Source organism: Leptodactylus fuscus, unplaced genomic scaffold (assembly GCF_031893055.1).
Source record: "Leptodactylus fuscus isolate aLepFus1 unplaced genomic scaffold, aLepFus1.hap2 HAP2_SCAFFOLD_535, whole genome shotgun sequence".
Taxonomy (NCBI): domain Eukaryota; kingdom Metazoa; phylum Chordata; class Amphibia; order Anura; family Leptodactylidae; genus Leptodactylus; species Leptodactylus fuscus.
Genome location: NW_027440563.1, coordinates 4,859 through 76,947, shown reverse-complemented (window position 1 = coordinate 76,947; position 72,089 = coordinate 4,859). Strand labels below are relative to the sequence as shown.

The 72,089-nt window shown below is 48.0% G+C and overlaps 1 protein-coding gene across 1 annotated transcript; it reads right to left on the bottom strand.

Moving 5' to 3' along the window:
- Nucleotides 1-13,847: 13,847 nt before the first annotated feature.
- Nucleotides 13,848-66,959, bottom strand: LOC142188574 (solute carrier family 2, facilitated glucose transporter member 4-like; the record flags this gene model as incomplete). The annotated part of the gene is made up of 9 exons (XM_075261866.1): nucleotides 66,751-66,959; nucleotides 66,558-66,668; nucleotides 54,965-55,134; nucleotides 33,181-33,305; nucleotides 28,065-28,180; nucleotides 17,182-17,344; nucleotides 16,906-17,093; nucleotides 13,954-14,058; nucleotides 13,848-13,905 (listed from the first exon to the last, which is right to left on the bottom strand). Coding segments are annotated over exons 1-9 (1,075 nt in total), but the record flags the coding sequence as incomplete, so codon positions are not given.
- Between the last annotated feature and the right edge of the window lie 5,130 nt (nucleotides 66,960-72,089).

Sequence of the window (72,089 nt, the reverse complement as noted above, 5' to 3'; positions counted from 1 at the left end):
ACCTGAGAAAGCCAAAACCGTTCTGGAAGAATGTTCTCTGGTCAGAGGAGACAAAAGTAGGAGAAGGCCTCAACATAGAGATTACAGGAAAAAGAGAAGAAGACGCCCCCTACAGTCAGACATGGCGGAGGTCCCTGATGGTTTGGGGTTGCTTTGCTGCCTCTGACACTGGACTGCTTGACCGTGTGCATGGCATTATGAAGTCTGAAGACGACCAACACATTGTGCAGCATCATGTGTGAGAAAGCGGGGTCTCCCCTCTCAGAGGTCAGGGCTCTTCCAGCAGGACAAGGACCCAAAACACACTTCAGGTCAGCACTAGAAAATGGTGGTGAGAGAAAGCCCTGGAGACTTGTAAAGTGGCAGCAATGAGTCCAGCCCTGAATCCCATAGAACACCTGTGGGGGAGGGGGAGAGATATCTTGGTGGCAGTTTGGAGAAGGCCCCCTTCACATCTCAGGGGGGACCGCGAGCAGTTTGCCAAAGAAGAAGGGTCTAAGATTCCAGCAGAGCCTTGTAAGAAACTCATTGCAAGCAAAATAACTGAAGATATTACCAAAGAGTCTGTGCTGTGTAATCATTATCTGGGAGACAGCGAGGATTATCTGACAGGACTGCAGGGGGTGATACTTATACTGTATATACCCTGTGTCACTTATATACTATATAAGAGTCTGTGCTGTGTAATCATTATCTGGGGGACAGCGAGGATTATCTGACAGGACTGCAGGGGGTGATACTTATACTGTATATACCCTGTGTCACTTATATACTATATAATAGTCTGTGCTGTGTAATCATTATCTGGGGGACAGCGAGGATTATCTGACAGGACTGCAGGGGGCGATACTTATACTGTATATACCCTGTGTCACTTATATACTATATAAGAGTCTATGCTGTGTAATCATTATCTGGGGACAGCGAGGATTATCTGACAGGACTGCAGGGGGCGATACTTATACTGTATATACTCTGTGTCACTTATATACTATATAAGAGTTTGTGCTGTGTAATCATTATCTGGGGGACACCGAGGATTATCTGACAGGACTGCAGGGGGCGATACTTATACTGTATATACCCTGTGTCACTTATATACTATATAAGAGTCTGTGCTGTGTAATCATTATCTGGGGGACAGCGAGGATTATCTGACAGGACTGCAGGGGGCGATACTTATACTGTATATACCCTGTGTCACTTATATACTATATAAGAGTCTGTGCTGTGTAATCATTATCTGGGGGACAGCGAGGATTATCTGACAGGACTGCAGGGGGCGATACTTATACTGTATATACCCTGTGTCACTTATATACTATATAAGAGTCTGTGCTGTGCAATCATTATCTGGGGGACACCGAGGATTATCTGACAGGACTGCAGGGGGCGATACTTATACTGTATATACCCTGTGTCACTTATATACTATATAATAGTCTGTGCTGTGTAATCATTATCTGGGGACACCAAGGATTATCTGACAGGACTGCAGGGGGCGATACTTATACTGTATATACCCTGTGTCACTTATATACTATATAAGAGTCTGTGCTGTGCAATCATTATCTGGGGGACAGCGAGGATTATCTGACAGGACTGCAGGGGGCGATACTTATACTGTATATACCCTGTGTCACTTATATACTATATAAGAGTCTGTGCTGTGTAATCATTATCTGGGGGACAGCGAGGATTATCTGACAGGACTGCAGGGGGCGATACTTATACTGTATATACCCTGTGTCACTTATATACTATATAAGAGTCTGTGCTGTGTAATCATTATCTGGGGGACAGCGAGGATTATCTGACAGGACTGCAGGGGGCGATACTTATACTGTATATACCCTGTGTCACTTATATACTATATAAGAGTCTGTGCTGTGTAATCATTATCTGGGGGACAGCGAGGATTATCTGACAGGACTGCAGGGGGCGATACTTATACTGTATATACCCTGTGTCACTTATATACTATATAAGGGGTTGTGCTGTGTAATCATTATCTGGGGACAGCGAGGATTATCTGACAGGACTGCAGGGGGCGATACTTATACTGTATATACCCTGTGTCACTTATATACTATATAAGAGTCTGTGCTGTGTAATCATTATCTGGGGGACAGCGAGGATTATCTGACAGGACTGCAGGGGGTGATACTTATACTGTATATACCCTGTGTCACTTATATACTATATAAGAGTCTGTGCTGTGTAATCATTATCTGGGGGACAGCGAGGATTATCTGACAGGACTGCAGGGGGCGATACTTATACTGTATATACCCTGTGTCACTTATATACCATATAAGAGTCTGTGCTGTGTAATCATTATCTGTGGGACAGCGAGGATTATCTGACAGGACTGCAGGGGGCGATACTTATACTGTATATACCCTGTGTCACTTATATACTATATAAGAGTCTGTGCTGTGCAATCATTATCTGGGGGACAGCGAGGATTATCTGACAGGACTGCAGGGGGCGATACTTATACTGTATATACCCTGTGTCACTTATATACTATATAATAGTCTGTGCTGTGTAATCATTATCTGGGGACACCGAGGATTATCTGACAGGACTGCAGGGGGCGATACTTATACTGTATATACCCTGTGTCACTTATATACTATATAAGAGTCTGTGCTGTGTAATCATTATCTGGGGGACAGCGAGGATTATCTGACAGGACTGCAGGGGGCGATACTTATACTGTATATACCCTGTGTCACTTATATACTATATAAGAGTCTGTGCTGTGTAATAATTATCTGGGGGACAGCGAGGATTATCTGACAGGACTGCAGGGGACGATACTTATACTGTATATACCCTGTGTCACTTATATACTATATAAGAGTCTGTGCTGTGTAATCATTATCTGGGGGACAGCGAGGATTATCTGACAGGACTGCAGGGGGTGATACTTATACTGTATATACCCTGTGTCACTTATATACTATATAATAGTCTGTGCTGTGTAATCATTATCTGGGGGACAGCGAGGATTATCTGACAGGACTGCAGGGGGCGATACTTATACTGTATATACCCTGTGTCACTTATATACTATATAAGAGTCTATGCTGTGTAATCATTATCTGGGGACAGCGAAGATTATCTGACAGGACTGCAGGGGGCGATACTTATACTGTATATACCCTGTGTCACTTATATACTATATAAGAGTTTGTGCTGTGTAATCATTATCTGGAGACAGTGAGGATTATCTGACAGGACTGCAGGGGGCGATACTTATACTGTATATACCCTGTGTCACTTATATACTATATAAGAGTCTGTGCTGTGTAATCATTATCTGGGGACAGCGAGGATTATCTGACAGGACTGCAGGGGGCGATACTTATACTGTATATACCCTGTGTCACTTATATACTATATAAGAGTCTGTGCTGTGTAATCATTATCTGGGGGACAGCGAGGATTATCTGACAGGACTGCAGGGGGCGATACTTATACTGTATATACCCTGTGTAACTTATATACTATATAAGAGTCTGTGCTGTGTAATCATTATCTGGGGGACAGCGAGGATTATCTGACAGGACTGCAGGGGGCGATACTTATACTGTATATACCCTATGTCACTTATATACTATATAAGAGTCTGTGCTGTGTAATCATTATCTGGGGGACACCGAGGATTATCTGACAGGACTGCAGGGGGCGATACTTATACTGTATATACCCTGTGTCACTTATATACTATATAAGAGTCTGTGCTGTGTAATCATTATCTGGGGGACAGCGAGGATTATCTGACAGGACTGCAGGGGGCGATACTTATACTGTATATACCCTGTGTCACTTATATACTATATAAGAGTCTGTGCTGTGTAATCATTATCTGGGGGACAGCGAGGATTATCTGACAGGACTGCAGGGGGCGATACTTATACTGTATATACCCTGTGTCACTTATATACTATATAAGAGTCTGTGCTGTGTAATCATTATCTGGGGGACAGCGAGGATTATCTGACAGGACTGCAGGGGGCGATACTTATACTGTATATACCCTGTGTCACTTATATACTATATAAGAGTCTGTGCTGTGTAATCATTATCTGGGGACAGCGAGGATTATCTGACAGAACTGCAGGGGGCGATACTTATACTGTATATACCCTGTGTCACTTATATACTATATAAGAGTTTGTGCTGTGTAATCATTATCTGGGGGACAGCGAGGATTATCTGACAGGACTGCAGGGGGCGATACTTATACTGTATATACCCTGTGTCACTTATATACTATATAAGAGTCTGTGCTGTGTAATCATTATCTGGGGGACAGCGAGGATTATCTGACAGGACTGCAGGGGGCGATACTTATACTGTATATACCCTGTGTCACTTATATACTATATAAGAGTCTGTGCTGTGTAATCATTATCTGGGGACAGTGAGGATTATCTGACAGGACTGCAGGGGGCGATACTTATACTGTATATACCCTGTGTCACTTATATACTATATAAGAGTCTGTGCTGTGTAATCATTATCTGGGGGACAGCGAGGATTATCTGACGGGACTGCAGGGGGCGATACTTATACTGTATATACCCTGTGTCACTTATATACTATATAAGAGTCTGTGCTGTGTAATCATTATCTGGGGGACAGCGAGGATTATCTGACAGGACTGCAGGGGGCGATACTTATACTGTATATACCCTGTGTCAATTATATACTATATAAGAGTCTGTGCTGTGTAATCATTATCTGGGGGACAGCGAGGATTATCTGACAGGACTGCAGGGGGCGATACTTATACTGTATATACCCTGTGTCACTTATATACTATATAAGAGTCTGTGCTGTGTAATCATTATCTGGGGGACAGCGAGGATTATCTGACAGGACTGCAGGGGGCGATACTTATACTGTATATACCCTGTGTCAATTATATACTATATAAGAGTCTGTGCTGTGTAATCATTATCTGGGGGACAGCGAGGATTATCTGACAGGACTGCAGGGGGCGATACTTATACTGTATATACCCTGTGTCACTTATATACTATATAAGAGTCTGTGCTGTGTAATCATTATCTGGGGGACAGCGAGGATTATCTGACAGGACTGCAGGGGGCGATACTTATACTGTATATACCCTGTGTCACTTATATACCATATAAGAGTCTGTGCTGTGTAATCATTATCTGGGGGACAGCGAGGATTATCTGACAGGACTGCAGGGGGCGATACTTATACTGTATATACCCTGTGTCACTTATATACTATATAAGAGTCTGTGCTGTGTAATCATTATCTGGGAACAGCGAGGATTATCTGACAGGACTGCGGGGGGCGATACTTATACTGTATATACCCTGTGTCACTTATATACTATATAAGAGTCTGTGCTTGTAATCATTATCTGGGGGACAGCGAGGATTATCTGACAGGACTGCAGGGGGCGATACTTACACTGTATATACCCTGTGTCACTTATATACTATATAAGAGTCTGTGCTTGTAATCATTATCTGGGGGACAGCGAGGATTATCTGACAGGACTGCAGGGGGCGATACTTATACTGTATATACCCTGTGTCACTTATATACTATATAAGAGTTTGTGCTGTGTAATCATTATCTGGGGACACTGAGGATTATCTGACAGGACTGCAGGGGGCGATACTTATACTGTATATACCCTGTGTCACTTATATACTATATAAGAGTCTGTGCTGTGTAATCATTATCTGGGGGACAGCGAGGATTATCTGACAGGACTTCAGGGGGGCAATACTTTTGGCCAACACTGTACATCGTTGACCTCCACCCCAAGTGACTGCGGTTTCCCAAGGCAATACCCTCTTATCTCACCCCTCCACGTCTCCTCTCAACCTTCTTCCCCGTCCCACCACTCGTTCCACTGGACCCCACAGAGGAGCCCCCTCTCACCGATCCTCTATGCTCTTGTCACGGGTCATTTATCAGTAGATATTAGATGTAACCCCGATATTTAGGGACTACAGAGCCAAGATCTCCAGCTCAGGCCCTCGCCATTTGCAGATGATGTTCTCTAGTTTATTAGACAAGGACCCCCCTCCCCCACCTCGCTCTTCTTCTCCATTCACTTGATAACCCCTTAAATCATTGGGGCGCATCTTCACCTCCCAGACACTTTGTCCCTTGAATTCCTCCGAGTCCTCCAATCAGATTTCATCTGCTGGGATATGAATGATGAGTCTTCTAAGACGAGTCACCTCCAGACTCCTTTACCTCCTCCAGACAATGCCTGTAGGGCCTCAGACATTAATCAATTCATCTGGGCTTCGAAGTCTCCAAGACACACAGGTTAGGCCCCAACAGGCCGGGGGGCTCTCAGCCCCAGATTGGATGGGGCCATTATTTAGCTTCTGGTACTATTGGACTGGCATCACTGCGGGTGGCCCTGGAGGGGTCTCTGGGCCCTATTCCATTAGTCTCCCCACCATGGCTTCATAAACACCACGGGTTGGCTAAGACACCTCAGGACCTTCCCATGTAGCTCACCAGGTCCTGCTTGGTTGTCGCCTTCACACCTCGCTGAAACGTCTCTCCACCAATGATGGTCCACTGACACTGGTCTCGGGCAGCCCAGACTTCCCCGCTGCGCTCACCGTTCCTTGCATATGCCACTTCACCCCACTCTCCCACATTCTCCAGGTTCTTCTATGTTTCCTTACATGGAGCTGGTACCTCCAGACACCAGGACACCTGCCAGGCCCGGCACCTAGGTCACTCTTAAGGGTTGGGAGAGGGAGCCGGATCCTTCTTTCCTGCCAAATATGTGGCTCTCCGCCTTCAGATCTAGCCCAATAAATGTTCCATCACATCCAAGTATAAAATCCAGTCCTGCTGCGATGGGGAACCCTCCATTCTTCATGAGATTTTCCCCTCTGCTTCTGGTCACTTCTGGTGCTGTGGGACAAACTGAGGAACGCTGCTGCCCATCTGCTGAGTTGCCCCTTCTACGGCCTTTAGGCATGAGGTTCTGGGGATGGTCACAGGGGTGGAGCTAGATAATAACCCCAAACCCTTTCCATTATTCCCACAATTATTCAGCACCACCAACTCCGTTGTGGCCAGTCGGTCATCCCCAGGTCATGGAAGTCTACACCTAATCCACCTCTCGGGGATGTATGGAGAGCCTGGTCTCAGAGCTTACACCAGACGATAGCGCCACCAACAGGCTGGGCCTCTCTGGGCCTCTCCTCCTCCAATCCTTTCCTGAACACCCCTTCTCTTATTTCTCTGCTCTTCTGCCAACCCCCTGCACCCCCTCAGGTGTTCTAAGATGTTGTTTCCTTACACTCGGGGTTACACCCCCTCCTCTACGTCCTGACCCCAACTCTACATATCATTGTTGCGTCAGAGCTTTACCTTAACCGCTAGATCTCTCATCACCAGTTAGCCCCTGTTCATCTCCTGTTTTACCCCCTCCTCTTAGAGGGTTACATTATACTGTGGGGGCAGATGGAGGGGGACATTATACTGTGGGGGCAGATGGAGGGGGACATTATACTGTGGGGGCAGATGGAGGGGGACATTATACTGTGGGGGCAGATGGAGGGGGACATTATACTGTGGGGGCAGATGGAGGGGGACATTGTAGTGTGGGAACAGATGGAGGGGACATTATACTGTGGGGGCAGAGATGGAGGGGACATTATAGTGTGGGGGCAGATGGAGGGGACATTATAGTGTGGGGGCAGATGGAGGGGACATTATACTGTGGGGGTAGATGGAGGGGACATTATACTGTGGGGGCAGATGGAAGGGGGACATTATACTGTGGGGGTAGATGGAGGGGGACATTATACTGTGGGGGCAGATGGAAGGGGGACATTATACTGTGGGGGCAGATGGAGGGGACATTATACTGTGGGGGTAGATGGAGGGGACATTATACTGTGGGGGCAGATGGAAGGGGGACATTATACTGTGGGGGCAGATGGAGGGGGACATTATACTGTGGGGGCAGATGGAGGGGACATTATACTGTGGGGGCAGATGGAGGGGGACATTATACTGTGGGGGCAGATGGAGGGGACATTATAGTGTGGGGGCAGATGGAGGGGACATTATACTGTGGGGGCAGATGGAGGGGACATTATACTGTGGGGGCAGATGGAAGGGGGACATTATACTGTGGGGGTAGATGGAGGGGGACATTATAGTGTGGGGGTAGATGGAGGGGGACATTATACTGTGGGGGCAGATGGAGGGGGACATTATACTGTGGGGGTAGATGGAGGGGGACATTATAGTGTGGGGGTAGATGGAGGGGGACATTATACTGTGGGGGCAGATGGAGGGGGACATTATACTGTGGGGGCAGATGGAGGGGACATTATAGTGTGGGGGCAGATGGAGGGGACATTATACTGTGGGGGTAGATGGAGGGGACATTATACTGTGGGGGCAGATGGAAGGGGGACATTATACTGTGGGGGTAGATGGAGGGGGACATTATACTGTGGGGGCAGATGGAGGGGACATTATAGTGTGGGGGCAGATGGAGGGGACATTATAGTGTGGGGGCAGATGGAGGGGACATTATACTGTGGGGACAGATGGAGGGGACATTATACTGTGGGGGCAGATGGAAGGGGGACATTATACTGTGGGGGCAGATGGAAGGGGGACATTATACTGTGGGGGTAGATGGAGGGGGACATTATAATGGGTGCAGAGATGGAGGGGGACATTATAGTGTGGGAGCAGATAGAGGGGGACATTATACTGTGGGGGGCAGATGGAGGGGGACATTATACTGTGGGGGCAGATGGAGGGGACATTATACTGTGGGGGCAGATGGAGGGGGACATTATACTGTGGGGGCAGATGGAGGGGGACATTATAATGGGTGCAGAGATGGAGGGGGACATTATAGTGTGGGAGCAGATAGAGGGGGACATTATACTGTGGGGGGCAGATGGAGGGGGACATTATACTGTGGGTGCAGAGATGGAGGGGGACATTATACTGTGGGGGCAGAGATGGAGGGGGACATTATACTGTGGGGGCAGAGATGGAGGGGGACATTATACTGTGGGTGCAGAGATGGAGGGGGACATTATACTGTTGGGGCAGAGATGGAGGGGGACATTATACTGTGGGGGCAGAGATGGAGGGGGACATTATACTGTGGGGGCAGAGATGGAGGGGGACATTATACTGTGGGGGCAGAGATGGAGGGGGACATTATACTGTGGGGGCAGAGATGGAGGGGGACATTATACTGTGGGGGCAGAGTTGGAGGGGGACATTATACTGTGGGGGCAGATGGAGGGGACATTATAGTGTGGGGGCAGATGGAGGGGACATTATACTGTGGGGACAGATGGAGGGGACATTATACTGTGGGGGCAGATGGAAGGGGGACATTATACTGTGGGGGTAGATGGAGGGGGACATTATACTGTGGGGGCAGATGGAGGGGACATTATAGTGTGGGGGCAGATGGAGGGGACATTATAGTGTGGGGGCAGAGATGGAGGGGGACATTATACTGTGGGGACAGATGGAGGGGGACATTATTATGGGGGCAGAGATGGAGGGGGACATTATACTGTGGGGGCAGATGGAGGGGGACATTATACTGTGGGGGCAGATGGAGGGGACATTATAGTGTGGGGGCAGATGGAGGGGACATTATAGTGTGGGGGCAGATGGAGGGGACATTATACTGTGGGGACAGATGGAGGGGACATTATACTGTGGGGCAGATGGAAGGGGACATTATACTGTGGGGGCAGATGGAGGGGGACATTATACTGTGGGGGCAGATGGAAGGGGGACATTATACTGTGGGGGCAGATGGAAGGGGGACATTATACTGTGGGGGTAGATGGAGGGGGACATTATTATGGGGGCAGAGATGGAGGGGAACATTATACTGTGGGGGTAGATGGAGGGGGACATTATTATGGGGGCAGAGATGGAGGGGGACATTATACTGTGGGGGTAGATGGAGGGGGACATTATTATGGGGGCAGAGATGGAGGGGGACATTATACTGTGGGGGCAGATGGAGGGGGACATTATAATGGGTGCAGAGATGGAGGGGGACATTGTAGTGTGGGAGCAGAAGGAGGGGGACATTATACTGTGGGGGGCAGATGGAGGGGGACATTATACTGTGGGTGCAGAGATGGAGGGGGACATTATACTGTGGGGAGCAGATGGAGGGGGACATTATACTGTGGGTGCAGAGATGGAGGGGGACATTATAGTGTGGGAGCAGAAGGAGGGGGACATTATACTGTGGGGGGCAGATGGAGGGGGACATTATACTGTGGGTGCAGAGATGGAGGGGGACATTATACTGTGGGGAGCAGATGGAGGGGGACATTATACTGTGGGTGCAGAGATGGAGGGGGACATTATACTGTGGGGGCAGATGGAGGGGACATTATACTGTGGGGGCAGATGGAGGGGGACATTATACTGTGGGGGCAGATGGAGGGGGACATTGTACTGTGGGGGCAGATGGAGGGGGACATTGTAGTGTGGGAACAGATGGAGGGGACATTATACTGTGGGGGCAGAGATGGAGGGGGACATTATACTGTGGGGGCAGAGATGGAGGGGGACATTATACTGTGGGGGCAGATGGAGGGGACATTATAGTGTGGGGGCAGATGGAGGGGACATTATACTGTGGGGACAGATGGAGGGGACATTATACTGTGGGGGCAGATGGAAGGGGGACATTATACTGTGGGGGTAGATGGAGGGGGAAATTATACTGTGGGGGCAGATGGAGGGGACATTATAGTTTGGGGGCAGATGGAGGGGACATTATAGTGTGGGGGCAGATGGAGGGGACATTATACTGTGGGGGCAGATGGAAGGGGGACATTATACTGTGGGGGTAGATGGAGGGGGACATTATACTGTGGGGGCAGATGGAAGGGGGACATTATAGTGTGGGGGCAGATGGAGGGGACATTATAGTGTGGGAGCAGAGATGGAGGGGGACATTATACTGTGGGGGCAGAGTTGGAGGGGGACATTATACTGTGGGGGCAGATGGAGGGGACATTATACTGTGGGGACAGATGGAGGGGACATTATACTGTGGGGGCAGATGGAAGGGGGACATTATACTGTGGGGGTAGATGGAGGGGGACATTATAGTGTGGGGGCAGATGGAGGGGACATTATAGTGTGGGGGCAGATGGAGGGGACATTATAGTGTGGGGGCAGATGGAGGGGACATTATACTGTGGGGGCAGATGGAAGGGGACATTATACTGTGGGGGCAGATGGAGGGGGACATTATACTGTGGGGGCAGATGGAAGGGGGACATTATACTGTGGGGACAGATGGAAGGGGGACATTATACTGTGGGGGTAGATGGAGGGGGACATTATTATGGGGGCAGAGATGGAGGGGAACATTATACTGTGGGGGTAGATGGAGGGGGACATTATTATGGAGGCAGAGATGGAGGGGGACATTATACTGTGGGGGTAGATGGAGGGGGACATTATTATGGGGGCAGAGATGGAGGGGGACATTATACTGTGGGGGCAGATGGAGGGGGACATTATAATGGGTGCAGAGATGGAGGGGGACATTATAGTGTGGGAGCAGAAGGAGGGGGACATTATACTGTGGGGGGCAGATGGAGGGGGACATTATACTGTGGGGGCAGATGGAGGGGGACATTATACTGTGGGTGCAGAGATGGAGGGGGACATTATACTGTGGGGAGCAGATGGAGGGGGACATTATACTGTGGGTGCAGAGATGGAGGGGGACATTATACTGTGGGGGCAGATGGAGGGGACATTATACTGTGGGGGCAGATGGAGGGGGACATTATACTGTGGGGGCAGAGATGGAGGGGGACATTATACTGTGGGGGCAGATGGAGGGGGACATTGTAGTGTGGGAACAGATGGAGGGGGACATTATACTGTGGGGGCAGAGATGGAGGGGGACATTATACTGTGGGGGCAGAGATGGAGGGGGACATTATACTGTGGGGGCAGATGGAGGGGACATTATAGTGTGGGGGCAGATGGAGGGGACATTATACTGTGGGGACAGATGGAGGGGACATTATACTGTGGGGGCAGATGGAAGGGGGACATTATACTGTGGGGGTAGATGGAGGGGGACATTATTATGGGGGCAGAGATGGAGGGGGACATTATACTGTGGGGGTAGATGGAGGGGGACATTATTATGGGGGCAGAGATGGAGGGGGACATTATACTGTGGGGGTAGATGGAGGGGGACATTATTATGGGGGCAGAGATGGAGGGGGACATTATACTGTGGGGGTAGATGGAGGGGGACATTATTATGGGGGCAGAGATGGAGGGGGACATTATACTGTGGGGGCAGATGGAGGGGGACATTATAATGGGGGCAGAGATGGAGGGGGACATTATACTGTGGGGGCAGATGGAGGGGGACATTATAATGGGTGCAGAGATGGAGGGGGACATTATAGTGTGGGAGCAGAAGGAGGGGGACATTATACTGTGGGGGGCAGATGGAGGGGGACATTATACTGTGGGGGGCAGATGGAGGGGGACATTATACTGTGGGTGCAGAGATGGAGGGGGACATTATACTGTGGGGAGCAGATGGAGGGGGACATTATACTGTGGGGGCAGAGATGGAGGGGGACATTATACTTTGGGGGCAGAGATGGAGGGGGACATTATACTGTGGGGGCAGAGATGGAGGGGGACATTATACTGTGGGGGCAGATGGAGGGGGACATTATACTGTGGGGGCAGATGGAGGGGGACATTATACTGTGGGGGCAGATGGAGGGGGACATTGTAGTGTGGGAACAGATGGAGGGGACATTATACTGTGGGGGCAGAGATGGAGGGGGACATTATACTGTGGGGGCAGAGATGGAGGGGGACATTATACTGTGGGGGCAGATGGAGGGGACATTATAGTGTGGGGGCAGATGGAGGGGACATTGTACTGTGGGGACAGATGGAGGGGACATTATACTGTGGGGACAGATGGAGGGGACATTATACTGTGGGGGCAGATGGAAGGGGGACATTATACTGTGGGGGTAGATGGAGGGGGACATTATACTGTGGGGGCAGATGGAGGGGGACATTATACTGTGGGGGCAGATGGAGGGGGACATTATACTGTGGGGGCAGATGGAGGGGACATTATACTGTGGGGGCAGATGGAGGGGGACATTATACTGTGGGAACAGATGGAGGGGACATTATACTGTGGGGGCAGATGGAGGGGGACATTATACTGTGGGGGCAGATGGAGGGGGACATTATACTGTGGGGGCAGATGGAGGGGGACATTGTAGTGTGGGAACAGATGGAGGGGACATTATACTGTGGGGGCAGATGGAGGGGGACATTATACTGTGGGGGCAGATGGAGGGGGACATTATAGTGTGGGAGCAGATGGAGGGGACATTATACTGTGGGGGCAGATGGAGGGGGACATTATACTGTGGGGGCAGATGGAGGGGGACATTATACTGTGGGGGCAGATGGAGGGGATATTATAGTGTGGGAACAGATGGAGGAGGGACATTATAGTGTGGGGGCAGATGGAGGGGACATTATAGTGTGGAAACAGATGGAGGGGGACATTATACTGTGGGAGCAGCTGGGGGGTATTATAATATGGGGATTGCTGCAGGGGGATATTAAACTGAGGGGAAACCTTAAGGAGGACATTATATTGAGTAGTATCACAAAGGGACATGGGCAGAGTGGCAGTGCTGGGGCCTCATTCTCCACACCACGCTGCACCTTAAGTCCCTCTTCTGTCCTGGAAGGTGTTTCTTAATTTTACTGACCCAGAAGCTCTTTCACCTGAAGAGCCCGGCAAGTCTTGTGCACAAAGTCAGGGTTACCCTGAAGAGACAGCGCCCAAAAAATGTTACAGCACAGCCCACAACTCACCGAAACAACTGTAAACGCCGTATTCACGATTCCTGCACCGATTGTGGCGTAGATCGGCTGCTCCACCCCCGCTTTAGAGAAAATGTCTGTAGAGTAATAGAAGATCTGCCGAGACAAAACATACAGAGCGATGGCAGTGTAAGATTGAGTCATCCTGAAGGGGGCGGGGCAAGCTCATAGCGCCTCCTGTCTGTATCACCCTGCAGGGGGCGGGGCAGGCTCATAACAACTCCTCTGTATCACCCTACAGGGGGCAGGGCAGGCTCATAGCTCCTCCTCTGTATCACCCTGCAGGGGGCGGGGCAGGCTCATATCTCCTCCTCTGTATTACCCTGCAGGGGGCAGGGCAGGCTCATAACTCTTCCTCTGTATCACCCTGCAGGCGGCAGGGCAGGCTCATAACTCCTCCTCTGTATCACCCTGCAGGGGGCAGGGCAGGCTCATAGCTCGTCCTTGTTATCACCCTACAGGGGGCAGGGCAGGCTCATAGCTCCTCCTCTGTATCACCCTGCAGGGGGCAGGGCAGGCTCATAACTCCTCCTCTGTATCACCCTGCAGGGGGCAGGGCAGGCTCATATCTCCTCCTCTGTATCACCCTGCAGGGGGCAGGGCAGGCTCATAACTCCTCCTCTGTATCACCCTGCAGGGGGCAGGGCAGGCTCATAACTCCTCCTCTGTATCACCCTGCAGGGGGCAGGGCAGGCTCATGTCTCCTCCTCTGTATCACCCTGCAGGGGGCAGGGCAGGCTCATAACTCCTCCTCTGTATAACCCTGCAGAGGGCGGGGCAGGCTCATAACTCCTCCTCTCTATCACACTGCAGGGGGCGGGGAAGGCTCATAACTCCTCCTAAGTATCACCCTGCAGGGGGCAGGGCAAGCTCATAACTCCTCCTCTGTATCACCCTGCAGGGGGCAGGGCAAGCTCATAACTCCTCCTCTGTATCACCCTGCAGGGGGCAGGGCAGGCTCATAGCTCCTCCTCTGTATCACACTGCAGGGGGCAGGGCAGGCTCATAGCTCCTCCTCTGTATCACCCTGCAGGGGGCGTGGCAGGCTCATAGCTCCTCCTCTGTATCACCCTGCAGGGGGCGTGGCAGGCTCATAGCTCGTCCTTGTTATCATCCTACAGGGGGCAGGACAGGCTCATAACTCCTCCTCTGTATCACCCTGCAGAGGGCGGGGCAGGCTCATAACTCCTCCTCTGTATCACCCTGCAGGGGGTGGGGCAGGCTCATAGCTCCTCCTCTGTATCACCCTGCAGGGGGCGGGGCAGGCTCATAGCTCCTCCTCTGTATCACCCTGCAGAGGGCGGGGCAGGCTCATAGCTCCTCCTCTGTATCACCCTACAGAGGGCAGGGCAGGCTCATAGCTCGTCCTCTGTATCACCCTACAGAGGGCGGGGCAGGCTCATAGCTCGTCCTTGTTATCACCCTACAGGGGGCGGGGCAGGCTCATAACTCCTCCTCTGTATCACCCTACAGGGGGCAGGGCAGGCTCATAGCTCCTCCTCTGTATCACCCTGCAGGGGGCGTGGCAGGCTCATAGCTCCTCCTCTGTATCACCCTGCAGGGGGCAGGGCAGGCTCATATCTCCTCCTCTGTATCACCCTACAGGGGGCAGGGCAGGCTCATAGCTCCTCCTCTGTATCACCCTGCAGAGGGCGGGGCAGGCTCATAACTCCTCCTCTGTATCACCCTGCAGGGGGTGGGGCAGGCTCATAGCTCCTCCTCTGTATCACCCTGCAGGGGGCGGGGCAGGCTCATAGCTCCTCCTCTGTATCACCCTGCAGGGGGCGGGGCAGGCTCATAGCTCCTCCTCTGTATCACCCTGCAGAGGGCGGGGCAGGCTCATAGCTCCTCCTCTGTATCACCCTACAGAGGGCGGGGCAGGCTCATAGCTCGTCCTTGTTATCACCCTACAGGGGGCGGGGCAGGCTCATAACTCCTCCTCTGTATCACCCTACAGGGGGCAGGGCAGGCTCATAGCTCCTCCTCTGTATCACCCTGCAGGGGGCGTGGCAGGCTCATAGCTCCTCCTCTGTATCACCCTACAGGGGGCAGGGCAGGCTCATAGCTCCTCCTCTGTATCACCCTACAGGGGGCAGGGCAGGCTCATAGCTCCTCCTCTGTATCACCCTGCAGAGGGCGGGGCAGGCTCATAGCTCGTCCTTGTTATCACCCTACAGGGGGCAGGGCAGGCTCATAACTCCTCCTCTGTATCACCCTGCAGAGGGCGGGGCAGGCTCATAGCTCGTCCTTGTTATCACCCTACAGGGGGCAGGGCAGGCTCATAGCTCCTCCTCTGTATCACCCTGCAGGGGGCGTGGCAGGCTCATAGCTCGTCCTTGTTATCACCCTACAGGGGGCGTGGCAGGCTCATAGCTCCTCCTCTGTATCACCCTGCAGAGGGCGGGGCAGGCTCATAACTCCTCCTCTGTATCACCCTGCAGAGGGCGTGTCAGGCTCATAACTCCTCCTCTGTATCACCCTGCAGGGGGCGGGGCAGGCTCATAGCTCCTCCTCTGTATCACCCTGCAGGGGGCGAGGCAGGCTCATAACTCCTACTCTGTATCACCCTGCAAGGGGCGTGGCAGGCTCATAACTCCTCCTCTGTATCACCCTGCAAGGGGCATGGCAGGCTCATAACTCCTCCTCTGTATCACCCTGCAGGGGGCGAGGCAGGCTCATAACTCCTCCTCTGTATCACCCTGCAGGGGGCGAGGCAGGCTCATAACTCCTCCTCTGTATCACCCTACAGGGGGCAGGGCAGGCTCATAACTCCTCCTCTGTATCACCCTGCAAGGGGCGTGGCAGGCTCATAACTCCTCCTCTGTATCACCCTGCAGGAGGCGGGGCAGGCTCATAACTCCTCCTCTGTATCACCCTGCAGGGGGCGAGGCAGGCTCATAACTCCTCCTCTGTATCACCCTACAGGGGGCAGGGCAGGCTCACCGCATTAATGCCAGACAGCTGTTGGGAGAGTTGCAGGATTATGGCCACGATTATAGGTTGTCTGTATGTCCGGGAACGGAAGATCTGCAGAATGGAGACTTTGGGTTGGGAGTCCATCTGTCTCTTCTCCTCTTTCATTTCTGTAACAGCTTCGGAGACATCCAGGAGGCCGGTGAGACGGCGTAAACCTGAGAGACAGGGTAGTGGGAGGCATGAGGCTGGGCCATCACCCCAGTATATAGTAGTATATTGTCAGTATACACAATGGTCACTCACTGCTTCGGGCCTGGCCCTCCTGCTCACACACAATATACAAGAAACGAGGGCTCTCCGGGCAAAATGGCAGCAAAAGTGACTGCAGAGCAGCGGGGATCAGCGTCACCCAAAAGAGGGCAGGCCACCGCGTCCGAGTGCCCAGAAACAAGTCCAAACCTAAGACCTGGAAGGCAAAAAGAAACAGAAGGGGAGGGGAGAAGAAGACGCAGAGTCAAGATGGAGGTAAGGAGCTGGCGTAGAATCTGCAGAAACAAGGAATGCTGGGGGATGAAGGGCAGTGACATGGGAGGGGAGCAGGAAAATACAGGAGGGGGTGCAAGACAGGACCAATGGGGTTGGTTGTAGTGGTGGCAGCAGGTCAAGGACAGTACGGACAGACTAAGCAGGAGATGAGGTCCTACTTTGTAACCGTGACAGTGTCATACATTATGTATTATAGATATATATATATAGTCCTAGGAGCCCTGACAGCGTCATACACTATGTATGTTAGATATATATATATAGTCCTAGGAGCCCTGACAGTGTCATACACTATGTATGTTAGATATATATAGTCCTAGGAGCCTTGACAGTGTCATACACTATGTATTATAGATATATATAGTCCTAAGAGTCCTGACAGTGTCATACACTATGTATTATAGATATATATAGTCCTAGGAGCCCTGACAATGTCATACACTATGTAATATAGATATATATATAGTCCTAGGAGTCCTGACAGTGTCATACACTATGTATTATAGATATATATAGTCCTAGGAGCCCTGACAGTGTCATACACTATGTATTATAGATATATATAGTCCTAGGTGCCCTGACAGTGTCATACACTATGTATTATAGATATATATAGTCCTAGGAGCCCTGACAGTGTCATACACTATGTATTATAGATATATATAGTCCTAGGAGCCTTGACAGTGTCATACACTATGTATTATAGATATATATAGTCCTAAGAGTCCTGACAGTGTCATACACTATGTATTATAGATATATATAGTCCTAGGAGCCCTGACAGTGTCATACACTATGTATTATAGATATATATATAGTCCTAGGAGTCCTGACAGTGTCATACACTATGTATTATAGATATATATAGTCCTAGGAGCCCTGACAGTGTCATACACTATGTATTATAGATATATATAGTCCTAGGTGCCCTGACAGTGTCATACACTATGTATTATAGATATATATAGTCCTAGGAGCCCTGACAGTGTCATACACTATGTATTATAGATATATATAGTCCTAGGAGCCTTGACAGTGTCATACACTATGTATTATAGATATATATAGTCCTAAGAGTCCTGACAGTGTCATACACTATGTATTATAGATATATATAGTCCTAGGAGCCCTGACAGTGTCATACACTATGTATTATAGATATATATAGTCCTAGGAGCCCTGACAGTGTCATACACTATGTATTATAGATATATATAGTCCTAAGAGTCCTGACAGTGTCATACACTATGTATTATAGATATATATAGTCCTAGGAGCCCTGACAGTGTCATACACTATGTATTATAGATATATATATAGTCCTAGGAGTCCTGACAGTGTCATACACTATGTATTATAGATATATATAGTCCTAGGAGCCCTGACAGTGTCATACACTATGTATTATAGATATATATAGTCCTAGGTGCCCTGACAGTGTCATACACTATGTATTATAGATATATATAGTCCTAGGAGCCCTGACAGTGTCATACACTATGTATTATAGATATATATAGTCCTAGGAGCCTTGACAGTGTCATACACTATGTATTATAGATATATATAGTCCTAAGAGTCCTGACAGTGTCATACACTATGTATTATAGATATATATATAGTCCTAGGAGTCCTGACAGTGTCATACACTATGTATTATAGATATATATAGTCCTAGGAGCCCTGACAGTGTCATACACTATGTATTATAGATATATATAGTCCTAGGTGCCCTGACAGTGTCATACACTATGTATTATAGATATATATAGTCCTAGGAGCCCTGACAGTGTCATACACTATGTATTATAGATATATATAGTCCTAGGAGTCCTGACAGTGTCATACACTATGTATTATAGGTATATATATATAGTCCTAGGAGCCCTGACAGTGTCATACACTATGTATTATAGGTATATATATATAGTCCTAGGAGTCCTGACAGTGTCATACACTATGTATTATAGATATATATAGTCCTAAGAGTCCTGACAGTGTCATACACTATGTATTATAGATATATATATAGTCCTAGGAGCCCTGACAGTGTCATACACTATGTATTATAGATATATATAGTCCTAGGAGCCCTGACAGTGTCATACACTATGTATTATAGATATATATATAGTCCTAGGAGTCCTGACAGTGTCATACACTATGTATTATAGATATATATATAGTCCTAGGAGCCCTGACAGTGTCATACACTATGTATTATAGATATATATATAGTCCTAGGAGCCCTGACAGTGTCATACACTATGTATTATAGATATATATAGTCCTAGGAGCCCTGACAGTGTCATACACTATGTATTATAGATATATATAGTCCTAGGAGCCCTGACAGTGTCATACACTATGTATTATAGATATATATAGTCCTAGGAGTCCTGACAGTGTCATACACTATGTATTATAGGTATATATATATAGTCCTAGGAGCCCTGACAGTGTCATACACTATGTATTATAGGTATATATATATAGTCCTAGGAGTCCTGACAGTGTCATACACTATGTATTATAGATATATATAGTCCTAAGAGTCCTGACAGTGTCATACACTATGTATTATAGATATATATATAGTCCTAGGAGCCCTGACAGTGTCATACACTATGTATTATAGATATATATAGTCCTAGGAGCCCTGACAGTGTCATACACTATGTATTATAGATATATATATAGTCCTAGGAGTCCTGACAGTGTCATACACTATGTATTATAGATATATATATAGTCCTAGGAGCCCTGACAGTGTCATACACTATGTATTATAGATATATATATAGTCCTAGGAGCCCTGACAGTGTCATACACTATGTATTATAGATATATATAGTCCTAGGAGCCCTGACAGTGTCATACACTATGTATTATAGATATATATAGTCCTAGGTGCCCTGACAGTGTCATACACTATGTATTATAGATATATATAGTCCTAGGAGCCCTGACAGTGTCATACACTATGTATTATAGATATATATAGTCCTAGGAGCCTTGACAGTGTCATACACTATGTATTATAGATATATATAGTCCTAAGAGTCCTGACAGTGTCATACACTATGTATTATAGATATATATATAGTCCTAGGAGTCCTGACAGTGTCATACACTATGTATTATAGATATATATAGTCCTAGGAGCCCTGACAGTGTCATACACTATGTATTATAGATATATATAGTCCTAGGTGCCCTGACAGTGTCATACACTATGTATTATAGATATATATAGTCCTAGGAGCCCTAAAAGTGTCATACACTATGTATTATAGATATATATAGTCCTAGGAGTCCTGACAGTGTCATACACTATGTATTATAGGTATATATATATAGTCCTAGGAGCCCTGACAGTGTCATACACTATGTATTATATATATAGTCCTAGGAGTCCTGACAGTGTCATACACTATGTATTATAGATATATATAGTCCTAAGAGTCCTGACAGTGTCATACACTATGTATTATAGATATATATATAGTCCTAGGAGCCCTGACAGTGTCATACACTATGTATTATAGATATATATAGTCCTAGGAGCCCTGACAGTGTCATACACTATGTATTATAGATATATATAGTCCTAGGAGTCCTGACAGTGTCATACACTATGTATTATAGATATATATATAGTCCTAGGAGCCCTGACAGTGTCATACACTATGTATTATAGATATATATATAGTCCTAGGAGCCCTGACAGTGTCATACACTATGTATTATAGATATATATAGTCCTAGGAGCCCTGACAGTGTCATACACTATGTATTATAGATATATATAGTCCTAGGAGTCCTGACAGTGTCATACACTATGTATTATAGGTATATATATATATAGTCCTAGGAGCCCTGACAGTGTCATACACTATGTATTATACATATAGTCCTAGGAGTCCTGACAGTGTCATACGCTATGTATTATAGATATATATAGTCCTAGGAGTCCTGACAGTGTCATACGCTATGCATTATAGATATATATATATAGTCCTAGGAGCCCTGACAGTGTCATACACTATGTATTATAGATATATATAGTCCTAGGAGCCCTGACAGTGTCATACACTATGTATTATAGATATATATAGTCCTAGGAGTCCTGACAGTGTCATACACTATGTATTATAGATATATATAGTCCTAGGAGCCCTGACAGTGTCATACACTATGTATTATAGATATATATAGTCCTAGGAGTCCTGACAGTGTCATACACTATGTATTATAGATATATATAGTCCTAGGAGTCTTGACAGTGTCATACACTATGTATTATAGATATATATAGTCCTAGGAGCCCTGACAGTGTCATACACTATGTATTATAGATATATATAGTCCTAGGAGCCTTGACAGTGTCATACACTATGTATTATAGATATATATAGTCCTAGGAGCCCTGACAGTGTCATACACTATGTATTATAGATATATATATATAGTCCTAGGAGCCCTGACAGTGTCATACACTATGTATTGTAGATATATATATAGTCCTAGGAGTCCTGACAGTGTCATACACTATGTATTATATATATATATATATAATCCTAGGAGCCCTGACAGTGTCATACACTATGTATTATAGATATATATATAGTCCTAGGAGTCCTGACAGTGTCATACACTATGTATTATAGATATATATAGTCCTAGGAGTCCTGACAGTGTCATACGCTATGTATTATAGATATATATAGTCCTAGGAGTCCTGACAGTGTCATACACTATGTATTATAGATATATATATATATATATATATATATATATATATATATATATATATATTCCTAGGAGTCCTGACAGTGTCATACACTATGTATTATAGATATATATAGTCCTAGGAGCCCTGACAGTGTCATACACTATGTATTATAGATATATATAGTCCTAGGAGCCTTGACAGTGTCATACACTATGTATTATAGATATATATATATAGTCCTAGGAGTCCTGACGGTGTCATACGCTATGTATTATAGATATATATAGTCCTAGGAGCCCTGACAGTGTCATACACTATGTATTATAGATATATATAGTCCTAGGAGCCCTGTCAGTGTCATACACTATGTATTATAGATATATATATAGTCCTAGGAGCCCTGACAGTGTCATACACTATGTATTATAGATATATATATAGTCCTAGGAGCCCTGACAGTGTCATACACTATGTATTATAGATATATATAGTCCTAGGAGCCCTGACAGTGTCATACACTATGTATTATAGATATATATAGTCCTAGGTGCCCTGACAGTGTCATACACTATGTATTATAGATATATATAGTCCTAGGAGCCCTGACAGTGTCATACACTATGTATTATAGATATATATATAGTCCTAGGAGTCCTGACAGTGTCATACGCTATGTATTATAGATATATATAGTCCTAGGAGCCCTGACAGTGTCATACGCTATGCATTATAGATATATATATAGTCCTAGGAGCCCTGACAGTGTCATACACTATGTATTATAGATATATATAGTCCTAGGAGCCCTGACAGTGTCATACACTATGTATTATAGATATATATAGTCCTAGGAGTCCTGACAGTGTCATACACTATGTATTATAGATATATATAGTCCTAGGAGCCCTGACAGTGTCATACACTATGTATTATAGATATATATAGTCCTAGGAGTCCTGACAGTGTCATACACTATGTATTATAGATATATATAGTCCTAGGAGTCTTGACAGTGTCATACACTATGTATTATAGATATATATAGTCCTAGGAGCCCTGACAGTGTCATACACTATGTATTATAGATATATATAGTCCTAGGAGCCCTGACAGTGCCATACACTATGTATTATAGATATATATAGTCCTAGGAGCCCTGACAGTGTCATACACTATGTATTATAGATATATATATAGTCCTAGGAGTCCTGACAGTGTCATACACTATGTATTGTAGATATATATATAGTCCTAGGAGTCCTGACAGTGTCATACACTATGTATTATAGATATATATATAGTCCTAGGAGCCCTGACAGTGTCATACACTATGTATTATAGATATATATATAGTCCTAGGAGTCCTGACAGTGTCATACACTATGTATTATAGATAAATATATAGTCCTAGGAGCCCTGACAGTGTCATACACTATGTATTATATATATATATATATATATATATATATATAATCCTAGGAGCCCTGACAGTGTCATACACTATGTATTATAGATATATATATATTCCTAGGAGTCCTGACAGTGTCATACACTATGTATTATAGATATATATAGTCCTAGGAGTCCTGACAGTGTCATACGCTATGTATTATAGATATATATAGTCCTAGGAGTCCTGACAGTGTCATACACTATGTATTATAGATATATATATATATATATATATATATATATATATATATTCCTAGGAGTCCTGACAGTGTCATACACTATGTATTATAGATATATATAGTCCTAGGAGCCCTGACAGTGTCATACACTATGTATTATAGATATATATAGTCCTAGGAGCCTTGACAGTGTCATACACTATGTATTATAGATATATATATAGTCCTAGGAGTCCTGACAGTGTCATACGCTATGTATTATAGATATATATAGTCCTAGGAGCCCTGACAGTGTCATACACTATGTATTATAGATATATATAGTCCTAGGAGTCCTGACAGTGTCATACACTATGTATTATAGATATATATAGTCCTAGGAGTCCTGACAGTGTCATACGCTATGTATTATAGATATATATAGTCCTAGGAGTCCTGACAGTGTCATACGCTATGTATTATAGATATATATAGTCCTAGGAGGCCTGACAGTGTCATACACTATGCATTATAGATATATATATAGTCCTAGGAGTCCTGACAGTGTCATACACTATGTATTATAGACATATATAGTCCTAGGAGTCCTGACAGTGTCATACACTATGTATTATAGATATTTATATATAGTCCTAGGAGTCCTGACAGTGTCATACACTATGTATTATAGATATATATATAGTCCTAGGAGTCCTGACAGTGTCATACACTATGTATTTTAGATATATATAGTCCTAGGAGCCTTGACAGTGTCATACACTATGTATTAAAGATATATATAGTCCTAGGAGTCCTGACAGTGTCATACACTATGTATTATAGATATATATATAGTCCTAGGAGTCCTGACAGTGTCATACACTATGTATTTTAGATATATATAGTCCTAGGAGCCTTGACAGTGTCATACACTATGTATTAAAGATATATATAGTCCTAGGAGTCCTGACAGTGTCATACACTATGTATTATATATATATATATATATATATATATATATATATATATATATATATATATAGTCCTAGGAGCCCTGACAGTGTCATACACTATGTATTATAGATATATATAGTCCTAGGAGCCCTGACAGTGTCATACACTATGTATTATAGATATATATAGTCCTAGGAGCCCTGACAGTGTCATACACTATGTATTATAGATATATATAGTCCTAGGAGCCCTGACCGTGTCATACACTATGTATTATAGATATATATATAGTCCTAGGAGTCCTGACAGTGTCATACACTATGTATTATAGATATTTATATATAGTCCTAGGAGTCCTGACAGTGTCATACACTATGTATTATAGATATATATATAGTCCTAGGAGTCCTGACAGTGTCATACACTATGTATTTTAGATATATATAGTCCTAGGAGCCTTGACAGTGTCATACACTATGTATTAAAGATATATATAGTCCTAGGAGTCCTGACAGTGTCATACACTATGTATTATAGATATATATATATATATATATATATATATATATATATATAGTCCTAGGAGCCCTGACAGTGTCATACACTATGTATTATAGATATATATAGTCCTAGGAGCCCTGACAGTGTCATACACTATGTATTATAGATATATATAGTCCTAGGAGCCCTGACAGTGTCATACACTATGTATTATAGATATATATAGTCCTAGGAGCCCTGACAGTGTCATACACTATGTATTATAGATATATATAGTCCTAGGAGTCCTGACAGTGTCATACACTATGTATTATAGATATATATAGTCCTAGGAGTCCTTACAGTGTCATACACTATGTATTATAGATATATATAGTCCTAGGAGCCCTGACAGTGTCATACATTATGTATTATAGATATATATAGTCCTAGGAGCCCTGACAGTGTCATACACTATGTATTATAGATATATATAGTCCTAGGAGTCCTGACAGTGTCATACACTATGTATTATAGATATACACTCACCGGCCACTTTATTAGGTACCCCATGCTAGTAACGGGTTGGACCCCCTTTTGCCTTCAGAACTGCCTCAATTCTTCGTGGCATAGATACAACAAGGTGCTGGAAGCATTCCTCAGAGATTTTGCTCCATATTGACATGATGGCATCGCACAGTTGCAGTCGCAGATTTGTCGGCTGCACATCCATGATGCGAATCTCCCGTTCAACCACATCCCAAAGATGCTCCTCTATTGGATTGAGATCTGGTGACTGTGGAGGCCATTGGAGTACAGTGAACTCATTGTCATGTTCAAGAAACCAGTCTGAGATGATTCCAGCTTTATGACATGGCATTGCATTGTCCTGCTGAAAGTAGCCATCAGATGTTGGGTACATTGTGGTCATAAAGGGATGGACATGGTCAGCAACAATACTCAGGTAGGCTTTGGCGTTGCAACGATGCTCAATTGGTACCAAGGGGCCCAAAGAGTGCCAAGAAAATATTCCCCACACCATGACACCACCACCACCAGCCTGAACCGTTACCGATACAAGGCAGGATGGATCCATGCTTTCATGTTGTTGACGCCAAATTCTGACCCTACCATCCGAATGTCGCAGCAGAAATCGAGACTCATCAGACCAGGCAACGTTTTTCCAATCTTCAATTGTCCAATTTCGATGAGCTTGTGCAAATTGTAGCCTCAGTTTCCTGTTCTTAGCTGAAAGGAGTGGCCCCCGCTGTGGTCTTCTGCTGCTGTAGCCCATCTGTAGCCTCAAAGTTGGACGTACTGTGCGGCGTTCAGAGATGCTCTTCTGGCTACCTTGGGTGTAACGGGTGGCTATTTGAGTCACTGTTGCCTTTCTATCAGCTGGAACCAGTCTGGCCATTCTCCTCTGACCTCTGGCATCAACAACGCATTTCCGCCCACAGAACTGCCGCTCACTGGATGTTTTTTCTTTTTCGGACCATTCTCTGTAAACCCTAGAGATGGTTGTGCGTGAAAATCCCAGTAGATCAGCAGTTTCTGAAATACTCAGACCAGCCCTTCTGGCACCAACAACCATGCCACGTTCAAAGGCACTCACATCACCTTTCTTCCTCATACTGATGCTCGGTTTGAACTGCAGGAGATTGTCTTGACCATGTCTACATGCCGAAATGCACTGAGTTGCCGCCATGTGATTGGCTGATTAGAAATTAAGTGTTAACGAGCAGTTGGACAGGTGTACCTAATAAAGTGGCCGGTGAGTGTATATATATAGTCCTAGGAGCCCTGACAGTGTCATACACTATGTATTATAGATATATATAGTCCTAGGAGCCCTGACAGTGTCATACACTATGTATTATAGATATATATAGTCCTAGGAGCCCTGACAGTGTCATACACTATGTATTATAGATATATATAGTCCTAGGAGTCCTGACAGTGTCATACACTATGTATTATAGATATATATATATAGTCCTAGGAGTCCTGACAGTGTCATACACTATGTATTATAGATATATAGATATATATAGTCCTAGGAGTCCTGACAGTGTCATACACTATGTATTATAGATATATATAGTCCTAGGAGCCCTGACAGTGTCATACACTATGTATTATAGATATATATAGTCCTAGGAGTCCTGACAGTGTCATACACTATGTATTATTGATATATATAGTCCTAGGAGCCCTGACAGTGTCATACACTATGTATTATTGATATATATAGTCCTAGGAGTCCTGACAGTGTCATACACTATGTATTATTGATATATATAGTCCTAGGAGTCCTGACAGTGTCATACACTATGTATTATAGATATATATAGTCCTAGGAGCCCTGACAGTGTCATACACTATGTATTATAGATATATATATAGTCCTAGGAGCCCTGACAGTGTCATACACTATGTATTATATATATATATAGTCCTAGGAGCCCTGACAGTGTCATACACTATGTATTATATATATATATAGTCCTAGGAGCCCTGACAGTGTCTTACACTATGTATTATAGATATATATAGTCCTAGGAGCCCTGACAGTGTCATACACTATATATTATAGATATATATAGTCCTAGGAGCCCTGACAGTGTCATACACTATGTATTATAGATATATATATATAGTCCTAGGAGTCCTGACAGTGTCATACACTATGTGTTTAGCTAATATAAGGAGTTTTTCCACCAAACCTGTTCAATCTAAAACAAATCTTGGAACTGAACCATAAAAATGCAAATGAAAACATGTTGAGGGTTCCTCTGTATTATATAGGGGACGTGTGAGACAACAGTAAATGATATGGAGAATAAGACAGTGATTATTACCTGAGCAAACAGAATCCCAATAACAAGTGAGAGCTGATGGAGGGTTCCCAGAGCCCCTCGGAGGTGAGTAGGAGAAATCTCACCCAAATACATCGGTACCAAACCAGAGGCTAGACCTGCAAGGAATAAGGAATGTATAAGAAACCTACAGCGGGGCACGAGCAGCACCTTTATTACATGGGGAGGAGTCTAGTTTTTAGATATGTGATATTACTAGGGGAGGAGCAGAGTCTGTAATACATGTGTGATATTACACGAGGGAAGGAGCAGAGTCTGTATTACATGTGTGATATTACACAGGGAGGAGGGGCAGAGTCTGTATTACATGTGTGATATTACACAGGGGAGGAGCAGAGTCTGTATTACATTTGTGATATTACACAGGGGGGGAGCAGAGTCTGTATTACATGTGTGATATTACACAGGGGAGGAGCAGAGTCTGTATTACATGTGTGATATTACACAGGGGGAGGAGCAGAGTCTGTATTACATGTGTGATATTACACGAGGGAAGGAGCAGAGTCTGTATTACATGTGTGATATTACACAGGGGGAGGAGCAGAGTCTGTATTACATGTGTGATATTACACAGGGGGAGGAGCAGAGTCTGTATTACATGTGTGATATTACACGGGGGGAGGAGCAGAGTCTGTATTACATGTGTGATATTACACAGGGGGAGGAGCAGAGTCTGTATTACATGTGTGATATTACACGGGGAGGAGGAGCAGATTCTGTATTACATGTGTGATATTACACAGGGGGAGGAGCAGAGTCTGTATTACATGTGTGATATTACACGAGGGAAGGAGCAGAGTCTGTATTACATGTGTGATATTACACAGGGGGAGGAGCAGAGTCTGTATTACATGTGTGATATTACACAGGGGGAGGAGCAGAGTCTGTATTACATGTGTGATATTACACGAGGGAAGGAGCAGAGTCTGTATTACATGTGTGATATTAGACGGGGGGAGGAGCAGAGTCTGTATTACATGTGTGATATTACACAGGGGGAGGAGCAGAGTCTGTATTACATGTGTGATATTACACGAGGGAAGGAGCAGAGTCTGTATTACATGTGTGATATTACACAGGGGGGAGCAGAGTCTGTATTACATGTGTGATATTACACAGGGGGAGGAGCAGAGTCTGTATTACATGTGTGATATTACACGGGGAGGAGGAGCAGATTCTGTATTACATGTGTGATATTACACAGGGGAGGAGGAGCAGAGTCTGTATTACATGTGTGATATTACACAGGGGAGGAGGAGCAGAGTCTGTATTACATGTGTGATATTACACGGGGGGAGGAGCAGAGTCTGTATTACATGTGTGATATTACACAGGGGGAGGAGCAGAGTCTGTATTACATGTGTGATATTACACGGGGAGGAGGAGCAGAGTGTGTATTACATGTGTGATATTACACAGGAGAGGAGGAGCAGAGTCTGTATTACATGTGTGATATTACACGGGGAGGAGGAGCAGAGTGTGTATTACATGTGTGATATTACACAGGGGAGGAGGAGCAGAGTCTGTATTACATGTGTGATATTACACAGGGGGAGGAGCAGAGTCTGTATTACATGTGTGATATTACACAGGGGGAGGAGCAGAGTCTGTATTACATGTGTGATATTACACAGGGGAGTAGGAGCAGAGTCTGTATTACATGTGTGATATTACACAGGGGAGTAGGAGCAGAGTCTGTATTACATGTGTGATATTACACAGGGGGAGGAGGAGCAGAGTCTGTATTACATTTGTGATATTACACAGGGGGGAGCAGAGTCTGTATTACATGTGTGATATTACACAGGGGGAGGAGCAGAGTCTGTATTACATGTGTGATATTACACAGGGGGAGGAGCAGAGTCTGTATTACATGTGTGATATTACACGAGGGAAGGAGCAGAGTCTGTATTACATGTGTGATATTACACAGGGGGAGGAGCAGAGTCTGTATTACATGTGTGATATTACACAGGGGGAGGAGCAGAGTCTGTATTACATGTGTGATATTACACGAGGGAAGGAGCAGAGTCTGTATTACATGTGTGATATTACACGGGGGGAGGAGCAGAGTCTGTATTACATGTGTGATATTACACAGGGGGAGGAGCAGAGTCTGTATTACATGTGTGATATTACACTGGAGGAGGAGCAGAGTATGTATTACATGTGTGATATTACACAGGGGGAGGAGCAGAGTCTGTATTACGTTTGTGATATTACACAGGAGGAGGAGCAGAGTCTGTATTACATGTGTGATATTACACAGGGGGAGGAGCAGAGTCTGTATTACATGTGTGATATTACACAGGGGGAGGAGCAGAGTCTGTATTACATGTGTGATATTACACAGGGGAGGAGGAGCAGAGTCTGTATTGCATGTGTGATATTACACAGGGGAGTAGAAGCAGAGTCTGTATTACATGTGTGATATTACACGAGGGAAGGAGCAGAGTCTGTATTACATGTGTGATATTACACAGGGGAGGAGGAGCAGAGTCTGTATTGCATGTGTGATATTACACAGGTGGGGAGCAGAGTCTGTATTACATGTGTGATATTACACAGGGGGAGAAGCAGAGTCTGTATTACATGTGTGATATTACACAGGGGAGTAGGAGCAGAGTCTGTATTACATGTGTGATATTACACAGGGGAGTAGGAGCAGAGTCTGTATTACATGTGTGATATTACACAGGGGAGGAGCAGAGTCTGTATTACATGTGTGATATTACACAGGTGGGGAGCAGAGTCTGTATTACATGTGTGATATTACACAGGGGGAGGAGAAGCAGAGTCTGTATTACATGTGTGATATTACACAGGGGGAGGAGCAGAGTCTGTATTACATGTGTGATATTACACAGGGGGAGAAGCAGAGTCTGTATTACATGTGTGATATTACACAGGGGAGGAGCAGAGTCTGTATTACATGTGTGATATTACACAGGGGAGTAGGAGCAGAGTCTGTATTACATGTGTGATATTACACAGGGGGAGGAGGAGCAGAGTCTGTATTACATGTGTGATATTACACAGGGGAGTAGGAGCAGAGTCTGTATTACATGTGTGATATTACACAGGTGGGGAGCAGAGTCTGTATTACATGTGTGATATTACACAGGTGGGGAGCAGAGTCTGTATTACATGTGTGATATTACACAGGGGGAGAAGCAGAGTCTGTATTACATGTGTGATATTACACAGGGGAGTAGGAGCAGAGTCTGTATTACATGTGTGATATTACACAGGGGAGTAGGAGCAGAGTCTGTATTACATGTGTGATATTACACAGGGGAGGAGCAGAGTCTGTATTACATGTGTGATATTACACAGGTGGGGAGCAGAGTCTGTATTACATGTGTGATATTACACAGGGGGAGAAGCAGAGTCTGTATTACATGTGTGATATTACACAGGGGAGGAGCAGAGTCTGTATTACATGTGTGATATTACACAGGGGAGTAGGAGCAGAGTCTGTATTACATGTGTGATATTACACAGGGGGAGGAGGAGCAGAGTCTGTATTACATGTGTGATATTACACAGGGGAGTAGGAGCAGAGTCTGTATTATATGTGTGATATTACACAGGGGGAGGAGGAGCAGAGTCTGTATTACATGTGTGATATTACACAGGGGGAGGAGAAGCAGAGTCTGTATTACATTTGTGATATTACACAGGGGAGGAGCAGAGTCTGTATTACATGTGTGATATTACACAGGAGGAGGAGCAGAGTCTGTATTACATGTGTGATATTACACAGGAGGAGGAGCAGAGTCTGTATTACATGTGTGATATTACACGAGGGAAGGAGCAGAGTCTGTATTACATGTGTGATATTACACAGGAGGAGGAGCAGAGTCTGTATTACATGTGTGATATTACACAGGGGGAGGAGCAGAGTCTGTATTACATGTGTGATATTACACAGGGGAGGAGGAGCAGAGTCTGTATTGCATGTGTGATATTACACAGGGGGAGCAGAGTCTGTATTACATGTGTGATATTACACAGGGGGAGGAGCAGAGTCTGTATTACATGTGTGATATTACACAGGGGGAGGAGCAGAGTCTGTATTACATGTGTGATATTACACAGGGGAGGAGGAGCAGAGTCTGTATTGCATGTGTGATATTACACAGGGGGAGCAGAGTCTGTATTACATGTGTGATATTACACAGGGGGAGGAGCAGAGTCTGTATTACATGTGTGATATTACACAGGGGGAGGAGCAGAGTCTGTATTACATGTGTGATATTACACAGGGGAGGAGCAGAGTCTGTATTACATGTGTGATATTACACAGGGGGAGGAGGAGCAGAGTCTGTATTACATGTGTGATATTACACAGGGGGAGCAGAGTCTGTATTACATGTGTGATATTACACAGGGGAGGAGGAGCAGAGTCTGTATTGCATGTGTGATATTACACAGGGGGAGCAGAGTCTGTATTACATGTGTGATATTACACAGGGGAGGAGCAGAGTCTGTATTACATGTGTGATATTACACAGGGGAGGAGGAGCAGAGTCTGTATTGCATGTGTGATATTACACAGGGGGGAGCAGAGTCTGTATTACATGTGTGATATTACACAGGGGAGGAGGAGCAGAGTCTGTATTGCATGTGTGATATTACACAGGGGAGGAGCAGAGTCTGTATTACATGTGTGATATTACACAGGGGAGGAGGAGCAGAGTCTGTATTGCATGTGTGATATTACACAGGGGGAGCAGAGTCTGTATTACATGTGTGATATTACACAGGAGGAGGAGCAGAGTCTGTATTACATGTGTGATATTACACAGGGGGAGCAGAGTCTGTATTACATGTGTGATATTACACAGGGGAGGAGCAGAGTCTGTATTACATGTGTGATATTACACAGGGGAGGAGGAGCAGAGTCTGTATTGCATGTGTGATATTACACAGGGGGAGCAGAGTCTGTATTACATGTGTGATATTACACAGGGGAGGAGGAGCAGAGTCTGTATTGCATGTGTGATATTACACAGGGGGAGCAGAGTCTGTATTACATGTGAAGGAGCGTCATATTCCTTAGGTCGGTAAGATGAGGGGATAAATCATTTCTTACCTGAGTAAGCTCCAATAATGAATCTTCCCGTGATCATCATCTCGTAGGACTGGCAGATCTGAGACAATCCCATTAAGGTTCCCCCAACGAATGCAAATGTGTTATTGATGATCATGGCTCGTTTCCTGCCGCAGTGACAAATATCACATATGAATAGTGTCAGAGAGACTGACTATAGCACATAGGAGAAATAATACTCATACCAAAGCCATTCACTTCACACAGCATATTATAGATCACCAAAGACCACCAGAGAGCTAGAGGGACACCTCAGAGACTACCAGAGAACTAGAGGGACATCTCAGAGACCACCAGAGAACTAGAGGGACACCCCGGAGACCATCAAAGAACTAGAGGGACACCTCAGAGACTACCAGAGAACTAGAGGGACATCTCAGAGACTACCAGAGAACTAGAGGGACATCTCAGAGACCACCAGAGAACTAGAGGGACACCCCGGAGACCATCAAAGAACTAGAGGGACACCTCAGAGACCACCAGAGAACTAGAGGGACATCTCATAAATCACCAGAGAAATAGAAGGACATCTCAGAGACCACCAGAGAACTAGAGGGACATCTCAGAGACCACCAGAGAACTAGAAGGACATCTCAGAGACCACCAGAGAACTAGAGGGACATCTCATAAATCACCAGAGAACTAGAAGGACATCTCAGAGACTACCAGAAAACTAGAGGGACATCTCATAAATCACCAGAGAAATAGAAGGACATTGCAGAGACCACCAGAGAACTAGAGGGACATCTCAGAGACCACCAGAGAACTAGAGGGACATCTCAGAGACCACCAGAGAACTAGAAGGACATCTCAGAGACCACCAGAGAACTAGAGGGACATCTCAGAGACCACCAGAGAACTAGAAGGACATCTCAGAGACCACCAGAGAACTAGAGGGACATCTCATAAATTACCAGAGAACTAGAAGGACATCTCAGAGACTACCAGAGAACTAGAGGGACATCTCATAAATCACCAGAGAAATAGAAGGACATTGCAGAGACCACCAGAGAACTAGAGGGACATCTCAGAGACCACCAGAGAACTAGAGGGACATCTCAGAGACCACCAGAGAACTAGAAGGACATCTCATAAATCACCAGAGAAATAGAAGGACATTGCAGAGACCACCAGAGAACTAGAGGGACATCTCAGAGACCACCAGAGAACTAGAAGGACATCTCAGAGACCACCAGAGAACTAGAGGGACATCTCATAAATCACCAGAGAACTAGAAGTACATCTCAGAGACTACCAGAGAACTAGAGGGACATCTCAGAGACCACCAGAGAACTAGAGGGACACCCCGGAGACCATCAAAGAACAAGAGGGACACCTCAGAGACCACCAGAGAACTAGAGGGACATCTCATAAATCACCAGAGAACTAGAAGGACATCTCAGAGACTACCAGAGAACTAGAGGGACATCTCAGAGACTACCAGAGAACTAGAGGGACATCTCAGAGACCACCAGAGAACTAGAGGGACATCTCAGAGACCACCAGAGAACTAGAAGGACATCTCAGAGACCACCAGAGAACTAGAGGGACATCTCAGAGACCACCAGAGAACTAGAAGGACATCTCATAAATCACCAGAGAAATTGAAGGACATTGCAGAGACCACCAGAGAACTAGAGGGACATCTCAGAGACCACCAGAGAACTAGAGGGACATCTCAGAGACCACCAGAGAACTAGAGGGACATCTCAGAGACCACCAGAGAACTAGAGGGACACCCCAGAGACCACCAAAGAACTAGAGGGACACCTCAGAGACCACCAGTGAACTAGAAGGACATCTCAGAGACCACCAATGAACTAAAGGACACCTCAGAGACCACCAGAGAACTAAAAGAACACCTCAGAAACCACCAGAGAACTAGAAGGACATCTCAGAGATCACCAGAGAAATAGAAGGACATCTCAGAAACCACCAGAGAACTAGAGGGACATCTCAGAGACCACCAGAGAACTAGAAGGACACCTCAGAGACTACCAATGAACTAGGAGGACACTTCAGAGACCACCAGAGAACTAGAAAGACACCTGAGAGACCACCAGAGAACTAGATGGACATCTCTAGAGACCACCAGAGAACTAGAGGGACACCTCAGAGACCACCAGAGAACTAGAAGGACATCTCAGAGACCACCAATGAACTAGAGGGACACTTCAGAGACCACCAGAGAATTAGAAAGACACCTGAGAGACCACCGGAGAACTAGAGGGACACCTCAGACACCGCCAGAGAACTAGAGGGACACCTCAGTACTAGAAGGACACCTCATTGGCCACTACTGTACAAGAGGGACATCTCATAGGCCACTACAGTACTAGAGGGACATCTCATAGGCCACTACAGTACTAGAGGGACATCTCATAGGCCACTACAGTAATAAAGGGACACCTCATTGGCCACTACAGTACTAGAGGGACATCTCATAGGCCACTACAGTACTAGAGGGACATCTCATAGGCCACTACAGTAATAAAGGGACACCTCATAGGCCACTACAGTACTACAAGGACATCTAATAGGCCACTAAGTACTAGAGGGACATCTCATAGGCCACTACAGTACTAGAGGGACATCTCATAGGCCACTACAGTACTAGAGGGACATCTCATAGGCCACTACAGTACTAGAGGGACATCTCATAGGCCACTACAGTACTAGAGGGACATCTCATAGGCCACTACATTACTAAAGGGACATCTCTTAGGCCACTACAGTACTAGAGGGACATCTCATAGGCCACTACAGTACTAGAGGGACATCTCATAGGCCACTACAGTACTAGAGGGACATCTCATAGGCCACTACAGGACTAATGGGACATCTAATATGCCACTAAGTACTAGAGGGACACCTCATAGGCCACTACAGTACTAGAGGGATATCTCAGAGACCACTACAGTACTAGAGGGACACCTCATTGGCCACTAAGTACTAGAGGGACATCTCATAGGCCACTACAGTACTAAAGGGACACCTCATAGGCCACTACAGTACTAGAGGGACATCTCATAGGCCACTACAGTACTAGAGGGACATCTCATAGGCCACTACAGTACTAAAGGGACATCTCATAGGCCACTACAGTACTAGAGGGACATCTCATAGGCCACTACAGTACTAGAGAGACATCTCATAGGCCACTACAGTACTAGAGGGACATCTCATAGGCCACTACAGGACTAATGGGACATCTAATATGCCACTAAGTACTAGAGGGACACCTCATAGGCCACTACAGTACTAGAGGGACATCTCAGAGACCACTACAGTACTAGAGGGACACCTCATTGGCCACTAAATACTAGAGGGACACCTCATAGGCCACTACAGTACTAGAGGGACACCTCATAGGCCACTACAGTACTAGAGGGACATCTCATAGGCCACTACAGTACTAGAGGGACATCTCATAGGCCACTACAGTACTAGAGGGACATCTCATAGGCCACTACAGTACTAGAGGGACACCTCATAGGCCACTACAGTACTAGAGGGACATCTCATAGGCCACTACAGTACTAGAGGGACATCTCATAGGCCACTACAGTACTAGAGGGACATCTCATAGGCCACTACAGTACTAGAGAGACATCTCATAGGCCACTACAGTACAAGAGGGACACCTCATAGGCCACTACAGTACTAGAGAGACATCTCATAGGCCACTACAGTACTAGAGGGACATCTAATATGCCACTAAGTACTAGAGGGACACCTCATAGGCCACTACAGTACTAGAGGGATATCTCAGAGACCACTACAGTACTAGAGGGACACCTCATTGGCCACTAAGTACTAGAGGGACATCTCATAGGCCACTACAGTACTAAAGGGACACCTCATAGGCCACTACAGTACTAGAGGGACATCTCATAGGCCACTACAGTACTAGAGGGACATCTCATAGGCCACTACAGTACTAAAGGGACATCTCATAGGCCACTACAGTACTAGAGGGACATCTCATAGGCCACTACAGTACTAGAGGGACATCTCATAGGCCACTACAGGACTAGAGGGACATCTCATAGGCCACTACAGTACTAAAGGGACATCTCATAGGCCACTACAGTACTAGAGGGACATCTCATAGGCCACTACAGTACTAGAGGGACATCTCATAGGCCACTACAGTACTAGAGGGACATCTCATAGGCCACTACAGTACTAGAGGGACATCTCATAGGCCACTACAGTACTAAAGGGACATCTCATAGGCCACTACAGTACTAGAGGGACATCTCATAGGCCACTACAGTACTAGAGAGACATCTCATAGGCCACTACAGTACTAGAGGGACATCTCATAGGCCACTACAGGACTAATGGGACATCTAATATGCCACTAAGTACTAGAGGGACACCTCATAGGCCACTACAGTACTAGAGGGACATCTCAGAGACCACTACAGTACTAGAGGGACACCTCATTGGCCACTAAATACTAGAGGGACACCTCATAGGCCACTACAGTACTAGAGGGACACCTCATAGGCCACTACAGTACTAGAGGGACATCTCATAGGCCACTACAGTACTAGAGGGACATCTCATAGGCCACTACAGTACTAGAGGGACATCTCATAGGCCACTACAGTACTAGAGGGACACCTCATAGGCCACTACAGTACTAGAGGGACATCTCATAGGCCACTACAGTACTAGAGGGACATCTCATAGGCCACTACAGTACTAGAGGGACACCTCATAGGCCACTACAGTACTAGAGGGACATCTCATAGGCCACTACAGTACTAGAGGGACACCTCATAGGCCACTTCAGTACTAGAGGGACATCTCATAGGCCACTACATTACTAATGGGACATCTCATAGGCCACTACAGTACTAGAGGGACATCTCATAGGCCACTACAGTACTAGAGAGACATCTCATAGGCCACTACAGTACAAGAGGGACACCTCATAGGCCACTACAGTACTAGAGAGACATCTCATAGGCCACTACAGTACTAGAGGGACATCTCATAGGCCACTACAGTACTAGAGGGACATCTCATAGGCCACTACATTACTAAAGGGACATCTCATAGGCCACTACAGTACTAGAGGGACACCTCATAGGCCACTACAGTACTAGAGGGACATCTCATAGGCCACTACAGTACTAGAGGGACATCTCATAGGCCACTACAGTACTACAAGGACATCTCATAGGCCACTACAGTACTAGAGGGACATCTCATAGGCCACTACATTACTAATGGGACATCTCATAGGCCACTACAGTACTAGAGGGACATCTCATAGGCCACTACAGTACTAGAGGGACATCTCATAGGCCACTACAGTACTAGAGGGACATCTCATAGGCCACTACAGTACTAGAAGGACACCTCATAGGCCACTACATGACTAATGGGACATCTCATAGGCCACTAAATTACTAATGGGACATCTCATAGGCCACTACAGTACTAGAGGGACATCTCATAGGCCACTACAGTACTAGAGGGACACCTCATAGGCCACTACAGTACTAGAGGGACATCTCATAGGCCACTACAGTACTAGAGGGACATCTCATAGGCCACTACAGTACTAGAGGGACATCTCATAGGCCACTACAGTACTAGAGGGACATCTCATAGGCCACTACAGCACTAGAGGGACATCTCATAGGCCACTACAGTACTAGAGGGACATCTCATAGGCCACTACTGTATTAGAGGGACACGTCATTGGCCACTACAGTACTACAAGGACACCTCATAGGCCACTACAGTACTAGAGGGACACCTCATAGGCCACTACAGTACTAGAGGGACATCTCATAGGCCACTACAGTACTAGAGGGACATCTCATAGGCCACTACAGTACTAGAGGGACATCTCATAGGCCACTACAGTACTAGAGGGACATCTCATAGGCCACTACAGTACTAGAGGGACATCTCATAGGCCACTACAGTACTAGAGGGACATCTCATAGGCCACTACAGTACTAGAGGGACATCTCATAGGCCACTACAGTACTAGAAGGACACCTCATAGGCCACTACATGACTAATGGGACATCTCATAGGCCACTAAATTACTAATGGGACATCTCATAGGCCACTACAGTACTAGAGGGACATCTCATAGGCCACTACAGTACTAGAGGGACACCTCATAGGCCACTACAGTACTAGAGGGACATCTCATAGGCCACTACAGTACTAGAGGGACATCTCATAGGCCACTACAGTACTAGAGGGACATCTCATAGGCCACTACAGTACTAGAGGGACATCTCATAGGCCACTACAGCACTAGAGGGACATCTCATAGGCCACTACAGTACTAGAGGGACATCTCATAGGCCACTACTGTATTAGAGGGACACGTCATTGGCCACTACAGTACTACAAGGACACCTCATAGGCCACTACAGTACTAGAGGGACACCTCATAGACCACTACTGTATTAGAGGGACATCTCATAGGCCACTACAGTACTAGAGGGACATCTCATAGGCCACTACAGTACTAGAGGGACATCTCATAGGCCACTACAGTACTAGAGGGACATCTCATAGGCCACTACAGTACTAGAGGGACATCTCATAGGCCACTACAGTACTAGAGGGACATCTCATAGGCCACTACAGTACTAGAGGGACATCTCATAGGCCACTACAGTACTAGAGGGACATCTCATAGGCCACTACAGTACTAGAAGGACACCTCATAGGCCACTACATGACTAATGGGACATCTCATAGGCCACTAAATTACTAATGGGACATCTCATAGGCCACTACAGTACTAGAGGGACATCTCATAGGCCACTACAGTACTAGAGGGACACCTCATAGGCCACTACAGTACTAGAGGGACATCTCATAGGCCACTACAGTACTAGAGGGACATCTCATAGGCCACTACAGTACTAGAGGGACATCTCATAGGCCACTACAGTACTAGAGGGACATCTCATAGGCCACTACAGCACTAGAGGGACATCTCATAGGCCACTACAGTACTAGAGGGACATCTCATAGGCCACTACTGTATTAGAGGGACACGTCATTGGCCACTACAGTACTACAAGGACACCTCATAGGCCACTACAGTACTAGAGGGACACCTCATAGACCACTACTGTATTAGAGGGACATCTCATAGGCCACTACAGTACTAGAGGGACATCTCATAGGCCACTACAGTACTAGAGGGACATCTCATAGGCCACTACAGTACTAGAGGGACATCTCATAGGCCACTACAGTACTACAAGGACACCTCATAGGCCACTACAGTACTAGAGGGACATCTCATAGGCCACTACAGTACTAGAGAGACATCTCATAGGCCACTACAGTACTAGAGGGACATCTCATAGGCCACTACAGTACTAGAGGGACATCTCATAGGCCACTACAGTACTACAAGGACACCTCATAGGCCACTACTGTATTAGAGGGACATCTCATAGGCCACTACAGTACTAGAGGGACATCTCATAGGCCACTACAGTACTACAAGGACACCTCATAGACCACTACTGTATTAGAGGGACATCTCATAGGCCACTACAGTACTAGAGGGACACCTCATTGGCCACTACAGTACTAGAGGGACATCTCATAGGCCACTACAGTACTACAAGGACACCTCATAGGCCACTACAGTACTAGAGGGACATCTCATAGGCCACTACAGGACTAATGGGACATCTAATATGCCACTAAGTACTAGAGGGACACCTCATAGGCCACTACAGTACTAGAGGGACATCTCATAGGCCACTACAGTACTAGAGGGACATCTCATAGGCCACTACAGTACTAGAGGGACATCTCATAGGCCACTACAGTACTAGAGGGACACCTCATAGGCCACTACAGTACTAGAGGGACATCTCATAGGCCACTACAGTACTAGAGGGACATCTCATAGGCCACTACAGTACTAGAGGGACATCTCATAGGCCACTACAGTACTAGAGGGACATCTCATAGGCCACTACAGTACTAGAGGGACATCTCATAGGCCACTACAGTACTAGAGGGACACCTCATAGGCCACTACAGTACTAGAGGGACATCTCATAGGCCACTACAGTACTAGAGGGACACCTCATAGGCCACTACAGTACTAGAGGGACATCTCATAGGCCACTACAGTACTACAAGGACATCTCATAGGCCACTACAGTACTAGAGGGACATCTCATAGGCCACTACATTACTAATGGGACATCTCATAGGCCACTACAGTACTAGAGGGACATCTCATAGGCCACTACAGTACTAGAGGGACATCTCATAGGCCACTACAGTACTAGAGGGACATCTCATAGGCCACTACAGTACTAGAGGGACATCTCATAGGCCACTACAGTACTAGAAGGACACCTCATAGGCCACTACATGACTAATGGGACATCTCATAGGCCACTAAATTACTAATGGGACATCTCATAGGCCACTACAGTACTAGAGGGACATCTCATAGGCCACTACAGTACTAGAGGGACACCTCATAGGCCACTACAGTACTAGAGGGACATCTCATAGGCCACTACAGTACTAGAGGGACATCTCATAGGCCACTACAGTACTAGAGGGACATCTCATAGGCCACTACAGTACTAGAGGGACATCTCATAGGCCACTACAGTACTACAAGGACACCTCATAGGCCACTACAGTACTAGAGGGACATCTCATAGGCCACTACAGTACTAGAGAGACATCTCATAGGCCACTACAGTACTAGAGGGACATCTCATAGGCCACTACAGTACTAGAGGGACATCTCATAGGCCACTACAGTACTACAAGGACACCTCATAGGCCACTACTGTATTAGAGGGACATCTCATAGGCCACTACAGTACTAGAGGGACATCTCATAGGCCACTACAGTACTAGAGGGACATCTCATAGGCCACTACAGTACTAGAGGGACATCTCATTGGCCACTACAGAACTAGAGGGACATCTCATAGGCCACTACAGTACTAGAGGGACACCTCATTGGCCACTACAGTACTAGAGGGACATCTCATAGGCCACTACAGTACTAGAGGGACATCTCATAGGCCACTACAGTACTAGAGGGACATCTCATAGGCCATTACAGTACTAGAGGGACATCTCATAGGCCACTACAGTACTAGAGGGACATCTCATAGGCCACTACAGTACTACAAGGACACCTCATAGGCCACTACAGTACTAGAGGGACATCTCATAGGCCACTACAGTACTACAAGGACACCTCATAGGCCACTACAGTACTAGAGGGACATCTCATAGGCCACTACAGTACTAGAGGGACATCTCATAGGCCACTACAGTACTAGAGGGACATCTCATAGGCCACTACAGTACTAGAGGGACATCTCATAGGCCACTACAGTACTAGAGGGACATCTCATAGGCCACTACAGTACTACAAGGACACCTCATAGGCCACTACAGTACTAGAGGGACATCTCATAGGCCACTACAGTACTAGCAGGGACAACCTCATAGGCCACTACAGTACTAGAGGGACATCTCATAGGCCACTACAGTACTAGAGAGACATCTCATAGGCCACTACAGTACTAGAGGGACACCTCATAGGCCACTACAGTACTAGAGGGACATCTCATAGGCCACTACAGTACTAGAGGGACATCTCATAGGCCACTACAGTACTAGAGGGACATCTCATAGGCCACTACAGTACTAGAGGGACACCTCATAGGCCACTACAGTACTAGAGGGACACCTCATAGGCCACTACAGTACTAGAGGGACATCTCATAGGCCACTACAGTACTAGAGGGACATCTCATAGGCCACTACAGTACTAGAGGGACATCTCATAGGCCACTACAGTACTAGAGGGACATCTCATAGGCCACTACAGTACTAGAGGGACACCTCATAGGCCACTACAGTACTAGAGGGACATCTCATAGGCCACTACAGTACTAGAGGGACATCTCATAGGCCACTACAGTACTAGAGGGACATCTCATAGGCCACTACAGTACTAGAGGGACATCTCATAGGCCACTACAGTACTAGAGGGACATCTCATAGGCCACTACAGTACTAGAGGGACATCTCATAGGCCACTACAGTACTAGAGGGACATCTCATAGGCCACTACAGTACTAGAGAGACATCTCATAGGCCACTACAGTACTAGAGGGACACCTCATTGGCCACTACAGTACTAGAGGGACATCTCATAGGCCACTACAGTACTACAAGGACACCTCATAGGCCACTACAGTACTAGAGGGACATCTCATAGGCCAATACAGTACTAGAGGGACATCTCATAGGCCACTACAGTACTAGAGGGACATCTCATAGGCCACTACAGTACTAGAGGGACACCTCATAGGCCACTACAGTACTAGAGGGACATCTCATAGGCCACTACAGTACTAGAGGGACATCTCATAGGCCACTACAGTACTAAAGGGACATCTCATAGGCCACTACAGTACTACAAGGACATCTCATTGGCCACTACAGTACTAGAGGGACACCTCATAGGCCACTACAGTACTAGAGAGACATCTCATAGGCCACTACAGTACTAGAGGGACATCTCATAGGCCACTACAGTACTAGAGGGACATCTCATTGGCCACTACAGTACTAGAGGGACATCTCATAGGCCACTACAGTACTAGAGGGACATCTCATAGGCCACTACAGTACTAGAGGGACATCTCATAGGCCACTACATTACTAATGGGACATCTCATAGGCCACTACAGTACTAGAGGGACATCTCATAGGCCACTACAGTACTAGAGGGACATCTCATAGGCCACTACAGTACTAGAGGGACATCTCATAGGCCACTACAGTACTACAAGGACACCTCATAGGCCACTACAGACTAGAGGGACACCTCATAGGCCACTACAGTACTAGAGGGACATCTCATAGGCCACTACAGTACTAGAGGGACACCTCATAGGCCACTACAGTACTAGAGGGACATCTCATAGGCCACTACAGTACTAGAGGGACATCTCATAGGCCACTACAGTACTAGAGGGACATCTCATAGGCCACTACTGTATTAGAGGGACATCTCATAGGCCACTACAGTACTAGAGGGACATCTCATAGGCCACTACAGTACTAGAGGGACATCTCATAGGCCACTACAGTACTAGAGGGACATCTCATAGGCCACTACAGTACTAGAGGGACATCTCATAGGCCACTACAGTACTAGAGGGACATCTCATAGGCCACTACAGTACTAGAGGGACATCTCATAGGCCACTACTGTATTAGAGGGACATCTCATAGGCCACTACAGTACTAGAGGGACACCTCATAGGCCACTACTGTATTAGAGGGACATCTCATAGGCCACTACAGTACTAGAGGGACATCTCATAGGCCACTACAGTACTAGAGGGACATCTCATAGGCCACTACAGTACTAGAGGGACATCTCATAGGCCACTACAGTACTAGAGGGACACCTCATAGGCCACTACAGCACTAGAGGGACATCTCATAGGCCACTACAGTACTAGAGGGACATCTCATAGGCCACTACAGTACTAGAGGGACACCTCATAGGCCACTACTGTATTAGAGGGACATCTCATAGGCCACTACAGTACTAGAGGGACATCTCATAGGCCACTACAGTACTAGAGGGACATCTCATAGGCCACTACAGTACTAGAGGGACACCTCATAGGCCACTACAGTACTAGAGGGACATCTCATAGGCCACTACAGTACTAGAGGGACATCTCATAGGCCACTACATTACTAGAGGGACATCTCATAGGCCACTACAGTACTAGAGGGACATCTCATAGGCCACTACAGTACTAGAGGGACATCTCATAGGCCACTACAGTACTAGAGGGACATCTCATAGGCCACTACATTACTAGAGGGACATCTCATAGGCCACTACAGTACTAGAGAGACACCTCATAGGCCACTACAGTACTAGAAGGACATCTCATAGGCCACTACAGTACTAGAGGGACATCTCATAGGCCACTACAGTACTAGAGGGACATCTCATAGGCCACTACAGTACTAGAGGGACATCTCATAGGCCACTACAGTACTAGAGGGACATCTCATAGGCCACTACAGTACTAGAAGGACATCTCATAGGCCACTACAGCACTAGAGGGACATCTCATAGGCCACTACAGTACTAGAGAGACACCTCATAGGCCACTACAGCACTAGAGGGACATCTCATAGGCCACTACAGTACTAGAAGGACATCTCATAGGCCACTACAGTACTAGAGGGACATCTCGTAGGCCACTACAGTACTAGAGGGACATCTCATAGGCCACTACAGTACTAGAGGGACATCTCATAGGCCACTACAGTACTAGAGGGACATCTCATAGGCCACTACAGTACTAGAGGGACATCTCATAGGCCACTACAGTACTACAAGGACACCTCATAGGCCACTACACTACTAGAGGGATATCTCATAGGCCACTACAGTACTAGAGGGACATCTCATAGGCCACTACAGTACTAGAGGGACACCTCATAGGCCACTACAGTACTAGAGGGACATCTCATAGGCCACTACAGTACTAGAGGGACATCTCATAGGCCACTACAGTACTACAAAGACACCTCATAGGCCACTACAGTACTAGAGGGACACCTCATAGGCCACTACAGTACTAGAGAGACATCTCATAGGCCACTACAGTACTACAAGGACACCTCATAGGCCACTACAGTACTAGAGGGACATCTCATAGGCCACTACAGTACTAGAGAGACATCTCATAGGCCACTACAGTACTAGAGGGACATCTCATAGGCCACTACAGCACTAGAGGGACACCTCATAGGCCACTACTGTATTAGAGGGACATCTCATAGGCCACTACAGTACTAGAGGGACATCTCATAGGCCACTACAGTACTAGAGGGACATCTCATAGGCCACTACAGTACTAGAGAGACACCTCATGGGCCACTACAGTACTAGAAGGACATCTCATAGGCCACTACAGTACTAGAGGGACATCTCATAGGCCACTACAGTACTAGAGGGACATCTCATAGGCCACTACAGTACTAGAGGGACATCTCATAGGCCACTACAGTACTAGAGGGACATCTCATAGGCCACTACAGTACTAGAGGGACATCTCATAGGCCACTACAGTACTACAAGGACACCTCATAGGCCACTACAGTACTAGAGGGACATCTCATAGGCCACTACAGTACTAGAGGGACATCTCATTGGCCACTACAGTACTAGAGGGACATCTCATAGGCCACTTCAGTACTAGAGGGACATCTCATAGGCCACTACAGTACTAGAGGGACATCTCATAGGCCACTACAGTACTAGAGGGACATCTCATAGGCCACTACAGTACTAGAGGGACATCTCATTGGCCACTACAGTACTAGAGGGACATCTCATAGGCCACTACAGTACTAGAGGGACATCTCATAGGCCTCTACAGTACTAGAGGGACACCTCATAGGCCACTACATTACTAATGGGACATCTCATAGGCCACTACAGTACTAGAGGGACATCTCATAGGCCACTACATTACTAAAGGGACATCTCATAGGCCACTACAGTACTAGAGGGACATCTCATAGGCCACTACAGTACTAGAGGGACATCTCATAGGCCACTACAGTACTAGAGGGACATCTCATAGGTCAATACAGTACTACAAGGACACCTCATAGGCCACTACAGTACTAGAGGGACATCTCATAGGCCACTACAGTACTAGAGGGACATCTCATAGGCCACTACAGTACTAGAGGGACATCTCATAGGCCACTACATTACTAATGGGACATCTCATAGGCCACTACAGTACTAGAGGGACATCTCATAGGCCACTACAGTACTAGAGGGACATCTTATAGGCCACTACAGTACTAGAGGGACATCTCATAGGCCACTACAGTACTAGAGGGACACCTCATAGGCCACTACAGTACTACAAGGACACCTCATAGGCCACTACAGTACTAGAGGGACATCTCATAGTCCACTACAGTACTAGAGGGACATCTCATAGGCCACTACAGTACTAGAGGGACATCTCATAGGCCACTACAGTACTACAAGGACACCTCATAGGCCACTACAGTACTAGAGGGACATCTCATAGGCCACTACAGTACTAGAGGGACATCTCATAGGCCACTACAGTACTAGAGGGACATCTCATAGGCCACTACAGTACTACAAGGACACCTCATAGGCCACTACAGTACTAGAGGGACATCTCATAGGCCACTACAGTACTAGAGGGACATCTCATAGGCCACTACAGTACTAGAGGGACATCTCATAGGCCACTACAGTACTACAAGGACACCTCATAGGCCACTACAGTACTAGAGGGACATCTCATAGGCCACTACAGTACTAGAGGGACATCTCATAGGCCACTACAGTACTAGAGGGACATCTCATAGGCCTCTACAGTACTAGAGGGACACCTCATAGGCCACTACATTACTAATGGGACATCTCATAGGCCACTACAGTACTAGAGGGACATCTCATAGGCCACTACATTACTAAAGGGACATCTCATAGGCCACTACAGTACTAGAGGGACATCTCATAGGCCACTACAGTACTAGAGGGACATCTCATAGGCCACTACAGTACTAGAGGGACATCTCATAGGCCACTACAGTACTAGAGGGACATCTCATAGGCCACTACAGTACTAGAGGGACATCTCATAGGCCACTACAGTACTAGAGGGACATCTCATAGGCCACTACAGTACTAGAGGGACATCTCATAGGCCACTACAGTACTAGAGGGACATCTCATAGGTCAATACAGTACTACAAGGACACCTCATAGGCCACTACAGTACTAGAGGGACATCTCATAGGCCACTACAGTACTAGAGGGACATCTCATAGGCCACTACAGTACTAGAGGGACATCTCATAGGCCACTACATTACTAATGGGACATCTCATAGGCCACTACAGTACTAGAGGGACATCTCATAGGCCACTACAGTACTAGAGGGACATCTTATAGGCCACTACAGTACTAGAGGGACACCTCATAGGCCACTACAGTACTACAAGGACACCTCATAGGCCACTACAGTACTAGAGGGACATCTCATAGTCCACTACAGTACTAGAGGGACATCTCATAGGCCACTACAGTACTACAAGGACACCTCATAGGCCACTACAGTACTAGAGGGACATCTCATAGGCCACTACAGTACTAGAGGGACATCTCATAGGCCACTACAGTACTACAAGGACACCTCATAGGCCACTACAGTACTAGAGGGACATCTCATAGGCCACTACATTACTAATGGGACATCTCATAGGCCACTACAGTACTAGAGGGACACCTCATAGGCCACTACAGTACTAGAGGGACATCTCATAGGCCACTACAGTACTAGAGGGACATCTCATAGGCCACTACAGTACTAGAGGGACACCTCATAGGCCACTACATTACTAGAGGGACATCTCATAGGCCACTACAGTACTACAAGGACACCTCATAGGCCACTACAGTACTAGAGGGACATCTCATAGGCCACTACAGTACTAGAGGGACATCTCATAGGCCACTACAGTACTACAAGGACACCTCATAGGCCACTACAGTACTAGAGGGACACCTCATAGGCCACTACTGTATTAGAGGGACATCTCATAGGCCACTACAGTACTAGAGGGACATCTCATAGGCCACTACAGTACTAGAGGGACATCTCATAGGCCACTACAGTACTAGAGGGACATCTCATAGGCCACTACAGTACTAGAGGGACATATCATAGGCCTTTACAGTACTAGAGGGACATCTCATAGGCCACTACAGTACTAGAGGGACATCTCATAGGCCACTACAGTACTAGAGAGACACCTCATAGGCCACTACAGTACTAGAAGGACATCTCATAGGCCACTACAGTACTACAAGGACACCTCATAGGCCACTACAGTACTAGAGGGACATCTCATAGGCCACTACAGTACTAGAGGGACATCTCATAGGCCACTACAGTACTAGAGGGACATCTCATAGGCCACTACAGTACTACAAGTACACCTCATAGGCCACTACAGTACTAGAGGGACATCTCATAGGCCACTACAGTACTAGAGGGACATCTCATAGGCCACTACAGTACTACAAGGACACCTCATAGGCCACTACAGTACTAGAGGGACATCTCATAGGCCACTACAGTACTAGAGGGACATCTCATTGGCCACTACAGTACTAGAGGGACATCTCATAGGCCACTACAGTACTAGAGGGACACCTCATAGGCCACTACAGTACTACAAGGACACCTCATAGGCCACTACAGTACTAGAGGGACATCTCATAGGCCACTACAGTACTAGAGGGACATCTCATAGGCCACTACAGCACTAGAGGGACATCTCATAGGCCACTACAGTACTAGAGGGACATCTCATAGGCCACTACAGTACTAAAGGGACATCTCATAGGCCACTACAGTACTAGAGGGACATCTCATAGGCCACTACAGTACTAGAGGGACATCTCATAGGCCACTACAGTACTAGAGGGACATCTCATAGGCCACTACAGTACTAGAGAGACATCTCATAGGCCACTACAGTACTAGAGGGACATCTCATAGGCCACTACAGTACTAGAGGGACATCTCATTGGCCACTACAGTACTAGAGGGACATCTCATAGGCCACTACAGTACTACAAGGACATCTCATAGGCCACTACAGTACTAGAGGGACATCTCATAGGCCACTACAGTACTAGAGGGACATCTCATAGGCCACTACAGTACTAGAGGGACATCTCATAGGCCACTACAGTACTAGAGAGACATCTCATAGGCCACTACAGTACTAGAGGGACATCTCATAGGCCACTACAGTACTAGAGAGACATCTCATAGGCCACTACAGTACTAGAGGGACATCTCATAGGCCACTACAGTACTACAAGGACACCTCATAGGCCACTACAGTACTAGAGGGACATCTCATAGGCCACTACAGTACTAGAGGGACATCTCATAGGCCACTACAGTACTAGAGGGACATCTCATAGGCCACTACAGTACTAGAGGGACATCTCATAGGTCACTACAGTACTAGAGGGACATCTCATAGGCCACTACAGTACTAGAGGGACATCTCATAGGCCACTACATTACTAATGGGACATCTCATAGGCCACTACATTACTAATGGGACATCTCATAGGCCACTACATTACTAAAGGGACATCTCATAGGCCACTACAGTACTAGAGGGACATCTCATAGGCCACTACAGTACTAGAGGGACATCTCATAGGCCACTACATTACTAATGGGACATCTCATAGGCCACTACAGTACTAGAGGGACATCTCATAGGCCACTACAGTACTAGAGGGACATCTCATAGGCCACTACAGTACTAGAGGGACATCTCATAGGCCACTACAGTACTAGAGGGACACCTCATAGGCCACTACAGTACTAGAGGGACATCTCATAGGCCACTACATTACTAATGGGACATCTCATAGGCCACTACAGTACTAGAGGGACACCTCATAGGCCACTTCAGTACTAGAGGGACATCTCATAGGCCACTACAGTACTAGAGGGACATCTCATTGGCCACTACAGTACTAGAGGGACATCTCATAGGCCACTACAGTACTAGAGGGACATCTCATAGGCCACTACAGTACTAGAGGGACATCTCATAGGCCACTACAGTACTAGAGGGACACCTCATAGGCCACTTCAGTACTAGAGGGACATCTCATAGGCCACTACATTACTAATGGGACATCTCATAGGCCACTACAGTACTAGAGGGACATCTCATAGGCCACTACAGTACTAGAGAGACATCTCATAGGCCACTACAGTACTAGAGGGACATCTCATAGGCCACTACAGTACTAGAGGGACATCTCATAGGCCACTACAGTACTAGAGGGACATCTCATAGGCCACTACAGTACTAGAGGGACATCTCATAGGCCACTACAGTACTAGAGAGACATCTCATAGGCCACTACAGTACTAGAGGGACATCTCATAGGCCACTACAGTACTAGAGGGACATCTCATAGGCCACTACAGTACTAGAGGGACATCTCATAGGCCACTACAGTACTAGAGGGACACCTCATAGGCCACTACAGTACAAGAGGGACATCTCATAGGCCACTACAGTACTACAAGGACACCTCATAGGCCACTACAGTACTAGAGGGACATCTCATAGGCCACTACAGTACTAGAGGGACATCTCATAGGCCACTACAGTACTAGAGAGACATCTCATAGGCCACTACAGTACTAGAGGGACATCTCATAGGCCACTACAGTACTAGAGGGAAACCTCATAGGCCACTACAGTACTAGAGGGACATCTCATAGGCCACTACAGTACTAGAGGGACATCTCATAGGCCACTACAGTACTAGAGGGACATCTCATAGGCCACTACAGTACTACAAGGACACCTCATAGGCCACTACAGTACTAGAGGGACACCTCATAGGCCACTACAGTACTAGAGGGACACCTCATAGGCCACTGCAGTACTAGAGGGACATCTCATAGGCCACTACAGTACTAGAGGGACACCTCATAGGCCACTACATTACTAGAGGGACATCTCATAGGCCACTACAGTACTAGAGGGACATCTCATAGGCCACTACAGTACTAGAGGGACATCTCATAGGCCACTACAGTACTACAAGGACACCTCATAGGCCACTACAGTACTAGATGGACATCTCATAGGCCACTACAGTACTACAAGGACACCTCATAGGCCACTACAGTACTAGAGGGACATCTCATAGGCCACTACAGTACTAGAGGGACACCTCATAGGCCACTACATTACTAGAGGGACATCTCATAGGCCACTACAGTACTAGAGGGACATCTCATAGGCCACTACAGTACTAGAGGGACATCTCATAGGCCACTACAGTACTACAAGGACACCTCATAGGCCACTACAGTACTAGATGGACATCTCATAGGCCACTACAGTACTACAAGGACACCTCATAGGCCACTACAGTACTAGAGGGACACCTCATAGGCCACTACAGTACTACAAGGACACCTCATAGGCCACTACAGTACTACAAGGACACCTCATTGGCCACTACAGTACTAGAGGGACATCTCATAGGCCACTACAGTACTAGAGGGACATCTCATAGGCCACTACAGTACTAGAGGGACATCTCATAGGCCACTACAGTACTAGAGGGACATCTCATAGGCCACTACAGTACTAGAGGGACACCTCATAGGCCACTACATTACTACAAGGACACCTCATAGGCCACTACAGTACTAGAGGGACATCTCATAGGCCACTACAGTACTAGAGGGACATCTCTTAGGCCACTACAGTACTAGAGGGACATCTCATAGGCCACTACAGTACTAGAGGGACATCTCATAGGCCACTACAGTACTAGAGGGACATCTCATAGGCCACTACAGTACTAGAGGGACATCTCATAGGCCACTACAGTACTAGAGGGACATCTCATAGGCCACTACAGTACTAGAGGGACATCTCATAGGCCACTACAGTACTAGAGGGACATCTCATAGGCCACTACAGTACTAGAGGGACATCTCATAGGCCACTACAGTACTAGAGGGACATCTCATAGGCCACTACAGTACTAGAGGGACATCTCATAGGCCACTACTGTATTAGAGGGACATCTCATAGGCCACTACAGTACTAGAGGGACATCTCATAGGCCACTACAGTACTAGAGGGACATCTCATAGGCCACTACAGTACTAGAGGGACATCTCATAGGCCACTACAGTACTAGAGGGACATCTCATAGGCCACTACAGTACTAGAGGGACATCTCATAGGCCACTACAGTACTAGAGGGACATCTCATAGGCCACTACAGTACTAGAGGGACATCTCATAGGCCACTACTGTATTAGAGGGACATCTCATAGGCCACTACAGTACTAGAGGGACACCTCATAGGCCACTACAGTACTAGAGGGACATCTCATAGGCCACTACAGTACTACAAGGACACCTCATAGGCCACTACAGTACTAGAGGGACACCTCATAGGCCACTACAGTACTACAAGGACACCTCATAGGCCACTACAGTACTACAAGGACACCTCATTGGCCACTACAGTACTAGAGGGACATCTCATAGGCCACTACAGTACTAGAGGGACATCTCATAGGCCACTACAGTACTAGAGGGACATCTCATAGGCCACTACAGTACTAGAGGGACATCTCATAGGCCACTACAGTACTAGAGGGACACCTCATAGGCCACTACAGTACTAGAGGGACACCTCATAGGCCACTACATTACTAATGGGACATCTCATAGGCCACTACAGTACTAGAGGGACATCTCATAGGCCACTACAGTACTAGAGGGACATCTCATAGGCCACTACAGTACTAGAGGGACATCTCATAGGCCACTACAGTACTACAAGGACATCTCATAGGCCACTACAGTACTAGAGGGACATCTCATAGGCCACTACATTACTAAAGGGACATCTCATAGGCCACTACAGTACTACAAGGACACCTCATAGGCCACTACAGTACTAGAGGGACATCTCATAGGCCACTACAGTACTAGAGGGACACCTCATTGGCCACTACTGTATTAGAGGGACACGTCATTGGCCACTACAGTACTAGAGGGACATCTCATAGGCCACTACAGTACTAGAGGGACATCTCATAGGCCACTACAGTACTAGAGGGACATCTCATAGGCCACTACAGTACTACAAGGACACCTCATAGGCCACTACAGTACTACAAGGACACCTCATAGGCCACTACAGTACTAGAGGGACATCTCATAGGCCACTACAGTACTAGAGGGACATCTCATAGGCCACTACAGTACTAGAGGGATATCTCATAGGCCACTACAGTACTAGAGGGACATCTCATAGGCCACTACAGTACTAGAGGGACACCTCATTGGCCACTACTGTATTAGAGGGACACGTCATTGGCCACTACAGTACAGTGGATACAAAACAATCCCAGGGTGACACTTCATAGACTATTACAGAAGTAGAAGGGCACCTCAATGACCACCACACGCCTACATAGTAACCTGGTAGGCCACAAGTCTTTGAGGCCACCTTATAGGCCTCTATAGAATGAGAAAGACGCATCATAGATCAGCACAGCAATAGGGACCACCATTAGATCAACCCATTACTGGATTGCTTCCTCACCTATTGGCTATGAGTAAGGGACCATAATATCTCGGTCCTGAAACGCGTCAGCTGTTCAACTATGCTCGTGTTCTTCCAATGGTGATGTAATCTCCATGTTTTATGTACATTTTTTTTTTATTAAAGGTTAAGTTTTTTACCTAAGGTCTGCTGGAAAAAATCTTTTTTGGATATATTGGTTTTGCCTACCCTATACAGCTGGGGGGTTTCAGTGCTACCTGACTAGGTCTCAATATACTTGTATTTTTGTGGAGTGGTGCGGTTTACCTGGCTGGTACTATGATTCCTCACCTAGCCAAAAAATAGAGGGCTACTCGGTCGATTGCCATAAAACTGGGGAACATAGACCACCATAGACCTTAGGGTCAACTCTAAGACCACTGCAGATTGTATTGAGCTGTCTTGCAGTGAGCCTGACCCTGGACAATAACTGCAGATAACAGAGACTAATAGCTTGTGTACACTCACCGCCCAAGCCACTGAGATACAACTCCAACACAGAGAGAGGACACCATTCCACCAATGGAGAAGATGGCCACGGACAGAGACCATAGGCTGCGCAGGAGTCCGGGGTCAATGCTCTGTGATTCTGGCCCATGACGGCTGATGTAGGATTCATTGTAACTCTGCTCAATGATCTAGATGTGGGAGGGAATACAAGTCATTAGGTGTAAGAGGTGAAGGTCCAGAAGGCTTTAGGCCCTGCTCCCCTGGACCAATACCAAGACCCCACTAGGTTTTATAAGATCAGCTTCATGTCTACTCAGATGACAACAAGGACCTGCCCAGAGATAAGGACACCATCGGCTCCTCCTCACCAGGAGATTCTCCACCAGAGACGTGAGAGACTTCTCTATAGGCATATGCTATATATTTATGAAGCGTCCATAGGACATGGATGGCTCACAGATACATGGAAACCTTTAGCCCTGTTCTACCAACATTCACATGACCAATCTCTGCTGGACATGTGACAATGTCTGACCATAGATTCTGTCTGGTTTCACCAAAATCTACTGTTAGAAACTATAACATCGGTCCCTCTTGTGGACATGCTGGCGTCATCACCCCTGAGTCTGGGGACCGGCTCATCGCCACGTATGTAAGAGGACATGCAACATATGATGAGCCTCTTATATACAATATGCTCATCACCATGTATGTATAAGGACATTTAACTTATGATGATACCTCTCTATTAGAGATGAGCGAACACTAAAATGTTCGAGGTTCGAAATTCGATTCGAACAGCCGCTCAATGTTCGTGTGTTCGAACGGGTTTCGAACCCCATTATAGTCTATGGGGAACAGATACTCGTTAAGGGGGAAACCCAAATCCGTGTCTGGAGGGTCACCAAGTCCACTATGACACCCCAGGAAATGATGCCAACACCTCTGGAATGACACTGGGACAGCAGGGGAAGCATGTCTGGGGGCATCTAACACACCAAAGACCCTCTATTACCCCAACATCACAGCCTAACAACTACACACTTTACACACTCAATACCACCTCTCTGACAGTAGGAAAACACCTTGAAACATGTGTATTTGGCACTTGCAGTGAGGAGAGCTTGTCACCAGCAGTGAATTTGGCCCTTGTAGTAAGTTGAGGTTGGCACCAACATTTGTTTTGAAAATCAGGGTGGATTGAGCCTCTAACCAGCAGAGTTTGGGCAAATTCATGGTGGAGGGAGCCTCTAAAAACCCCAGTTTGGACCAATTCATGGTGGAGGGAGCCTCTAACCAGCCCAGTTTGGACCAATTCATGGTGGAGGGAGCCTCTAAAAAACCCAGTTTGGACCAAGTCATGGTGGAGGGAGCCTCTAAAAACCCCAGTTTGGGCAAATTCATGGTGGAGGGAGCCTCTAACCAGCCCAGTTTGGACCAATTCATGGTGGAGGGAGCCTCTAAAAAACCCAGTTTGGACCAATTCATGGTGGAGGGAGCCTCTAACCAGCCCAGTTTGGGCAAATTCATGGTGGAGGGAGCCTCTAACCAGCCCAGTTTGGACCAATTCATGGTGGAGGGAGCCTCTAAACAGCCCAGTTTGGGCAAATTCATGGTGGAGGGAGCCTCTAAACAGCCCAGTTTGGGCAAATTCATGGTGGAGGGAGCCTCTAAACAGCCCAGTTTGGGCAAATTCATGGTGGAGGGAGCCTCTAACCAGCAGAGTTTGGGCAAATTCATGGTGGAGGGAGCCTCTAAACACCCCAGTTTGGACCAAGTCATGGTGGAGGGAGCCTCTAAAAACCCCAGTTTGGGCAAATTCATGGTGGAGGGAGCCTCTAACCAGCCCAGTTTGGACCAATTCATGGTGGAGGGAGCCTCTAAAAAACCCAGTTTGGACCAATTCATGGTGGAGGGAGCCTCTAACCAGCCCAGTTTGGGCAAATTCATGGTGGAGGGAGCCTCTAACCAGCCCAGTTTGGACCAATTCATGGTGGAGGGAGCCTCTAAACAGCCCAGTTTGGGCAAATTCATGGTGGAGGGAGCCTCTAAACAGCCCAGTTTGGGCAAATTCATGGTGGAGGGAGCCTCTAAACAGCCCAGTTTGGGCAAATTCATGGTGGAGGGAGCCTCTAAAAAACCCAGTTTGGACCAATTCATGGTGGAGGGAGCCTCTAACCAGCCCAGTTTGGACCAATTAATGGTGGAGGGAGCCTCTAAACAGCCAAGTTTGGACCAATTCATGGTGGAGGGAGCCTCTAAAAACCCCAGTTTGGACCAATTCATGGTGGAGGGAGCCTCTAACCAGCCCAGTTTGGGCAAATTCATGGTGGAGGGAGCCTCTAAACAGCCCAGTTTGGGCAAATTCATGGTGGAGGGAGCCTCTAACCAGCCCAGTTTGGACCAATTAATGGTGGAGGGAGCCTCTAACCAGCCCAGTTTGGACCAATTAATGGTGGAGGGAGCCTCTAACCACCCCAGTTTGGACCAATTCATGGTGGAGGGAGCCTCTAAACAGCCAAGTTTGGACCAATTCATGGTGGAGGGAGCCTCTAAAAACCCCAGTTTGGACCAATTCATGGTGGAGGGAGCCTCTAACCAGCCCAGTTTGGGCAAATTCATGGTGGAGGGAGCCTCTAAACAGCCCAGTTTGGGCAAATTCATGGTGGAGGGAGCCTCTAACCAGCCCAGTTTGGACCAATTAATGGTGGAGGGAGCCTCTAACCACCCCAGTTTGGACCAATTCATGGTGGAGGGAGCCTCTAACCAGCCCAGTTTGGACCAATTCATGGTGGAGGGAGCCTCTAAACAGCCAAGTTTGGACCAATTCATGGTGGAGGGAGCCTCTAAACAGCCAAGTTTGGACCAATTCATGGTGGAGGGAGCCTCTAAAAACCCCAGTTTGGACCAATTCATGGTGGAGGGAGCCTCTAACCAGCCCAGTTTGGGCAAATTCATGGTGGAGGGAGCCTCTAACCAGCCCAGTTTGGACCAATTAATGGTGGAGGGAGCCGCTAAACAGCCCAGTTTGGGCAAATTCATGGTGGAGGGAGCCTCTAAACAGCCCAGTTTGGACCAATTCATGGTGGAGGGAGCCTCTAAAAAACCCAGTTTGGACCAATTCATGGTGGAGGGAGCCTCTAAACAGCCCAGTTTGGGCAAATTCATGGTGGAGGGAGCCTCTAAACAGCCCAGTTTGGGCAAATTCATGGTGGAGGGAGCCTCTAACCAGCCCAGTTTGGACCAATTAATGGTGGAGGGAGCCTCTAACCAGCCCAGTTTGGACCAATTAATGGTGGAGGGAGCCTCTAACCACCCCAGTTTGGACCAATTCATGGTGGAGGGAGCCGCTAAACAGCCCAGTTTGGGCAAATTCATGGTGGAGGGAGCCTCTAAACAGCCCAGTTTGGACCAATTCATGGTGGAGGGAGCCTCTAAAAAACCCAGTTTGGACCAATTCATGGTGGAGGGAGCCTCTAAACAGCCCAGTTTGGGCAAATTCATGGTGGAGGGAGCCTCTAAACAGCCCAGTTTGGGCAAATTCATGGTGGAGGGAGCCTCTAACCAGCCCAGTTTGGACCAATTAATGGTGGAGGGAGCCTCTAACCAGCCCAGTTTGGACCAATTAATGGTGGAGGGAGCCTCTAACCACCCCAGTTTGGACCAATTCATGGTGGAGGGAGCCTCTAAACAGCCAAGTTTGGACCAATTCATGGTGGAGGGAGCCTCTAAAAACCCCAGTTTGGACCAATTCATGGTGGAGGGAGCCTCTAACCAGCCCAGTTTGGGCAAATTCATGGTGGAGGGAGCCTCTAACCAGCAGAGTTGTGGGAAAGCAGGGTGGAGAGAGCCTCTAACCAGCAGAGTTGGTGGAAATCAGGGTGGAGGGAGCCTCTAACCAGCAGAGTTGGTGGAAATCAGGGTGGAGGGAGCCTCTAACCAGCAGAGTTGGGGGAAATCATGTTGGAGGGAGCCTAGTATTAGCAGAATTGTGCAACGCTTATGGTGGATGAGTATGAGGATGCGGAGGAATTGGAGAGGTTGAGTACAGACATGGAGTTTCATGTTGGGGTGCTTTACACAGGTGGGCACAAAAATGAAGGCTCTATCCAGTGGTGGTTCATTTTTATCAAAGTGAGCCGGTCGGCACTCTCAGCTGACAGACGGGTGCGCTTGTCAGTGATGATGCCACCGGCTGCACTGAACACCCTCTCAGATAGGACGCTGGCGGCAGGACAGGACAGCACCTCCAAGGCATATAGGGCAAGTTCAAGCCACAGGTCCAACTTCGACACCCAATACGTGTAGGGCGCAGAGGGGTCGGAGAGGACAGGGCTGTGGTCGGAAAGGTATTCCCGCAACATGCGCCTATACTTCTCACGCCTGGTGACACTAGGACCCTCTGTGGCGGCACTTTGGCGAGGGGGTGCCATCAAGGTGTCCCAGACCTTAGACAGTGTGCCCCTCGTTTGTGTGGACCGGTGAGAACTTGGTTGCCTACTGGAGGAACTGCCCTCCCTGCCGCCAACGTCACATGCTGGAAACATCTCCATCATATTCTGCACCAATTGCCTGTGGCAAGCATTGATGCGATTGGCCCTCCCCTCTACCGGAATAAAAGACGAGATGTTGTTTTTATACCGGGGGTCAAGGATAGCAAAGATCCAGTACTGGTTGTCCTCCATGATTTTGACAATACGCTTGTCGGTTGTAAAGCACCCCAACATGAACTCAGCCATGTCTGCCACACTGTTAGTTGGCATGACTCCTCTGGCCCCACCGGAAAGTTCAATCTCCATTTCCTCCTCATCCTCCATGTCTACCCATCCGCGCTGCAACAATGGGACGATTCGAAGTTGCCCGGAAGCCTCCTGTATCACCATCACATCATCGGACAACTCTTCTTCCTCCTCCTCCTCCTCCTCCTCCTCCATTAAACGCAGTGAAGCGGACAGATGTGTGGACCTACTCTCCAGCTGTGACGGATCGGATGCTATCCCTAACTCCTCTGTGTGATCTGAGTTATCCCTGATGTCAATCAGGGATTCTCTCAGAACACACAAGAGCGGGATTGTAAGGCTCACCATCGCATCCTCAGAGCTCACCCTCCTTGTGGACTCCTCAAAGACCCGTAGGATGTCACAAAGGTCTCTCATCCATGGCCACTCATGGATGTGAAACTGAGGCAGCTGACTTTGTGGCACCCTAGGGTTTTGTAGCTGGTATTCCATCAAAGGTCTCTGCTGCTCAACCACTCTATTCAACATCTGAAACGTTGAGTTCCAGCGTGTGGGGACGTCGCACAAAAGCCGGTGTTGTGGCACATGCAGGCGTTGCTGGAGAGATTTTAAGCTAGCAGCGGCTACTGTCGACTTGCGAAAGTGGGCGCACATGCGCCGCACTTTCACCAGTAGCTCTGGAACATTGGGGTAGCTCTTTAGGAAACGTTGCACCACTAGGTTGAAGACGTGGGCCAGGCATGGAACATGTTGGAGTCCGGCAAGCTCCAGAGCTGCTACCAGGTTCCGGCCGTTATCACAAACGACCATGCCTGGGCCCAGGTGCAGCGGCTCAAACCATATTGCCGTCTCATCGAGGAGGGCATCCCTCACCTCGGAGGCAGTGTGCTGTCTGTCCCCCAAGCTGATCAGCTTCAGCACAGCCTGCTGACGTCTACCAACGCCAGTGCTGCAACGTTTCCAACTCGTAGCTGGGGTCAATCTAACAGCGGAGGAGGAGGCGGTGGCGGAGGAGGAGGCGGTGGCGGAGGAGGAGGCGGTAGAGGAGGAGGAGGAGGGGGGTGTTCTTCTCGTGTCCCTGCCAGGCATGTTAGGCGGGGAGACGAGGTACACCGGGCCAGTTTGGGAAGCAGTCCCAGCCTCAACTACATTCACCCAGTGTGCCGTCAGTGAAATGTAGCGTCCCTGTCCGCATGCACTTGTCCACGCGTCGGTGGTCAAGTGGACCTTTGTGCAAAGCGCGGAACTAAGGGCCCGCCTGATGTTGAGTGACACGTGCTGGTGCAAGGCGGGGACGGCACACCGGGAGAAGTAGTGACGGCTAGGGACGGCATAGCGAGGTGCCGCAGTTGCCATCAGGTCCAGGAAGGCGGGAGTTTCAACAAGCCGGAACGCCAACATCTCCTGGGCCAGCAGTTTAGCGATGTTGGCGTTCAAGGCTTGCGCGTGTGGGTGGTTAGCAGTGTATTTCTGCCGCCGCTCCAATGTCTGAGAGATGGTGGGTTGTTGTAAAGAAACGCCTGATGGTGCCTTTGATGGTGCAGGAGAAGGAGATAAGACAGGACCAGGGGAGGATGAGGTAGAAGTCAACAAAGTGGCGGAGGCAGATGAAGTGGTGTCCTGGCTCGTCCTCTGGAGTGCATCACCAGCACAGTCAGCAGTGGCAGTGGCAGAGGCAGAGGCAGTGGCAGAGGCAGTGGCAGTGGCGTGAACGGCAGGCGGCCTTTGTCCTGCCGTTGCTGCCTGCCACTGATTCCAGTGCTTGGATTCCAAATGACGGCGCATTGAAGTGGTGGACAGGTTGCTCTTCTCAGAGCCCCTAATCAATTTCGAGAGGCAAATTGTGCAGACAACACTATATCTGTCCTCGGCGCATTCCTTGAAAAAACTCCACACCTTCGAGAAACGTGCCCTCGAGGTGGGAGTTTTTCGGGGCTGGGTACGAACTGGAACATCTTGGGAGATTCCGGGTGTGGCCTGGCTTCGCCTAAGCTGCTGACCTCTGCCTCTGCCTCTAGCTACCCTTTTTGGTGCTGCACCTGCCTCAACATCCACACTACTTTCCCCGCTTGACATCCCCCCTGTCCAGGTCGGGTCAGTGTCCTCATCATCCACCACTTCCTCTTCCAACTCCTGTCTCATCTCCTCCTCCCGCACAATGCGCCGGTCAACTGGATGCCCTGACGGCAACTGCGTCACATCATCGTCGATGAGGGTGGGTTGCTGGTCATCCACCACCAAATCGAACGGAGATGGAGGAGACTCTAGTGTTTGAGCATCTGGACACAGATGCTCCTCTGTTAGGTTCGTGGAATCGTGACGTGGAGAGGCAGGTTGAGGGACAATGAAAGGAGCGGAGAACAGCTCTGGGGAGCAGGGACAGTTGGGGTTATTGTTCTGTGAAGCTTGGGAATTTTGGGAGGAAGGAGGACAAGACTGTTGGGTAATAGGAGGAGAGGAGGCAGAGTCTGACTGGCTGCTGGACAATGTGCTGTAAGCGTTCTCTGACAGCCATTGCAAGACCTGTTCCTGGTTCTCGGGCCTACTAAGGTTTGTACCCTGCAGTTTAGTTAATGTGGCAAGCAACCCTGGCACTGTGGAGTGGCGCAATGCTTGCTGCCCCACAGGAGTAGGCACGGGACGCCCTGTGGCTTCACTGCTACCTTGCTCCCCAGAACCATTCCCCCGACCTCGCCCACGGCCTCGTCCACGTCCCTTTCCGGGAGCCTTGCGCATTTTGAATTCCTAGTTAGAAATTGGCACTGTATACCAGTAGTAAAAATTGTGGGTGCACGTAACCCCAATATATTCTTTGAATTCCCAGTCAGACACTGGCACTGTATACCAGTAGTAAAAATTGTGGGTGCACGTAACCCCAATATATTCTTTGAATTCCCAGTCAGACAATGGCACTATATGGCAGTAGCAAGAAATGAGGGTATTTGTATTCCCAATATACTCTTTGAATTCCCAGTCAGACAATGGCACTGTATACCAGTAGTAAAAATAGTGGGTGTATATAGCCCCAATTCTATTGCTAGGGGACTTGCAGGGTATTTCTGGGGTGAAGGTGGGGGGGCACACCGTTGGAACGGGTATCGGGGTATATATCGGGTATACGGGAATACACTGACAGTGTATTCCATTCAGGATCCTGGGAAAGCTGGGTTGCGGCGATTGAGCCCGTCAGTGCCACGTTACACTGACAAGCTTCTCCCTGGAATTTAGCTCTTACAAGAGCTGTTGGTTGTCTTCTCCTTCCTATCCTAGCCTGTCCCTGCCTACCCAGAATCTAAGCCCTAGCTAGCTGGACGGAAACCTCCGTCCTCGGTGAATTGCAAGCTCAGAATGACGCGAACCTGGGCGGCGCTGTTCTTTTAAATTAGAGGTCACATGTTTTCGGCAGCCAATGGGTTTTGCCTACTTTTTTCAACGTCACCGGTGTCGTAGTTCCTGTCCCACCTACCCTGCGCTGTTATTGGAGCAAAAAAGGCGCCAGGGAAGGTGGGAGGGGAATCGAGTAATGGCGCACTTTACCACGCGGTGATCGATTCGATTCGAACATGCCGAACAGCCTAATATCCGATCGAACATGAGTTCCATAGAACACTGTTCGCTCATCTCTACTCTCTATACTATATACTCATCACCATGTATGTATAAGGACATGTAACATATGATGAGCCTTCTATATAATAAATACTCATCACCATGTATGTAAGAGAACGTGCAACATATGATGATACTTCTCTATACTATATACTCATCAGCATGTATGTAAGAGTACATGTAACATATGATGATACTTCTCTATACTGTATACTCATCACCATGTATGTAAAAGAACGTGTAACATATGATGATACTTCTCTATACTATATACTCATCAGCATGTAAGTATGGGGACATGTAACATATGATGATACATCTCTATACTATATACTCATCACCATGTATGTAAGAGGACATGTAACATATGATGAGCCTTCTCTATACTATATACTCATCACCATGTATGTAAGAGGACATGTAACATATGATGAGCCTTCTCTATACTATATACTCATCACCATGTATGTAAGAGGACATGTAACATATGATGAGCCTTCTCTATACTATATACTCATCAGCATGTATGTAAGAGAACGTGTAACATATGATGATACTTCTCTATACTATATACTCATCAGCATGTATGTAAGAGAACGTGTAACATATGATGATACTTCTCTATACTATATACTCATCACCATGTATGTAAGAGAACATGTAACATATGATGATACCTCTCTATACTATATACTCATCAGCATGTATGTAAGAGGACATGTAACATATGATGATACCTCTCTATACTATGTACTCATCACCACGTATGTATGAGGACATGTAACATATGATGATACCTCTCTATACTATATAATCATCACCATGTATGTAAGAGGACATGTAACATATGATGATACTTCTCTATACTATATACTCATCAGCATGTATGTCAGAGAACGTGTAACATATGATGAAACTTCTCTATACTATATACTCATCAGCATGTAAGTATGAGGACATGTAACATATCATGATACTTCTCTATACTGTATACTCATCACCATGTATGTAAGAGGACATGTAACATATGATGATACCTCTCTATACTATATACTCATCACCATGTATGTATGAGGACATGTAACATATGATGATACCTCTCTATACTATATACTCATCACCATGTATGCAAGAGTACATGTAACATATGATGATACCTCTCTATACTATATACTCATCACCATGTATGTAAGAGGACATGTAACATATGATGATACCTCTCTATACTATATACTCATCACCATGTAAGTATGAGGACATGTAACATATGATGATACCTCTCTATACTATATACTCATCAGCATGTATGTAAGAGAACATGTAACATATGATGATACTTCTCTATACTATATACTCATCAGCATGTATGTATGAGGACATGTAACATATGATGATACCTCTCTATACTATATACTCATCAGCATGTATGTAAGAGAACATGTAACATATGATGATACTTCTCTATACTATATACTCATCACCATGTATGTAAGAGGACATGTAACATATGATGATACTTCTCTATACTACTCATCAGCATGTATGTAAGAAAACATGTAACATATGATGATACCTCTCTATACTATATACTCATCACCATGTATGTAAGAGGACATGTAACATATGATGATACTTCTCTATACTATATACTCATCACCATGTATGTAAGAGGACATGTAACATATGATGATAGTTCTCTATACTACTCATCAGCATGTATGTAAGAAAACATGTAACATATGATGATACCTCTCTATACTATGTACTCATCACCACGTATGTATGAGGACATGTAACATATGATGATACTTCTCTATACTGTATACTCATCACCATGTATGTATGAGGACATGTAACATATGATGATACTTCTCTATACTACTCATCAGCATGTATGTAAGAGGACATGTAACATATGATGATACTTCTCTATACTATATACTCATCACCATGTATGTATGAGGACATGTAACATATGATGATACTTCTCTATACTATATACTCATCACCATGTATGTAAGAGGACATGTAACATATGATGACCCTTCTCTATACTATATACTCATCAGCATGTATGTAAGAGAACATGTAACATATGATGATACTTCTCTATACTACTCATCAGCATGTATGTAAGAGGACATGTAACATATGATGATACCTCTCTATACTATATACTCATCAGCATGTATGTAAGAGGACATGTAACATATGATGATACTTCTCTCTACAATATACACATCGCCATGTATGTAAGAGGACATGTAACATATGATGAGCCTTCTCTATACTATATACTCATCAGCATGTATGTAAGAGGACATGTAACATATGATGATACTTCTCTATACTTTATACTCATCACCATGTATGTATGAGGACATGTAACATATGATGATACTTCTCTATACTATATATTCATCAGCATGTATGTAAGAGGACATGTAACATATGATGATACTTCTCTCTACAATATACACATCGCCATGTATGTATGAGGACATGTAACATATGATGAGCCTTCTCTATACTATATACTCATCAGCATGTATGTAAGAGGACATGTAACATATGATGATACTTCTCTATACTTTATACTCATCACCATGTATGTAAGAGGACATGTAACATATGATGAGCCTTCTCTATACAATATACACATCGCCATGTATGTAAGAGGACATGTAACATATGATGATACTTCTCTATACTACTCATCAGCATGTATGTAAGAAAATATGTAACATATGATGATACCTCTCTATACTATATACTCATCACCATGTATGTATGAGGACATGTAACATATGATGAGCCTTCTATATACTATATACTCATCACCATGTATGTATGAGGACATGTAACATATGATGATACTTCTCTATACTATGTACGCATCCTCATGTAAGTATGAGGACATGTAACATATGATGATACTTCTCTATACTATGTACTCATCCTCATGTAAGTATGAGGACATGTAACATATGATGATACTTCTCTATACTTTATACTCATCAGCATGTATGTAAGAGGACATGTAACATATGATGAGCCTTCTCTATACTTTATACTCATCAGCATGTATGTAAGAGGACATGTAACATATGATGAGCCTTCTCTATACTATATACTCATCGCCATGTATGTAAGAGGACATGTAACATATGATGATACTTCGCTACATGATATCCAGATCTTAAGTCCTCATCTTGCATACATGACAACATGTTACACGCCGTCTTTTGTATGTTGTCACCCACCTTTTGCGGGGCATTTATGACTCCAATGTTGTATCCAAACTGGAATGATCCCAGAATGGCGGTGACTACTGACAGGACCAGAGTCCTAGTGATGGCCGAGCGGACAACCTGCTGGAGGACACAAAGAAGACATCAGGTGGACTCCATCTTCTCCACAGACCCGTCTTCTTCTTACCTGCCCCCCCATATTTACCTGCCCCCCATCGATGGGTTGGAAACCTCCGGAGGGCATTGCAGTTTCCCTCACAGGGTCAGAATACGCAACGAAATCCTTCACTGACCTTGTTATGGGAGAAAAAGTGAGAGGTGAGGGGGAGGGAGGCCGAGCGGAGTGGAGGACACAAACTCTACAGGAGACTCCACCACACTAGACCGGGCCAGGCAGGGCGACTGATAGGGTGACAGAAGGGGCTTGGCTCGCCCGGGAGTAAGATGACACACAAGGTGGAAGAGACAGTGACCTAACCCAGGAGACCCACATGACTGGTGAGACAGAAGGGGTAGACAACTGGGGGCAGCAGAGGACCCGGGGGGGGAGAGGTAACAGGGTGACTAGGGGGCAGCAGAGGACCCGGGGGGGGGGGGGAGAGGTAACAGGGTGACTAGGGGGCAGCAGAGGACCCGGGGGAGGAGAAGTAACAGGGTGACTAGGGGGCAGAGGACCCAGGGGGGGAGAGGTAACAGGGTGACTAGGGGGCAGCAGAGGACCCGGGGGGGGGGGGGGGGGGAGAGGTAACAGGGTGACTAGGGGGCAGCAGAGGACCCGGGGGGGGGGGAGAGGTAACAGGGTGACTAGGGGGCAGCATAGGACCCGGGGGGGGGGGGAGAGGTAACAGAGTGACTAGGGGGCAGCAGAGGGACCCAGGGGGGAGAGGTAACAGGGTGACTAGGGGCAGCAGAGGACCCAGGGGGGGGGGGGGAGAGGTAACAGAGTGACTAGGGGGCAGCAGAGGACCCAGGGGGGGAGAGGTAACAGGGTGACTAGGGGCAGCAGAGGACCCAGGGGGGGGGGGGGGGAGAGGTAACAGAGTGACTAGGGGGCAGCAGAGGACCAGGGGGGGGGGGGGGAGAGGTAACAGGGTGACTAGGGGGCAGCAGAGGACCCAGGGGGGGAGAGGTAACAGGGTGACTAGGGGGCAGCAGAGGACCCCGGGGGGGGGGGGGAGAGGTAACAGAGTGACTAGGGGGCAGCAGAGGACCCAGGGGGGAGAGGTAACAGGGTGACTAGGGGGCAGCAGAGGACCTGGGGAGGTAACAGGGTGACTAGGGGCAGCAGAGGACCCAGGGGGGGGGAGAGGTAACAGGGTGACTAGGGGCAGCAGAGGACCTGGGGGAGGTAACAGGGTGACTAGGGGGCAGCAGAGGACCCAGGGGGGGAGAGGTAACAGGGTGACTAGGGGGCAGCAGAGGACCCAGGGGGGGGGGGAAGTAACAGGGTGACTAGGGGGCAGCAGAGGACCTGGGGGAGGTAACAGGGTGACTAGGGGGCAGCAGAGGACCCGGGGGGGAGAGGTAACAGGGTGACTAGGGGCAGCAGAGGACCTGGGGGGGGAGAGGTAACAGGGTGACTAGTGGGCAGCAGAGGACCCGGGGGGGAGAGGTAACAGGGTGACTAGGGGGCAGCAGAGGACCTGGGGGAGGTAACAGGGTGACTAGGGGCAGCAGAGGACCCGGGGGGGAGAGGTAACAGGGTGACTAGGGGGCAGCAGAGGACCCAGGGGGGGAGAGGTAACAGGGTGACTAGTGGGCAGCAGAGGACCCGGGGGGGGGGGAGAGGTAACAGGGTGACTAGGGGGCAGCAGAGGACCCAGGGGGGGGGGGAGAGGTAACAGGGTGACTAGGGGGCAGCAGAGGACCCGGGGGGGGGGGGGAGAGGTAACAGGGTGACTAGGGGGCAGCAGAGGACCTGGGGGAGGTAACAGGGTGACTAGGGGCAGCCAGAGGACCCAGGGGGGAGAGGTAACAGGGTGACTAGGGGGCAGCAGAGGACCTGGGGGGGGGGGGAGAGGTAACAGGGTGACTAGGGGGCAGCAGAGGACCTGGGGGAGGTAACAGGGTGACTAGGGGGCAGCAGAGGACCCGGGGGGGAGAGGTAACAGGGTGACTAGGGGGCAGCAGAGGACCTGGGGGGGGGGGAGAGGTAACAGGGTGACTAGGGGGGCAGCAGAGGACCCAGGGGGAGAGGTAACAGGGTGACTAGGGGGCAGCAGAGGATCTAGGGGGGGGAGAGGTAACAGGGTGACTAGGGGGCAGCAGAGGACCCGGGGGGGGGGGGGGGGAGAGGTAACAGGGTGACTAGGGGGCAGCATAGGACCCGGGGGGGGGGGAGAGGTAACAGAGTGACTAGGGGGCAGCAGAGGACCCCAGGGGGGAGAGGTAACAGGGTGACTAGGGGGCAGCAGAGGACCCAGGGGGGGGGGAGGGTAACGAGGAGTGACTAGGGGGCAGCAGAGGACCCGGGGGGGGGGGGGAGAGGTAACAGAGAGTGGACTAGGGGGCAGCAGAGGACCCAGGGGGGGAGAGGTAACAGGGAGCTAGGGGGCAGCATAGACCCAGGGGGGGGGGAGGTAACAGTGTGACTAGGGGCAGCAGAGGACCAGGGGGGGAGAGGTAACAGGGTGACTAGGGGGCAGCAGAGGATCCAGGGGGGGGGGAGGTAACAGGGTGACTAGGGGGCAGCAGAGGACCCAGGGGGGGAGAGGTAACAGGGTGACTAGGGGGCAGCAGAGGACCCGGGGGGAAGAGGTAACAGGGTGACTAGGGGGCAGCAGAGGATCTAGGGGGGGAGAGGTAACAGGGTGACTAGGGGGCAGCAGAGGATCTAGGGGGGGAGAGGTAACAGGGTGACTAGGGGGCAGCAGAGGATCTAGGGGGGGAAAGGTAACAGGGTGACTAGGGGGCAGCAGAGGGACCCAGGGGGGAGAAGAGTAACAGGGTGACTAGGGGGGCAGCAGAGGACCCAGGGGGGGAGAAGTAACAGGGTGACTAGGGGGCAGCAGAGGACCCGGGGGGAGAGGTAACAGGGTGACTAGGGGGGCAGCAGAGGATCTAGGGGGGGAGAGGTAACAGGGGTGACTAGGGGGCAGCAGAGGACCCGGGGGGGGAGAGGTAACAGGGTGACTAGGGGGCAGCAGAGGACCCGGGGGGGGGGGGGAGAGGTAACAGGGTGACTAGGGGGCAGCAGAGGACCCGGGGGGGGGGGGAGAGGTAACAGGGTGACTAGGGGCAGCAGAGGACCCGGGGGGAGAGGTAACAAGGTGACTAGGGGCAATAGAGGACCCGGGGGGGGGGGAGAGGTAACAGGGTGACTAGGGGGCAATAGAGGACCCGGGGGGGGGGAGAGGTAACAGGGTGACTAGGGGGCAGCAGAGGACCCAGGGGGGGGAGAGGTAACAGGGTGACTAGGGGGCAGCAGAGGACCCGGGGGGGGGAGAGGTAACAGGGTGACTAGGGGGCAGCAGAGGACCCGGGGGGGGGGGGAGAGGGTAACAGGGTGACTAGGGGGCAGCAGAGGACCCGGGGGGGGGGGAGAGGTAACAGGGTGACTAGGGGGCAGCAGAGGACCCGGGGGGGGGAGAGGTAACAAGGTGACTAGGGGCAGCAGCAGGACCCAGGAAGAGGGAGAGGTAACAGGGTTGGACTAGGGGGGGCAGCAGAGGACCCGGGGGGGGAGAGGGTAACAGGGTGACTAGTGGGCAGCAGAGGATCTGGGGGGGAGAGGTAACAGGGTGACTAGGGGGCAGCAGAGGACCGGGGGGGGGAGAGGTAACAGGTGACTAGGGGGCAGCAGAGGATCTAGGGGGGGGGAGAGGTAACAGGGTGACTAGGGGGCAGCAGAGGACCCAGGGGGGGGAGAGGTAACAGGGTGACTAGGGGGGCAGCAGAGGATCTAGGGGGGGGAGAGGTAACAGGGTGACTAGGGGGCAGCAGAGGACCCAGGGGGGAGAGGTAACAGGGTGACTAGGGGGCAGCAGAGGATCTAGGGGGGGAGAGGTAACAGGGTGACTAGGGGGCAGCAGAGGACCCAGGGGGGGAGAGGTAACAGGGTGACTAGGGGGCAGCAGAGGATCTAGGGGGGGGAGAGGTAACAGGGTGACTAGGGGGCAGCAGGACCCGGGGGGGAGAGGTAACAGGGTGACTAGGGGGCAGCAGAGGACCCGGGGGGGAGAGGTAACAGGGTGACTAGGGGGCAGCAGAGGATCTAGGGGGGGAGAGGTAACAGGGTGACTAGGGGGCAGCAGAGGACCCGGGGGGGGAGAGGTAACAGGGTGACTAGGGGGCAGCAGAGGATCTAGGGGGGGAGAGGTAACAGGGTGACTAGGGGGCAGCAGAGGACCCGGGGGGGAGAGGTAACAGGGTGGACTAGGGGGCAGCAGAGGATCTAGGGGGGGGAGAGGTAACAGGGTGACTAGGGGGCAGCAGAGGACCAGGGGGGGAGAGGTAACAGGGTGACTAGGGGGCAGCAGAGGACCCGGGGGGGAGAGGGTAACAGGGTGACTAGGGGGCAGCAGAGGACCCAGGGGGGGAGAGGTAACAGGGTGACTAGGGGCAGCAGAGGACCCAGGGGGGGAGAAGTAACAGGGTGACTAGGGGGCAGCAGAGGATCTGGGGGGGAGAGGTAACAGGGTGACTAGGGGCAGCAGAGGATCCTAGGGGGGGAGAGGTAACAGGGTGACTAGGGGGCAGCAGAGGACCCAGGGGGGGAGAAGTAACAGGGTGACTAGGGGGCAGCAGAGGACCCAGGGGGGAGAGGTAACAGGGTGACTAGGGGGCAGCAGAGGATCTAGGGGGGGGAGAGGTAACAGGGTGACTAGGGGGCAGCAGAGGACCCGGGGGGGGGAGAGGTAACAGGGTGACTAGGGGGCAGCAGAGGATCTAGGGGGGGAGAGGTAACAGGTGACTAGGGGGCAGCAGAGGACCCAGGGGGGGAGAAGTAACAGGGTGACTAGGGGGCAGCAGAGGACCCGGGGGGGAGAGGTAACAGGGTGACTAGGGGGCAGCAGAGGATCTAGGGGGGGAGAGGTAACAGGGTGACTAGGGGGCAGCAGAGGATCTAGGGGGGGAGAGGTAACAGGGTGACTAGGGGGCAGCAGAGGACCCGGGGGGGAGAGGTAACAGGGTGACTAGGGGGCAGCAGAGGACCCGGGGGGGGGGGGAGAGGTAACAGGGTGACTAGGGGGCAGCAGAGGACCCAGGGGGGGGAGAGGTAACAGGGGTGACTAGGGGGCAGCAGAGGATCTAGGGGGGGAGAGGTAACAGGGTGACTAGGGGCAGCAGAGGACCCAGGGGGGGAGAGGTAACAGGGTGACTAGGGGGCAGCAGAGGATCTAGGGGGGGAGAGGTAACAGGGTGACTAGGGGGCAGCAGAGGACCCGGGGGGGGGAGAGGTAACAGGGTGACTAGGGGGCAGCAGAGGACCCGGGGGGGGGGGGAGGAGGTAACAGGGTGACTAGGGGGGCAGCAGAGGATCTAGGGGGGAGAGGTACAGGGTGACTAGGGGGCAGCAGAGGACCTAGGGGGGAGAGGTACAGG